General features: G+C 31.8%; 3 protein-coding genes across 3 annotated transcripts in view; 2 read left to right on the forward strand and 1 right to left on the reverse strand.

Annotated features, from left to right (window-relative positions):
- The window catches only part of LOC134708562 (uncharacterized), a 10,796-nt gene extending 4,654 nt beyond the window's left edge, over positions 1 to 6,142 (reverse strand). The window contains exons 1-2 of the mRNA XM_063569207.1: positions 6,030 to 6,142; positions 85 to 279 (exon numbers count right to left, since the gene is read on the reverse strand). Of these exons, the coding sequence (XP_063425277.1) occupies positions 85 to 279; positions 6,030 to 6,036 (202 nt within the window). The 5' untranslated portion in view covers positions 6,037 to 6,142. The remainder of the gene's footprint in view (positions 1 to 84; positions 280 to 6,029) is intronic.
- Positions 6,143 to 23,766: 17,624 nt separating this feature from the next.
- On the forward strand, positions 23,767 to 31,704 carry LOC134706175 (GLIPR1-like protein 1). Its single transcript, XM_063564883.1, has 7 exons — positions 23,767 to 23,913; positions 25,008 to 25,223; positions 25,595 to 25,713; positions 26,216 to 26,307; positions 26,852 to 26,884; positions 27,729 to 27,938; positions 31,583 to 31,704. The coding sequence occupies exons 1-7, from the start codon at positions 23,767 to 23,769 to the stop codon at positions 31,702 to 31,704; spliced, it is 939 nt and encodes a 312-aa protein (XP_063420953.1).
- A 39,289-nt stretch (positions 31,705 to 70,993) lies between these two features.
- LOC134708564 (B-cell lymphoma/leukemia 10-like) overlaps positions 70,994 to 72,089 on the forward strand; it is a 3,641-nt gene continuing 2,545 nt past the window's right edge. The window contains exon 1 of the mRNA XM_063569208.1: positions 70,994 to 71,146. Within this exon, the coding sequence (XP_063425278.1) occupies positions 71,087 to 71,146 (60 nt within the window). The 5' untranslated portion in view covers positions 70,994 to 71,086. The remainder of the gene's footprint in view (positions 71,147 to 72,089) is intronic.

Below are 72,089 nucleotides of genomic sequence, written 5' to 3' on the forward strand. Positions count from 1 at the left end.
TCTGCATCTTACTAATATCTATACATTTAAGTTTTAAAGTTGAATTCATAATCATGACAATATTCGTCTAAATCAAATACTTACGAAAGGTTTTGCACTTAACATTTTTACCAGACCCAGGTCCAGGTTTACATGTGAATCGATCTTGATCTGGGAAAACCTGATCTGGGACAAGGCCATCCGGACACATTTGTATGTTCTTATATGGTCTCCGCAGGACTCGTATAGTTCCATTTGCACTTCCGGCAAAAAGTATTGCCAAAAACACAAATAATAAACCTTTATTGACAAAATAAAATATCTGTTTTCAAAAACTATGAATTGCTAAAACATACAAATTCAGACAATATTGGCACATACTGCTGTAAGTTAGGACCGCGATGATGCAAGTATGTGCTAGAAATATTCTACATCTCCAATGTTGGAAGTCAGACAAGTTAAATGTTAGTAATAACCATAATAAATTATTTAACATATTAATTGATTTAATTTCCAATACTTTTTGAATCTTCGAGGTTTTTGAGTTATACACTTATATCATCTTCGTTGGTTTACATGTAACTATTATCAATTTTATATAGTACCAGCATATGTAGAACATATGTGTTCTTACGAAAACTGGTGTATACAAGTAATTATGTTTTTTACGTTTTTACCATACCTCATGCCGTAATAGACACGAAACATTTGGAATTTTGGATCCTCAATGCTCTTCAAATTTGTACTATTTTAAACCGTGTGAGTGTATACAAACACACACAACGAAAGACAATTTAACAAAATATGTAGAAGTTGAAGGCCGTACTTTAACCTATAATGGTTTACTTTTTAAATTGTAATTTGGATGGAGAGTTGTCTCATTGGCACTCACACCACATCTTCCTATATCTATAAGTACTTGTACATTGTTGTGCATTTTACCTGACTGGGTAAATTTGGTATAGCCAAACCAGTCTTTTATTTTCCAAAGCTTCTTTAAACCCATCACATCCACAGACTATAAATGTCATAATATGATAAAAGCAAAACCAGACATATAGGTTTACGATAAAAGGATGAAACATATTAGTCATGTATAAACATCAAAGTGAAGCATTGTAAAGAAATTACAAAAACAAAAAGAAAATAAAGCAATTTTACACATCGCAAGAAAAAAAAAACACATTTTTATTTTTATATAAATGTTGAAATTGACAACATAACCCTGAGGCTCCTTTAAGTAAAATAAATTGTTAACTTGCTTTTTCTGTTCCCAAAAAGGTTGAAATCTAACTTAAATATCCATTTTCACAAAAAAATATTTTTTACTTTGCTTCAAATTGTAACAATCTATCTTTGAAATTGTGTACACACATTATTCACATTATATAAGTACAAAACAATGAAAAAGGTTGTGTGCAAATAACCAATTTACGCGACTAGAGAGAAAAGAGTGTATATGTTCCGGACCATATGAGTATCTGGACCATACGCGTATGGTCATGACCATATGGGTATATACTCATATGGTCGGGGTAATCAACACGTTTACTTTTAAACTCTTCATTAGGTGTGACTCTACTGGATGTTACGTCACTAAAATGTCATTTTTTCATAAATATTAAAAAAAAACTGATAAAAAACATTTTTACACAGTTAATATTACTTACTATTTGTAAGAACAATTATAAGAAGATGTCAAAACATATTGTAAAAGGAATGTTATTGTTTAAAGTAGATGATATCATCGGCAATGTTCATTATATTTTTTAAAGATCAAGATATTTTTTAAGAGATTTTTTATAAGTAAAATATCAAAATTGTATGTTTCTTTATTTTTTTCTATTCTTTATTTCTATACTTCTATTTTAATCTTTATTATAAGACCGGTAAAATATCATGTAAGTGCCATGCAATAGCTACTGCCTTTATTTAATTTGATCTGTGATATTCATTTTACGATATTGGAGATCTAAAGTTTCTTAAAAACACCGTAGACACATCGGAATTGTCCGAGTCGATATCAGTGTACGCAGCCAAAACAAGCAATCGCAGAAAAGCTACATGTATGGTACCGTTTGAATGTCATTCTAAATATACAAAAGCATACACGAATACAATTAGCGATAAAAACTAAGATCAACTGGCTGTGGCATCAATATTTAATGTTTATGTAGCTTTTGAAATGTAAAATTAATACGTATTACTTCTATTGTATGTTTGAAAAAATACCTATATGGTCCAAATACTCATATGGTCCGGAACATATATATATAACAACATATAGGACACCATCACCATTTTTGAAAAAATCTTTAATAGGCGACATTTTTTTACGTCTGAAATGTTTTCATAAATTATATAAAATAAACTGTGATAACTAATTCTACTTATCGTTATGACGAATATAATCAGTTTTAACCATATAACGACTTCATGTCGTTAAAACAAACTACAGTAAATGGTGATCACTTTATTCATTATTTCGAATCACAAGGTCGATTATAACGATTTTCACCAATTCGTTATCACAAAGTCAATCTTTTATAACGAATTATTCAATTTGTGATATCGATTTAAATCCGTCATTTCGAATTCCTACATGTAATATATTTTTGAGAGGCCCTAAATGGCCTTCTGTAATCTTGTCAACTGCAATAGTATGATGAAAATAATTGAATTTATCGTCCAGGTGAAGGGAGATAAACAATTTGAAAACGCCTAATTTATTACATTTTTTCACTTCGAAAATATTTTGGTTGTCATGTAAATCAAGTTACTTGCATCTGTCTTTTACATTTTTTCTATTTAAGTTTTACATTGTTAACTGTCAATTCTCGTATAATTTGCTAAACAGATTAACATTATTGTATAATTTTGACAAGAAAAAAAATATAAATTTAAGGTTTTATTTTTAGATCATTTAAATAAATTTGTCAAAGATAACATGATAGGAATTTTATGTTTACGCGCGTTTCGTCTGCAGACTACTCATCAGTGAAGCTGGAAAAACGAGTTAAAAACACCTTGTTGCTAGGAACAATATAGAGCTGTATCCAAAGCAACATATAGAAGTTTTGTGTGCTGATTGGTATTTTTATAAATTCAGCCATAGGTTGAAATAATTTTACTATAGCAGATAAGTATCCTACACTATGAATGCATAACCCCTAGCATAATTCTGAACTACACCTTATTAAATTAAGTCAATATTTCAAAGGGAAATTTCCCCTCAAAAAACAATTTCATACAAAATATCACTTGCTATGAACAATAAGGACGAAATGGGCAATGGACTTATAAAAGAAAGTCACGATTATAAACAGTCTTTACAACAATAACATGTCAGTAACAAACTTTGAACTACAATCGTATGAAGATCAACACACTTGACATGTTTTCATGTTTGTATTTACAAAATAAAACCCCCATTGCAGAATACATACTTCGGACGCATAAAATTGTAACGTTTTCATTTTTTTGCAACTGCTGGTTGCTAACAACAAAGATTTGTCATTGAAATGACAGAATAAGCCGAAGTTCTAACGAGTGCTATCTAAAATCAGTATACTGTACATTTTCTAAGCTATTAATCAGGTCCAAGTGTATCCTATAGTGTAGCATATAATGTATAGACGACACACATTTATGAGGGTACACAATGTAGTATACAAAATATTGTAGTACACAAAATAAGTTATCTACGTTCATATCCGTAGAAATGGGTATTTTAACAACCTGAAGTACCCGAGTGCACCATGAGGCGAACCTCTCGTCTAAAAAGTACATTCGAATGTCAAATTGTACCTTACTTAATAAACCAGTGGGGGAGTTTGTTTGCATAAAAGTTGAAGAGTACAATTTTGTCTTGTCGATTTCTGATATTATTGGAAAGAGCTGTGTGGCTCCTTTTCCGTTGGCTTTTAATTCTGTAAGCGCGGTTTTAAATACTTGATTTCATTCATTAAAGGCTTCATGATTCATAATGTCAAATTCCTTTAAAACAGGGGGCTTTAGATATCTAATTAGAGAGTATCGGAATGAATCCAGCGAATTTACTTTATACATTTCTCCGTCTGGTTTAAGGGCGTCAAGACAAAAATGTTTCAGAACATCATTTAGCCGACCAGGCCCATAATGTTCAAACAGTGTGTCTTCATTTTTCTCTGAGAGATAATCTCGTAATAAGTTATCAGCCTTTTTGTTTGTTTTCTCTGTTGATGACGCATGGGTTTTTGGATCTTTTGTCCAGAATTACATTTTCTGTGTGAGAGGAAACACGCTTTGCCGTTTATAATATGGACGCCGGCAGCGTATAAACGCGCGTGCATCTCCCGGGTAAATGGATAGCAACGTCCGGGGATATGGGTTAGCAAAAATCAGGGGCTATGCTATTGGTTTTGTAACGACTTGCGTTAACAAATAAAATCCTGGATATATACTAAGCTGGGAATAAAATATTGTAGTATACAAAATACGAACGACACTCAATTCTTGGTGTATATAATGTAGTACTAGTATACAATATATTGCAGTACACAAAATATATACATATACGCCACTTATTATGAGTCTTTTTTATGCGAATATACTTGATATTCAACCAATCATTTATTTTAAGTCTTTACCCTACTAAAACTTGTCGTTTCGAAATCATGGTCAGATTCTTTTGTGGATCAATTGATGTTTGCTAAATAGCAAATAGTTCGTTCTTATTGAAGACACAATAACCCCTCTTACAATACGGATCATGGGATATAACTTGAAAATAAAAAATCATGACCGAGCGCGTAAGTGTACATTTCATTTTGAAGATGAGCTTTATAGCAAATCATTTTAATTCTTAATGGAAATCTCAATTTGGTTTAATTTTCAGTTTGATCCACTATTTATATATTGAGTAGTGGCAGACGATTTATCTGTAATTTTTAAAGTCTGATCTTGAAAAAAAACGATTAAATAATTCATTGTTTAATGATTGACAGTTTACCAGTTATTGGCAATAACATGTAAGTAAATCACCAATGAACTTCATCAGAAGATGGATCAATAAAACGTGCATGCTTGCATTGAAAAACTATAATCATTAGTTAATAATACATTTGCTTGTCGGCAACACCAAAGGCTACAAATTAACTTACTTTAAATAAGTACTAGTTAGAGCTAGTTTTCAATAAATTTTCTAAGAGATCATTCAACTCTTACACTATGCTACAAATGTATATGATTGTAATCTACTAAATTAAGACGACTAACATTTCTGAGTATGTTAAGGTATTCATGCTTATAAAATGCATATTATTTAAAAAGAAAAGCGAAGTAATAAATATCCTGGTCCAGAAGTGTGGCACCCTTTAGTAATGCAATAGTAGATACAATAACAAGGTGAAGATGTTAATAAAACATAAATGATATAGAAAATATAATCAGACAGGTAAAGTCCGTATTAAATCGACTTAAAGCTGAATCTTTAAATGTAAAGTTATAGGGCTGCAGTTATAAAAATCATAAATAACGCGCAGGATTTGACACATTTACTTCCCTAGGTAGATCCACCAAGTTAACATATTATTTCTAGACTAGTACTCTTAATATTGAATCAACTAGTTTGAATATCTAAAATTAAGCAAGCACGTAAGTTCCAAATAAGCGATTTACTTTAAATTTGAAAATTATCTAAGACGATTGTCTTTTCCCCGAAAAAATTAGAAACATTTTAAAATTTCTAATGTTTCAGATTTTATTTGATCGTTGGAACTCTGACGTTTTCAACTGCAGTTGATGTCATATTTTCACAATGAATTCCGTGTGTAAATTAAGGCGTCAATAGTTTGTAGACGTTCAAATCTCTGGAATCGACAAGAAAGGGGCAAATCAAGTTAACAAACAGAAATTGCGGACAAAGCAATTAACTCTGGGTAAAAGCGAAACCAGATGCAGTAAGTCAACAAGCTTACACACTATCCTGCTATGAATAATTAATTAATAAACAACTAGTTTCTGCCTATTAGAACATTTCAAAATATTTTATACAACAATTACATTCTTACCTTTCATTTTGAAGAGGATAACTTTACTTGAAATATTTGAATTATACACATAAACGTTTTAATGTATCACAAGTATATGTAATGACATAGTAGATGTCATCATAGTAAAAAATCGTAATGAGATACTTTGAAGTAATAACATCAAGAAAACATAATGTAATTTGAACATATCCATCACCTGATATTTGTATGGCTTTAGATAAATATATTGTTCTTAAAGTGCAGAAGGCCTTATGATTCAAATTGATTAATTTTTACAAATATTAATTATAGATATGGTGTTGTCTCTTTGACACTCATGCTACATCTTCTAATATCTAGATTATCAATTGTTTTGCGACATAAATGTGGTAACTTTAACTGCATACGGTTGAACATAGTTCTTGCTTTCATCTCTCGAAAATGAAATCAAAATCTAATACAATTTTCACTTGAACGCTCGTTATGGTTCAACTATTGATAAATTGTTTTGTCGCAGATTTTGAGAAAGGATTTCATTATGTATCCGTTTATAATGAAGTCGTAATTAACTATCACAGGTTCCAGGACCAAACTAGTCGCGCTCCTCATTCACAAAACAAATAATCAGCGATGCCCCAATGGAAAGAAAGTTCCAAGGAAAGCACAAAATCGAACAGCACTGAGGACTTGGAATTCCGAAAGATCATAATAAATACAAACAAGGCAATCGTTTACTAAGAAAAATAAAAAATAACTGAATTCTCAATATTCGTTTACTGATTGAACCACTAAGGGGTTGGGATCTATGTTGTCTTTCATACTTGCTAACGCTTCGTCTATTTACCCTTTAGCGTTTCATTGATTCATACTGACATGTTTTTGTTTAGAATAAATTTACATTAAGAATATAGACGAGTTACCAGAAGGACTAGGGAAACACTTGCTTAAGATTCTATAGAGAAAATGCATAAAAGAACTATAGACTATATTCTGTTCATACTTTGAACAATAAAATTATTTTATATCAACAAGTGTGACGTCAAACGCACAAGGTTACGTCAGAGTTGATGATAACCTAACCATGTGCCAGTCAGGGTAAGGATTGGGGCCCAGTACTTTTTTTTAAAAATCTTATAAGGGTTGAATTTACATAGACTAATACAATCGTATAATAAAAGGCAATGAATGAGTTTGTTAAATTGATGTATGTTTTTTATCTTCTTTTTTTTCATTATTTTTTCAAGAAATTAAGATAACGATAATGGATGTTCAACTTTTTACTTTTAACTGAAAAACAAGTCTTTTATATTTCATATTTACAAGTCATAAGTTTTATAAGCATTTGATTTAGTATAATAACCATATGAATTACAATCTGTATTTGTAAATAGACTCGCCACAGACAACTACATTTGTATTCCTAGATAATTTCCGGGTTTCTAGTATACATGATTTCTAGTCTGAATAAGAAACCATTGTCATGTTCTCTCTACCTCATATACCCCTTTGGATGAAATTATGCCTTTGCCTTAATTTGCCTGTTATCTATTCCAATTAAAGATAATAGATGTTCAACTTTAATTTCGAAGTTAAGAATTTCATTAGAAAATTATAAAAACAACCATTGTTCGTGTAAAATAAGACTTATCATCGAGTTTATACTAACATGAGTATCACGAAAGTTGCCACACGTAAAGCAGGATTTACTATCCCTTCCGCACCATGTTTTTGTAGCCATTGTGTTGTTAATTCTTTTCTGACTTGTGAGTTTGAATATCCCTTTGTTATCTTATTTTTAGAACTATTTTTGTTAGGTTTCTGTCCCCATTTTATACTAACAATTTAGATGTTACAAATTTAAATATTGTTTTTTTTTCTATTTTGATGGATGAAGCAATTATCAAAATACATCTACAAGAGAGAAAAGGGTCCTAGTAAAATACATAAAACAGATGTGAATACCCCAATTTAGATCTTCATTCTAAGTAGGTCAAAATTTATCTTTGTTGGATGTGCCTCATCTGAATTTGATATGTCATAATAGCAAGGACTAGACAATCAGTTGCCCATAATTGATAAGTGTTCTTATTAATGATATGATAAAAAAAAAAAGATTAATTTTGGTATTATGTTGTGTTCAGAATATATTTTGTATTTTTCACGTGTAATATATTTTATAAATTCAGCAGACGCGTTGACGTGACATTTTAATTGTGATTTTTTTTCTATTTTCAAACTGGGCACATATGTAATTTCTTACTATGTTTGTTTTTTCAGAGCATGCATCATCATGGGTTACGTACATAAGACTGGCTTTTTTTCTAAAATAAACTCATTATAGCGTTTCGTCTACAAAAGAATCATCAGTGACGCTCGAATACAATAAGTTAAAAAGGCCAAATAAATTACGAAGTTGAAGAGCATCGAGGATCAAACCAAATTAACATTGTCACAAAAAAAGAAGATTCTGTTTGTTTGTTCTTTTTAGTTATTTTACAAATGCAAAGAAAGAGGGCTAAGATCGAACCATCGGTATATAGTAAAAGATGGCAAATTCTGTTCTAGTTTTTAACTAGGGTTACATTATCTGCTGATATTTCACTGTCCAGCTTTCGCTCAAATCACTGTTTATACTTGAATTTATATTAAATGATGAAAGAACGAAAGAAACTGATCAAATCCATGTAGTATTAATAATTATCTATACATAGTCTCACAAAACTAGAGTTATCACTCTTTTTCCTTATCTTTGCAGATACATATCATGTATATGATATTTTTATATTAAGAAATATAGTGACAACTTTAATACAAACCCTCCATCTGGAGACCAATATGTGGTGATGAACTTCTTTTTATAAACTCTAAAAAAACCGTCCTGGAACCATGCCATTATAATCAAGTCTGTAATTTCAGTAGTACTGTATCACTAAGGGGAGCTAAGTTGAATACCAATTTAATGTAAAGAACTAACATAGACATACACATCGATGTGGTACTTGACTTTCACGACTGGATTACGTTGTAACTTTATTTCTTTTTCATTTTATCCATATTTACACTCTTTGAACTCAGCATTCTTTAGAAAAATAAAACCATCAAAGTGCTCCGTACCAAACAAACTTCTAAAGAATCTATTTTGATTTATTCTTTAGCGTTTACTATCATATGTTTTGAATGCTTTGTTTAACAAAACTGTGATTGCGGTATGATTGCCAATGAAATTTCTATCGAACAAAGCTAAAATACAACGGATGTGAGTAATTTTAAGCAACCATATGGCCGTCAACACTTAAAATACCCAAACCGTATTGTTGGCTTAAAAAAACGATATAAATATTACACAACTCAATTGAAAATGCTAACGAATTGATTTAAAACAAAACAATTTACTATGACAAACATGTAACCAACGATAACAACTGAACTACAAACTCTTGACTTTGACCAAATAAATGAGCCTTGGTTAAACATGTTTGAAGGTGCAAACCCTCACTTAATGTGAGACAGGAGGGACTGCATTATAGCCTGTTGGTACGTGATTGCACAACTCTTTCAAAATAGAATAATGTACACTTCAACCATGTGACTTTATTATTGTGTGTAGTCCAATTGATAGCATCTCTATATCAAGAGTTCGTTTTGAAAAATGAACTACAACTTCTATAATATTCCATCACGATACAATTTTGCACAGAGTTAAAGCGTTGCTTCTATATTGCAATCACGAAATAATCCGTTTATGTTAAAACATGGATGTCCTTTAGGTTATTTCACCTCCCTTTGTTCTTCCCGTGTAATACATGAACCTAGATGATCTATAGAGTTTCATCCCGTTCCCGTCTATACTGTCCAGATTGAATTGACAAATATGTTTGTATAATTTGTAGTTTCATGATAATATCTTTGTATTACCTTCCATTCGTCAGTGTATACAAAATTTTATTGTGATAATATTAACCTGACCATTACCCTATGACAGTTTTATTAGGCCAAAAGAAATTGAATTGTCACTTTTATAATTTCCTCTCCTATATGATGTAAAACAGGTGAATGACGCCAAAAACATAATTTTTTACTTAATTGTAAGTACTTACTACTGCACTAAGTGCTAGATTACACACAGGTAAAAGAAATGTGAATATACGACAATATTTTTAAAAAAGTGTTTAGATCGATGTTTCATTCTATTTATAGATGTTCATTTAGACCACTGCTCTCAGTTCTGATCCTTGTTTATAAGTGACAATTTTAATTATCTTCAAAGACTACTCAGAAGAATTTCTAATATGTGTTGGTATCGCGTTCCAATCATAGTCAGTAGAAGGAAGAAAAATGTCATGTTATTGAATTGTTCGTACAGGTATTGAGGGGGTTCAAGGTTCCTGCATTACGTATCACATACATTTTCATAGCAGTATATTTATCATCGCGTAGAAGTCTCGTCAACAATGGTAGCATGTTTTCAGAAAGGATGTAGTGAGGGCAGAACAGTTATCAACGGTACCAGGTTTAAAATTAAGTACGCCAGACGCGCGTTCCGTCTACATAAGACTCAATAGTGACGATCATATCAACAAAGTTATAAAGCCAAACAAGTATAAAGTTCAAGAGTATTGAGGATTCAAAATCCATATTTAGGACAGAGAAAATAGTATGTTGCCCAATAGTCATGAACGATAACACTGCAACAACATGTACGTTTCTCTATTATCTTGTGTAACAGAAAATAAAAAAAATCGAATTAAATTGCTATTAAAATAATCGTAGAAACGAAATGAATGGATTTAATGTTTAAATGATTTTAATATCAAATCAAGAATGAAATGGGGAATGTGTCAAAGAAAAAAAAGTAAAAAACAGTGGTAGGCCACCAATGGGTCTTTAAGATAGCGAGAGAAAAAAAAGAGACTCATGTCGTTATACCTCTTGCCAATGTAGTATACACAAACACACGGTAATAGACACAGTAAAACTCATTTTAAATGAAAATACGAGTTCAATGTCAGAATTGGTAACAGAAAAAAGAAGAAACTAAGCATTATGACAATGATACACGAATTAACAAATAGAACTACTAGCAGTTACTGACATGATATATTCATATGATATAGGTAAATATATGCATTCCATATATATTTACCTGGTTCTCAGACCGTTCACTGTTGAATCATTTGTTTCGAACTTGGCGGGAACCAACTACTAACATAACCATATTTGGAACACTGGAAAAAAATGCTCACTTAGGTATCACCCAAAATTAAACGTAAAATATAATACATATAAAAAGAAGATGTGGAATGATTGCCATTATTTATACAAGAGACTAAAGACACAGAAATTCACAATTATAGGTCACTGTACGCCCTTCAACAGCTTTTTAAACGCTAAAAATTAAATAAAAACATCTTAAAGATCAGGGCGGCTATACATAAAAATGCAGGAACAAACGTCTATTCGGAATAAAACTTTAATTGTTTTATGCGTATCAGCACAGGAACCAATATAAAAATGGGAACCAAAGATGCATTTTATAGAATCTTTGATCTTTGTATACTGGAAACATGACTTGCTATAAAAATTGACACATTGTATCTTCTAATAAGGTATCATTAGGATTTCAGTTATATGTGCACTAATGACAAGGAGTATGGTCAAAGTGAGAAACATATTTGATAAAAACTAACAGCTTTATTAAAAAAATATCTGCAGATTTTGATTAAAAGACACCAACTTTTACAAGTAACATAGACAATCATGACTATATGAACTTATTGACATCTAGTTCATTGCAAAGCTGATTTTTTGGTATTCGCTGTAAAAAGTCATCAGTTAAAGAAAATAGGATAGTACAAGTCTTGTTCTAAATAAATTCTGTGCGTTTATTCTAATTTCTGAAATGACGTTATGGCTACAGATGGGTTCATAATCCTCAATGTTCTGTTTTCCTCCTTGTCAAAGGTCTACTAACAAACCATGTATCTGTCTTTTCTACCTCTGATTCCGAATGTTCACGATTAGGGATTTTATTGTTTTATATTTAACAGTCAACCAGTTATTGTCCATTGTTTTGATAATGTTTAATTTTGGATTAATTCATAACTTCTTTATTTTGTCTATTTTATGTAAATTAAATACAGTTGCATACACAGTTTTTGTGTTTTATTATGATATTTTGAAATTAAGTTAATTAAACAGTTTCTCTGGTGTACTAAATTATAATCCTGGTACCTTTGATAACTATTCTCTTTTTTTGATAATATAATCAACTGAAATTGGATTTTTATAAAGAAAGTTCTGTTTATAGAATCATCGATGCAAGGAAAAGTAGGACGACATGGTGTAAAAACCAATCCAACTGTCTGTTTTTACTTTTCATAAATCATGAAAATAAACAGATTTTACAACAATTACATGTCAGTTAATGACCAATGGACTTAACTTAAGACGAATGAACAAACGTACAACATGTTATGCTTGAATTGACAAAATGAAATGCCCATTGCTTAATACATAATTACAGCTGCTTGTCGCTAACATCAAAGATTTGGCGCAAAAACTACAAAATAAAATTTAGTTCAAACGAATTCTAGTTAAAATTAGATTCTATAAATTTTCTTAGACATTAATCAAGTTTAACACTATGCTAAGTTGTAGTATACTAATAAAGATGACACACATTTCTGAGTGTTTAAAGGTATTTAATGCATACAAAAAATTCACTGTTATCGTAGTACAAATTAAACTACTGCAGAAGGCACTAAAGTCAAAGTAAAAAAAGACAAAACAATAGAAATAAATCAAAAACAAAACACCCAAAAGACAACATATAGTGCACACAACTTATTATACCAAACTAAAGTGTTAGAAACCGTACCAAAACCTAGAGTGAGCTATGGTATTATGGAGAAGTAGTCAGATGCTCCTCGTGAGGCACCCGTGGGTCATGCAATAGATGATATATTAACACAAGTGAAGGTGTTGACACAGCATATAGGATATTTAAAAAAAGGTATGAAAGATAAAACGTATAGTCAGAATAGTTTGCTTCGACAAACATCGGAAAGTTCATTGAAACAACAAGATAATCAGTCAGTCATTGGTCAAATTGATTAAAACATGTAAAGCGTCTAATGATAAATCATTGTGTGATAACTGTCCAATAGCACACATTTTATTCATACTCATGACATAACAAACACTCTCCCAATGCATGGAATTTGATTCTACGTCTGCTTTGCAACACGCACGTATTTTTTCATTTTATTTGGAACATTTTTCCCCGTTAACAATGTTCGGGAACTAACTATGTCTTCTTTTTAGGCGATCCAAGGTACAATAGACACAAACACTGAATAAGAGACTCTTTCTTTTGAATTTGTTTTTTCGCAATTTGTGTTGTTGTTATTTTACTGTTTTCCTAAAAATGTAAAAAGTTAATATGAGTCTTTTATTATGTAACTAGATTCTTCAACTTAATGTTCCGCTATTAGATGTTATCACTGTAATTCTAGTTTAACTACTATGATGATGAATAACAAAAATGGTATCCCATGGATTCATTAATATTCGATGGACACCAATTTTCGTGAACATTCGTGGGAACATGTGAACCACGAATTCAAACGTTCATCGAATTACAAATTTTCTGTAGGGTGTATATGGAAAGATGTACAAAACCATGAATTGAATATCCACGAACTTGCAGACAATTCTCAATCCACGAACATTGATACCACGAAAATAAATGAATCCACCGTAATGCCTGTCTCCTATCTTGCGTCACATCTAGTGATGTACACTGAACATGATTGACCTGAAACGATACGAATCTAGCTTTCCATTTTCGAGCAAGAGTGGAGACTGCTACATCCTTATTCTTCCGTACTTTTTTTCAGTTGTCAATAAGCGATTGACTAATTGAAATTGTCAAGTTTTTGTATACCACATAGCGGGTTATTTTCGCGGGTGTAAAATTTCGCGATTTTCATTGAATAAGGTATACGAAAAATTTTGGCGGTTATTATTTTGGCGGATTCAACATTTTTAATATAACCTTTGCATGTACACTTTTAAATTGGCGGAATTTATTTTGGCGATTTTGTTCTATCCGCGAAAATAAGCGACAATTTACACCCCGAGAAAATAACCCGCTATACGGTATTACCCAAAACATGATTTATTATTTGAGTTTCTTTAATACATTAAACTTTGAAGTTTATAGACTGCAGCAATAAGTAGGTCTAATGATTTTACACGTTAAATTACTTTCGTAAGTTAAAATACAACGTTGTAGTCCTTAAAACATTTGCAAGCAATTTAGGTCCCATTGACTTTCAACAAAATAAAGTGGCGAAAAAGTATGATTGTGTTGAAAGAAGAAACAATCGGAGACATAGTTTTCTATTTTATTCAGATTCTTTCGTAAACTTTGAACATTTTTACTACAGTAAAATATCAAATTCAGTCGGTGACCGTAATTAAGAAAGAGCCAATCACGCTACTAACAGAAACGGATGGAATTTACACATTTATTCTTAAATTATATAAAACATTTAAACAACTACTCCTTGACAATATGACCTTTCATGTTACAGAACAAATTGAATGATGCACATATACTTTAAACGTATCAATAGTGGTTGATATATAACATTGTAACCATTGTACGTACAACAAGTCGAAAAGAGACACTTTGTAGTAATAAAACCAATGCAATATAATGTAATACTGACATAGATTGATCAGATCAATATCAATCACTTCCAATGGCTTTGAAAAATATAGAGCCAATCGATTTTTATGACAACATTGATGTGTTGATCTTAAATTGCAGACGATTGTGTAATCTAGATGATAGATCAAAACAAAGGGACATAATTTTGCGTCATAAATGTGGTACATTAAACTAGAACTGTACACTGTTAAAACATATCGCGTTTTTGCATTGATGCTCGAAGCCACAATTCTTAAAAATTTAATTCAAATATTAAGATCAAATACAACTGAAAGTCACGAACGTATAGCTGCATCAGGACAAGTTATCAGAGCATTGAACGAACACGATTTAGTTAGTCAGGTATCTTTAAATGATAGATGTTTTGTTCCGATGGTACCACCAGCCTTGTAGCTTGCACTTTTGTGTTGATACTAAGTATCATTTATATCGTCTGTGGGTATATCTTCATTGTATATAAGATTTGAAATTATTTGAAACACTAAGGCTTCTCTACCCTTAGCATAGAATACATAGTCTTAACATGCACAACTATTCAAAAAAGTTTCGATGTCAAAAAACTTGAAAATCCAAAACATAATATAATCTTTAAAGAGCTTTTATCAATTATATGGTTCATCATTACAATATTTTATTACTAAACAGAGTTACAATGTCACTGCACATAATGTTTTGTCCAAGGACAACAACTAAACATAATCTGTTTAATGGATATTTTTTATTCAATAGTGTGATGAATATCCATGTTAAATTGTAGGTAGAAAACCATTTACACTTATATTTTACTTATATAAGCTTTTGATTTGAACTGCTTACAAATTCGACAAGACATGTAGGTGTACAAGTAATTAACATGACTTACATTTCAAGCAGACATAAATCTTCTATAGATAATAGATCATCGCTGATTTGAAACATCCAAGACATTGCGTAAATACACTTTTGATACATTTTTAATTCATCAGTTGTCATGTGTTTATTATCTGGGCAACATCTTACTCGATATGTTTCTTACACTGTTGTGTAGATACAAATTAAAAAAACCAAAACATTGTAAATAACATTAAAAGAATTGCGTAAGTTATCAAATGGTCATTCAATCTCATAAACCGAAACAAACTGACAACACCAGAGCACAAACAAAACATTACGACCAAGACAAAAACATCATTATAAAAAAAAAAAAAATCAAAATGTGATTTACACGAATCTCGCCAAAAACCGGCGATGATACTTGGTGTCACGATTGAATAAGCAGATCCTGATCTACGTGCGACACCTGTCGTGTTTCTCAAACCAAATTATATTGATACAAATTTTGCTGAATCAGATGCACATTTCGACAATACACTTTAACTATCTCTTCAGTGATGTGCAAGGCGAAAATATTAAGAAATCGAAAACTGATTAAAAACAAACGAAGAGCATTTTAACCAACACAGCATAGCTTAAGCCTGGCAAGAAATTAGAGAGTTGCTTTAACAAGGTTACGAGGTGGAAAGAATAAAGATTACACGCCGTAAATTATATGGACACCTTCACGAATTGGTTGATCAAAACGATGTGTTTGTGTCGTCGAAACTGTTAATTTTCATTACCGAACACATAACGTTCATTATTTATAGTCAAGGCTATTAATATCTTAAGGTATGAATAACAGGGTGTTGCCTATTATGGAATAAGCATCTTGTATTCGAAAAAAATATCAATTATGATTAAGATATGATTTATGGCGTACTAAATTATAATCCTGGTACCTTTGATAACCTGTATGACTACTAAAGAATTTGAATCAAATTGTTAAACAGTCTACGCTTTAATATATACTGAGCCAAAAAAGTTAGAACAATAATGTGAAATTTATTTTATTACATAATCAAAACAACATTTAATTTTGTTAATAACAAAATGGAATTTTGACATGTCAGAAGCAACATGAATGTTTATCACTCACATTCATGAGGATTGCCTTTGTTTGGAGCGCGGGAGTTTCAAAATGCGGAAATGAGAATAGTGTAATTCAAAATCAATTTCTCGACCATGCCCAAAGTGCACAAATGAAGGATTGGCAGGCACACCAGCAACTGCCCTTAATCAATATACTGCTCTTGTGGCCAGAAAAAAATGTCACGTGTTTACATACAGGGAAGGTAGCGCTCCTCCCTTGACGATAGTTTTTTTGGTCTAAGAGATATCGACCTATCCCGTGCAGTTGCAATTTGTGGATATCTGTTTGTTAGTTTCTAAAATGTTGCATAATGCACATTTAATCGAGCCACGATGTCAGCAACACTCATTCTGACATTAACCCTTCTAAGAGCTTTCTGACAGTCATTTTAGGAGAGGCCTGGATGACGCTCCATGCAATTTTTTCAAAGGTGTATGTGTTTTTCTTACCAATGGTGTGTTTCTGAACGTTAATGAAAGAGAAATTTTCAATATCGTTTTCAAAGTACAGGTTCAGAAGGTAAAACATCAATAACACGCGAAAAGCTGAAATGGCGCGAAATCAATAACCAGGGGAAAATTACGACTGTTTTTAAATTACAGGTAGTTCTAAGAATTATATCGATGATGTTTAATTTTTTCTTCTTCCAGAAATAATAAAAATTTTTTTTTTTTAAAAGTGTTGCTAAACGTTTTTGGCTCAGTATACTTATAGTTTTTTGTTTATTTTAGATAGTGCATCTATATCAAAGCATGCACGAAATTGATTATATGGTAGATTTTTCTAAATGTTCTTCTGTAAAAGTCATACTCATAATGGACCATCTAGGTTTTAATTTTAACATTTTTCATGAATTTGTCAAGGACATGTTTTTGGTGCAAAAAAAATTCTAAGACGTTGAGGTTATTTTGGTTGGAAGCTATTTGACTATAAGCTATCTTTAATAATAATAAAAAAAATAGTGTTATTCCGGAAAAGAGTGATAGTTTATGTTGTACATACTTTAATTATCTTACTTTAAATTGAATGATCTGGTGAACTATATGTGTCTTAAAAATCAGCAGAAAAAAACACTTCAATATTTTTGCGAATTAGGAGTTCTGATATTGAATAAGCAAACTAGATTTGTTCAAGCTTTTCAATGACATACTATGCCAATCAACAAAAGAAACGATACACAAGTTTGAACTCCCATTAACAATAAATTATAGGAACCACTGTTAAAATATCCAATGAAACAAATCATTTACAAATCAAATGCATATAAGTAAAAGAATCTGACAAAATTAGAAAGATATTGAACACAGGGGTTAAATGTACCCAGGGGTCAAATTTAGATTGCGGAAAATGATGACAAAACCCGGCACTTACTTTAAAAGATGATGATTAAGTACTTCAAAATCTGCAAAGGCATTTCAGATTTTAAGCAAACAATACTTTAATTTGAAATATTAAAAAAAAAATAGTGAAAATACGATTTTTGAAATAACAAAATTTCTAAAAAAAAAAAAAAAAAGACGCACGTTTCATCTACACTCATTAGTGACTCTCAAATCAAAATATTTATAAAGCCAAAGAAGTACCAATGCAAGTTGAAGAGCATTGAGAATCCAACATTCCCAAAAAAAAATTGGGCAAATACGGTTAAAGTAATCTATGCCTGGGATAAAAAAAGATTTTTTCGATAAATTCAAAGTTTTGTAAACAGGTAATTTATTAAAATGACCACATAATTGATATTCATACCAACACCGAAGTATAGACTACTTGGCTGGTGATTCACTCGAGGCAAACGTCCACCAGCAGTGGCATCGACCCAGTGGTGTAAATAGTTATCAAAGGTACCAGGTTTTTAACTTAGTACGCCAGACGCACGTTTCGTATACATAAGAATCATCAATGACGCTCATATCAAAATATTTATAAAGCCAAACAAATAAAAAGTTAAAGAGCATTGAGGATCCAAACAATTGAGAAAAATACAGTTACAGTTATTTGGATGGAGAGTTGTCTCATTGGCACTCACACCACATCTTCCTTTATCTAGGTGACATATGCCTTGGATAAGAAAATCCTTAGTTTTTCGATAAAATCAAAGTTTTGTTAACAGGAAATTTATAAAAATGACCAGTGTATTCAATTTTATTATACATGGGAAAACATTGCCTTATGTCGTTTCTTTTGTTGACTATTATATTTTATGATAAATGATAGATTTTGCTTTTAAGCTGTTTCGATTCGGGTGACTCTGGTCAATCTGATGAAAACAATACGAAGATATTTGATTTTTTTTCAAATTCACTATACTGGACGAAAAATAACTATTATGCCATTTCTGTAAATTTACTTTATTTGAAATGTGCAGATTATACATGTTATACTTAAAACATTATATTTATTTCTTTTATAATGCAATTATAATATCAGACTCATATGTGGCATATTTGTTTTTAACTTTATCTTTTTCGTTAACTTCGTAGTTGATTTGAAAGTTCAGCTGCTTTTATCAATGAATCATGGATGAGTATTATGCATCGATTGACGTGTCTAAACGAGTTTTCTAATCATTAAATGTAACATTTTAACATGACACATGGAATGTCTGACGAGCAGCACACGAACTATATATTTTTAGCCTTCATTATATGTTTCATCAGTTGACTATTTTGAATTTTAATATTATTCATTCTGTAAACTGTCTATTGTCAAACTCTAATTACCGTTTATTTTGCTTGGTAGTTAACTTGTATTAAATTAATCAAAGAAAATGAAATTGCAGTTAGTCTAATATGTTGAATTCTTTTAAGGCGCATATCTAGTTTTACCTTCATATGGAACGCTCATATTTAAAGAAATTTATGCGCAGGGTTTCCGCTGGCGGTCGCCATTTTTTTTTTAGCAATTTGCGAAAAATTAATAATCGTGGCGATTAAAATTCGTCATTGGCGAAATAATTTGGCGAAAAAAATATGTATACATACAACGATTTAATTTCGTCCATCTTGTTTATTTACTTTTTTTCGGGTGTCTCGGAATTCACCTCGAACTCGTTAAGATTTTGACAGAAAATCAATAATCAGCTGATTGCATTTTATAGCTATCGACAACGAAGGACTAATTAATAAAGGTGTTGATTGCATTGTTTTACAAATTGATATGCTTAAATGGCGTCCGTCACATGTCACATAAAGGATTTACAAACCACTTTGCGACACACGTGTCCGAAGCAAATTTTTGACAGTCTACTCTCCATCTTTTAATGATAGTCAAAAAAAGAAAACAGTTGGTATGACGAAAAATGTTCAAAAGCAAGAAAAATGTCCGATTTTAAACCTTGTCCTTTGACTTTAATATAGTTAATTGATTTGAAAGAGTACGTTTAAGTTGTTTGAGTGACACGACGTATTTCAAGCATTTGTTTTACGTCTCAATTAATTCGTTAACGATGGTCTAAAAAAGAAAATTATGAAGAAATCTATGCAAAAGGTTGGAAACTACCCCTCTAATGAGTGTAACCTATCAATTTAATGACTACATCTAAATAAAAGTTTTGTTGTAAAATTCAAATACTTTTTGTCTTTTGAAGAAACCTTCCCAAAGAACTATACATCTTTCTGGTATTATATGGTCAATACATATCCAATAATTTTGTTATATTCAGTGACTTATGTATCTTCTTTATTATTTAAAATAAGTAGCCCCCTCTTTTAAAAAAGTTGTACAAAATATAATGAATTTTCTCCCCTTTTAAGTAAAAAAAGTTCTTCTTTTTAAAGGGAAAGGTTAAGTGTTTATACATCTAAGATAATTTTAAGAGAATAATAATTGAAAATATTGGGGCAAACTCATCTTATTTAGGGGAAGAGGGGAGGGGATAGAAAAAAAAAGAAAGTTTTAAACAAAAAATATATTTATGTTACTTGTCGAAAATAATAATAAAGTTGCGAAAAATAAATTGCATCGGCGAAAGAGGTGGCGAAAAACATAATTGACCTAGGGAAAACCCTGTGTTTGCGATACATATAACTTATGACATTAGTGAAGCTTTGACTAATTGTCTGATGAGACCTTTGGTGATTATCAATCTACAAGCAAATGAATCCACTAACTGCTTCAAAATAAAATGATGATTTATAGATGCGATTTTTTCTTTATATACCTTCACCAATAACACATGTTTGACTGCTTGTCAGAAACAAGCAAAGTCTCTTTTCGAGGAAAAATTTTAACTAGCTAATTACTGTCAAACCTCGAGACATAAAAGAGGTGAAAGTAAAATCACAAAAATACTGAACTTAGAGGAAAACCAATTCGGAAAGTCCATAATCACAAGACAAAATCAAATAACAAATGCATCAAAAGCGAATGGACAAGAACTTTCATATATCACATAAGCAACACGACGGGTGCCACGTGTGGAGCAGGATCTGCTTACCCTTCTGGAGCACCTGAGATCACCCCTAGTTTTTGGTGGGGTTCGTGTTGTTTATTCTTTGGTTTTCGATGTTGTTTCATGTGTACTATTGTTTTTCTGTTTGTCTTTTTCATTTTAAGCCATGGCGTTGTCAGTTTGTTTTAGATTTATGAGTTTGACTGTCCCTTTGGTATCTTTTGTCCCTCTTCCTGACTTGGTACTGGCATTTTCAAATGTAAAAAGATATCAGAGGAACATCCAAACTAATGAGTCATGAATATACTGTAAACCGTGATAAAAATTCAACCAACGAAAACAAAAGGCAACACAATTGATACATACAGCATCACTCCACTCTCATTAGGAAGTTTACTGATGACAAGACATTATATGTCCTTTACCAAAACCGTGTGAATCAAAAATGATTCGCTATTTAACTGACTGCAATCATAGGGAAACAGGATCAATTGGAATAGGATAGTATAAATATATTTTAACTGGCTACCTCAAAAGTTTTAGCAATGGGTTTACGTGCAAGAAGTGTGTTTTTTTCTTATTACTTTTCCTTCCCAACACCAGGCATCGAATAAAACGTCCTTGTTCTAACCTGACGTGACTGCATATCAGTCTTAAGTCTGTTTGTTTTTCCTATTAAATTGTAGGTCCAGGTTGTAATATTTCTATAACCAAAACCAACCTCAGTTGTTCTTTTTAAATTTACTATTCCACATCATAAAAATTGACGCCATAGTGGACGATTTCATGAATTCCAGGGAAGAAACAACTTACAGACAAATATGCTGTTATCAACGTAAATGGAATGGAACCTGCGTAAAGAGTTCAAGTAAATGTTTACATCATTAAAAATCACACCAAAAAATACCCCCTTCAAATTAATTTTAAGTATCATCACAAATCATTATTCAATAAAATAAAATAATAATATAAAAACAAGAAACAACCACTAGACCATAGCACGCTTAACTTCTATTATAATGTCTCCGAACAATGTTAAAGTAATGTAAATTTGCATCAATTTGCATAAATTATAACGTTGTATAACTTTTATAGTCTCCTAACTACATAATTGTCACATGTAACAAGGAGAATGATGTAAACAAATTGATAAAACGATAGATTAATAGAAAACAACTTATAATTATATGATGATGTAAACTTAATAAAAGTAAATGACAGTGTATTAAAATGTAAATAAAAACGCGGATATGTAGTCATGAAACACGAACACACGAAATAGTAACCACTAATTAAAACGAAAACAAATTTCAACAAACAGGAAGTAACGATTATTCAATCAGTGAAGGAACAAATAATTTTTTTTGTATATGCAAGTATATAACTGACCTTGTCCTTTTGCCAGTTGAACGTTTGACCTTAGCTGTATTTCGCAAATGTTTAGAAAGTGTTGGTTCTTAATGCTCTTCAAATAAGAACTGTATTTTGCCCTTTCTTTTTTAAAATTTTTGTGATTCAAGCCTGACTAATAAGTCTTTTGAAGACAATAGTTATCAAAGGTACCAGGATTATAATTTAGTACGCCAGACGCGCGTTTCGTCTACATAAGACTCATCAGTGACGCTCAAATCAAAATATTTATAAAACCAAACAAGTACAAAGTGGAAGAGCATTGATGATCCAAAATTCCAAAAAGTTGTGCCAAATACGGCTAATGTAATGTATGCGCGCGTATGGCGCAGATGCAAATTTTCAAACCTGGTATCTATAATTTGTATGGGTTTATTGACTGAGTGTCTGTGATTAATGCATAACACAGATAATTATCCTGTCGACGCACTTGCTCTTAATTGTTCTCTTTGTTGAGTTGATATGTTCTCATATATTATTTTACCTTGATTTTTGAACATTCACAAACTACCATTGGTTTGAATTTAAACGTACCAAATGAGGCAACCAAACATATTTTTTTTATATTCCTGGTCAATTTTAAATTGACAGCTGTCATTTAGGTTTGAATTAAAGTATGACATTAACATAACTGTCACATTTTTCAATTAACCGACAAGTTGAAATTTGTCTAAAATGAATATTAAAAGAGATGTTGCACATGTTATCTTTTAAATTATGCATATGACATATTATCACTCATTTACCAGTCCTTAACAAACTGTGCAATAGTTTTGATTCATTTGGCTGAGTCAAACGGAAAATATATTGTATGATACAGCAATACATTTATTTTAAAGGAGGAAATTACTTTGTCATAACTTTTGATTAATTATTTCATTGTATTTACTTTTACAAGCTAATTCCATTTGCTACTTTAATTGTGTATTGAATTTAATTGATACGTTTATTACTATGACATGATTTTGAACCAATTAACATACGAATGACTCAAAAAAAGTCAAAACTTATTTGTTGGTTACGAGAAAAAACGTATAAATATTTACTAATGAAAAATGTCTGGAGTCTAAAGTGATTTGTTGAGGATTTTTTTTTCATATTTGGGAATTAGATTTTATTTTATATCTTAAACATATCAGTGTTTGTTAAAGACACATAGGCTTACATCTGTGTTCGAGTTCTTTTGAGAATTTTGGGACACTTTTTTTACAAAAAGAATAATAAGACTACAAAGTTGCAAAGTATATACGTTCAGAACTAAGAGTCAACTTTGCCATTGTTACCTGTAGCAATGGAAGTAATTTACCGTTTTCTTACTTCTGTATTGTGGATTTTATCAGTAGAATCTGTGATTGATATATCACCTTACAAAACACTACTGCTTGAATTGCATAATGATATCAGGAGGGATGTTAAAGCTTCAAATATGCAAAAACTGGTAAGCTCTGTCTATACCTATGTATATATACATTAATGTGTGTGTCTGTGGTGTATTTGTTTTGGGTATGTTCAATGTTTCAAGAATAAGAAATGTGAGCTAAACTAGACGTCTGTTGTTTATTTCTTTGGAATATTATTTTGGTATTAAATTGCCGGTTGATAATATATGTAAGCCTTTGAGGTTATAGAGATTTTCAATCTATCAAGAACCATGATGTTGCATATGTTATCAACAGGGTTATTATGAAAAAAAACAGATAGTTGTATATCAGTCAGTGAAAAAGATAGAACATAAATCCTTTCATAGATCTTATGATAATTCATACTTTTATTGTATTAGAGCAATCGTAAGGATATATTCCACTCAATATTTAATTTATATTTTAGATAAAAATTACCATTCATAACTGCACATTTTCATGACAACGTCACTACAATGCGTAGGAAACACACACATATCTTGATATGATTTGAAATTTCTTATTTGTAGCTTATGCATGAAATTATTAGAAATAAATGGGTTTTTTTTGTAATTGAATAGGTTTGTTAAAGCGTCGATCGGGTGCATATTTTAAGTATGATCTAGAAAAATGAAGACTACGCAACACGAACATTACTAAAATCAGAAGTTTCTCTCAAGTCCACAGGAAGAGTAGGCATATCATGTCCTATGCCATGTTACTCATGCAATTACAAAACCAGTAATAAATCTTATTTGAAGTGTCACATAGCTTTTACAACAGTATACAATTACAGAAATGGAACATTCAAATTTTTAATAAAAATTATACGAACTGTCTTATTCCAGTTGTTCTTAAATGCAGCACTTTACAAATATAAAGAAATGAAATATTGCGAACAAAAATTAAACATGTTAAAACCTATTTCGTCTTGCATAAAATCAAGAAAGGAACGAAACAAAAGAAACGAATGTTTTACAGATTTTAGTTCGGATTTTGTACTTGCTTGTTTCATTTAAACTACAATATGTTTCGTCATTTTTACAAAAGTGTTTTACGGCAGTTATCACTTTTCATATAAAAAAAACGCACGAAAATTGTCATTGGTAAATTATAATATAAAAAATTGTAGGATTGGAGCCCTATTTTGGAAGAAGAAGCCTCCAGATGGGCGGAAAATTGTCATTTTCAGATTCAGAGGATAGGCAATGGAGAAAATTTGGCAATGCATACAGCCGACAAGGCATTAGAAGATCTACTAGAAGAAGGTTTTAATATGTGGAGTAGTGGCAAGGATGAATATAAACACGGAAATAAATTGTCCACTAAGACAGGACATTATACTCAGGTATTTGCTTCTTGTACTTTCTTTGTCCTGTTTTTATTTTTCCTCAATTCGAGCATCATTTCGGATCCTTTTTTAGAAGATACACACATACGGCTACATTTTTTTGCCCTGGTATCAATGATAAGTATTATCATTGTTAAATTCAGATGCACGTTTTTGTTATCGGTGAAACAATTAAGAACACTATATGATTTCAAAATTCAAGTAACAAATAGATCAAAAGTACAGTAACAAAAATACCGAACTCTAAGAGAAATTCAAATCTGAAAGTCCATCAAATGACAAAGTCATAAGCTGTTTTAATAAAAGATAATCAATGCAGCTATATAACAATACATGAAAGGAAAATGAAGTTGTATAAATTGTTTCAGTTGATATGGGCTGATACATCCAAAGTCGGTTGTAGCATGAAAAGGTGTCCTGTGTTGTTTATGAAAAATGGAGTAACAGTTAAAGATGCTTGGTTCTTGGTTTGCTTTTATAACCCACCGTAAGTACTATTGTGGATTTATATACAAATAGTAAATTCACACCACAATGGAAAAATAACATGAACAAAATGAATAAATTCAAAAACGCATACTTAACCTATAGAATATCTTCTTTTTAACTGACTTATGGTATCTGAATTGTTGGTGTATCTAATGTTAAAAATAATAAATTTTAGTAAGTGAATTATGTCATCGAAAATATATTGTAACAAAAGTCGCATTATTTGTACAGTGTATGATGTATGGATGACGAAATAAAGGTATGTATACATTCAAAATCAATTTGCAAAGACTAAATTGCACCACAAAAGTTTACAATTTAGGAACATTTACCTCCAGTGCATATTGTCAATATTCAAATTCTATCAGACAACATCCTTAACAAAACAAATAATGCCAACGTACATATCAAATGTTACCATCAATCTACAACTACAGATAGATATCAATATGATTTCAAAATTATATATTTTACAGTCTAAAAATATAACTTTTTTTCAGTGGCAATGTATTTGGAAAAGATCCATATATTGTTGGTAATTCGTGTAAAAAATGTAGAGAAGGTCAGCGCTGTGATAATGGTCTCTGTGAAGGTCAGTTATATGTAGATTATATATATGGCATTGTTACATCAATACTTAGATGAAGATTTAGAAAATAGAAAAACAATGATGTTTGGTAATTAAATCAAAACGAGTTCAATTCTTATATGTAGATTATATATATATAACCATGTTATAACAAGATCTTAGATGCAGATTTAGAAAATAGAAAAACAATGATGTTTGGTAATTGAATCCAAACGTGTTCAATTCTATTCCTTTGATATTGCGTGTTTGGTATAATACCGTGTGATTTATGTTTATGAATCATATATGTACTTTGACATCATTTAGTTATTAATATTGAGGCGTAGTAAATTCTTGAATGTTACAACTTTAATGACAGCTTCTTCAACTATTGCAAGACAGTAACTTATTAAACAAAGATTTTCCACAGCTTATGTTTTCTGATACAATTTCTTCGATAAAGGATTGCTTGCTGCTAATAAAGGAGCCTAAATATACTTTTTCAATATAGAAAATAAATTAGTAGACTCTGTTGGTTGCAAATAACCTCTTACTTATTTAATTACAGGACAACAGTCTACAGGGACAATGAATATGATTCGTAAGTAAGATAATATGTATGATATGTAATTGTGAAAAGTAATAAGCTATTATGTTATATCGAATTTAAGCTGGCACTTGAACTTACCAAAATAAAATTTTTAAGCAATTTAAACTTTGTCTCAATAGAATAAAAATATTTTATAATCATATAATCAGTTCAAAACTATGTCTGTGGTTTGACAGGATTGCAATTTTATGTAAATTTGACATGTTGATACTTAAATAATAATTCAAGATACATCTGTTTGCCTAAATTGTATATGAACCAAAGCCTACCTTGTTGATGGCAATTAAATGTGAAACAACCTTTTGGTGCCTGTTTTACATAAAAACATGCACAATTGTAAAAAGAAGGTTTTCCAGAAGGGTGGTTTGAAATTTCCTACGTAGGTTGATTGTTCAGTTCATAGATGTCTAAGGAATTAAAAAAATATATTTCAGACTTTTCTAAGTTGAAGCTTTATATAGTAACAACCAAATTTGCGTATTTCAGTGATAAAGGATACAGTTACAAAATGGTACTGTTTGAAACCGCTAAATTCACGTAATGCCATTTCTCCCTAATATTTGGTCTATGATATCAGATTATGAATAGCAAGATAATGAAAGAATTCCATAAAAAAGTGTAATATGTTCTATTTTTAACTTTGCATTGCGTTTTATTAGTTAATGCAGGAAGTCTCTGAAATGTATTTATGATGTGATAAGATAATAAAAATGTATGACACTCAGGCTATATGAAACAATACAGAAATATTTTTGATTTAAGCATTTTCAAAAGTTTTTTTTAGTTTTCTTCATATTATTGTTTCTGTATTAATACATATTTATTTTACTTCCAGCAACAACAAATAGAAACCAATTATTTCACTGGAGGTCAAGGAATACATATGATCCATATGTAGACAAAAATATACACGGTTCTCCAGAAAACATCTGTTTTGACATATCACCTTGGTGTGACCTTTGGAGAGGAATGTGTATTGATAGACGTTACGCCTTTGATCTGTTCACCCTTTGCCGTAAAACGTGTGGATTCTGCCACAATTCTAGTAAGTAAAATGATAACGTAAAAACGCCTTTGATCTGTTCACCCTTTGCCGTAAAACGTGTGGATTCTGCCACAATTCTAGTAAGTAAAATGATAACGTAAAAACGCCTTTGATCTGTTCACCCTTTGCCGTAAAACGTGTGGATTCTGCCACAATTCTAGTAAGTAAAATGATAACGTAAAAACGCCTTTGATCTGTTCACCCTTTGCCGTAAAACGTGTGGATTCTGCCACAATTCTAGTAAGTAAAATGATAACGTAAAAACGCCTTTGATCTGTTCACCCTTTGCCGTAAAACGTGTGGATTCTGCCACAATTCTAGTAAGTAAAATGATAACGTAAAAACGCCTTTGATCTGTTCACCCTTTGCCGTAAAACGTGTGGATTCTGCCACAATTCTAGTAAGTAAAATGATAACGTAAAAACGCCTTTGATCTGTTCACCCTTTGCCGTAAAACGTGTGGATTCTGCCACAATTCTAGTAAGTAAAATGATAACGTAAAAACGCCTTTGATCTGTTCACCCTTTGCCGTAAAACGTGTGGATTCTGCCACAATTCTAGTAAGTAAAATGATTACGTAAAAACGCCTTTGATCTGTTCACCCTTTGCCGTAAAACGTGTGGATTCTGCCACAATTCTAGTAAGTAAAATGATAACGTAAAAACGCCTTTGATCTGTTCACCCTTTGCCGTAAAACGTGTGGATTCTGCCACAATTCTAGTAAGTAAAATGATAACGTAAAAACGCCTTTGATCTGTTCACCCTTTGCCGTAAAACGTGTGGATTCTGCCACAATTCTAGTAAGTAAAATGATAACGTAAAAACGCCTTTGATCTGTTCACCCTTTGCCGTAAAACGTGTGGATTCTGCCACAATTCTAGTAAGTAAAATGATAACGTAAAAACGCCTTTGATCTGTTCACCCTTTGCCGTAAAACGTGTGGATTCTGCCACAATTCTAGTAAGTAAAATGATAACGTAAAAACGCCTTTGATCTGTTCACCCTTTGCCGTAAAACGTGTGGATTCTGCCACAATTCTAGTAAGTAAAATGATAACGTAAAAACGCCTGTGATCTGTTCACCCTTTGCCGTAAAACGTGTGGATTCTGCCACAATTCTAGTAAGTAAAATGATAACGTAAAAACGCCTTTGATCTGTTCACCCTTTGCCGTAAAACGTGTGGATTCTGCCACAATTCTAGTAAAGTAAAATGATAACGTAAAAACGCCTGTGATCTGTTCACCCTTTGCCGTAAAACGTGTGGATTCTGCCACAATTCTAGTAAGTAAAATGATTACGTAAAAACGCCTTTGATCTGTTCACCCTTTGCCGTAAAACGTGTGGATTCTGCCACAATTCTAGTAAGTAAAATGATAACGTAAAAACGCCTTTGATCTGTTCACCCTTTGCCGTAAAACGTGTGGATTCTGCCACAATTCTAGTAAGTAAAATGATAACGTAAAAACGCCTGTGATCTGTTCACCCTTTGCCGTAAAACGTGTGGATTCTGCCACAATTCTAGTAAGTAAAATGATAACGTAAAAACGCCTTTGATCTGTTCACCCTTTGCCGTAAAACGTGTGGATTCTGCCACAATTCTAGTAAGTAAAATGATAACGTAAAAACGCCTGTGATCTGTTCACCCTTTGCCGTAAAACGTGTGGATTCTGCCACAATTCTAGTAAGTTAAATGATTACGTAAAAACGCCTTTGATCTGTTCACCCTTTGTCGTAAAACGTGTGGATTCTGCCACAATTCTAATAAGTAAAATGATAACGTCAAATATACATTAACAGAACTCAAAAGTATTCAAAAAGATTTTCAGAATTTATATATATGGGACCTTTATATGGTTTTTTTTTTGGTAATATTGCTGAAATTTACAATATTTCCATATCTTGTTTGAAATATTTATACGTCATTTTCTTTATGAATTTATATGACAAAAATTAACAAATTTATAAATATTTTATGTCATGCCAAGATTAGTTACGCGCTGTCTTTAAAGGAGATTGTTTTGTTATTTATTTTCAAACATAACCATGCTATGATAGTGGACAACAGCACTGAATTATTCGATGTTAATTTAATATTTAACTGAAAATCTTAAGAAAAAAATTGTAACTTATGTATGTCTCGTAAAAAAAAGGTGAAAACTAGATACTAGATTCTTTTAGACGAAAAAAAGTTTGACATAACACTGCATATATTTTTTTTTATGAAACTCACACTTTTTTTAATTTGGTTTTTGTAAACTTTTTATTCATTGATGAGGCTTTTGTGATACACTTGTCTTGCGTACACGATTTTGATTCTGGTTTTTATGATGAGTTCAATTATGATCATAAATTATGAATACTTCTTTAAAACTTAAAAAAAAACATTTTTCCAAAGCTGCAGGAGTCTTACTCTATGCTACATTTTATGCTACCTAAAATATGTTTTATCATTTCTGTCAAATACACATCAAGAAATTATTAACCAACATTGCATTGCGACAATGACAATGTACAGTAATAATTTAAATTAACTGTTGATAAGGGATGGTTTATTATTAAAAAGACATTTAATTTTTCGCTTTATATTGAACATGTTGAACATTTATATAGCCGAATAATGATATTTAAAAGTGTGTACACTCTTATTATATAAATCGCCTTTATAATAATGCTGATCACAGCCTTATCACTGTATAATGACATTTTGAACTAAATGTGGAAGAAGATATATACTAATTAACGGTCAAATGTCACCATTTGAGTGATCGATTATGACATAACAGGTAATACGACTGTCATTTTTTAGAAGGATAATTTATGAAATATGTCAAATAGGTTCGTAAATAGAATATCTGATTTCTTGAATATGCATTCAAATAAAATATTGAACCTTTTCTTTCTGTTCATGAAACAGTTATAGGAAGTGCATGCTGTTATTACTACATATGTTTTTTTGCAATTATAATTCCATCTTATTATATTGATTTCCTGTTATGTTCTCTCACTGCGGTTTTGTATAAATAATTAGTATCTTACACTATGACTGACTCACTCAGTCCACCTACTATACTCTTTAATTATGTATGCAAGATGTCAAATATTACAGTACATAGATGATAAGGTCATTGCTCTTTTATATTAAACGTATTTTACTATATCTTATATGCAATTGTTGAGGGTTCTTATTCATTGCCGTTATTGAAATTAATTTATTTTTTACATTATCTACAATGATGAACTTGAACGTCAATTAAGTTATTATCATCCCCGGTGCATCAAGATGCAGGGGATGGGAAGGGGTATGGTTCTTTGTTTTTGTTAGTCTATTTGTCTTTTCGAAACACAAGAATTCCGAAAGACCGTTTGGCATACTGCTTTCATATTTAGGAGATGATTGTATTTTAAGCTCCGACGTCATCAATTGGGGATTTGATGGTCCATTAAGATTACTGGCTGGCGACGCGTAAGCGGATACATTAAACGGGTAATTGTGACCATCTTCTATTTTTGTATTTTTGTATTTCAATTCATCCCAAAATATCTAGACATGGGGAGAACCAGAGCTTTCTGTTTAAATGATTTGTATGGTGTCGTTCGTTAAAAATGTACCGGTTATTTTCTTAATGTATGTTCTTCTTTTTCAGCATGTGTAGATAGCAAAGATACAACATCATGTAAATACTGGCAACAATATGGTTATTGTACAAATTCGTTGTATGCAGAATTTATGGCAAAACATTGTGTAAAAACGTGTAATTTGTGTTAAAGAAAAATACTATGAAACGCATATCTATTTTTATGTTATTGGTACTTCATGCCGACAGAAGATAGAACAAGATTGTATATCACAAGTGTTATCCTGTGAAAGAGAGAGAGAATTAAACTATGAATGTAAATCGTACAGTTGCGCGACGAGAAAAAAGAAAATGTTCTTGATCGTTTGTTGTATAATTTTTACAACAAAAGGAAACAGAAATACATATATTCCATTGCAATGTGTCAAAACTATAACGATATTTCTGTGCTTATTTCTGAAATGTATTCATATTTGTATTTCTTTTTACATTGTAAGGGCAATCTGAAATAAATTTGTCCCATTTCAAAACGCAGGTCTTTTTTTGTAATATCACAGGAAAGTCGATTTTTATGATGACACAGTTATTGTTTTAAACTCCACAGTATGGTGGCGTTTACATTAGCGAGAATAGCCAAAACACAAGAACACATTTTAGTTCATATATGATCAACTATAATTTGTAAGGCTGTTGAAAGTATTATAGAGTGCAGAGTTCACGGCAGAGTTATGATGTACATCGAGTCAATACTATAGCAAACGCAAACCTGGTAAATTTACTTAAAATTTGCTGTGTTTACCTAAAGGTAAAGTTGTATACCCTTGATGTAAATTTATTGAAAGAAAACAAATCCAGGCTACAAACTTAAATCGAGAGAAACACAACATCTATAAAAGGAAAACAATGGAACAACAGAAACACTGAGGTGCAACAAAAATAAATGCAAACATACATAGACACGAAGTATTTGATAACAACTGCTATATTCTTCACTCTATACTGAAGATATTGAGAACACTGTGGTGGATTGCACCTTGTTTTATCGTCAGCCAAACCTCCCGCATATATGACAACGTTAACAAATGTTTCTAAGATTATAACAATACTTGGTGACAGAAATACAGAGCACAAACAAACGCAAGAACACACAGCACTAAGAGACGTACACATTAATATTATGATTATCGTTACAACAGGTAAACTGCAGAATAACACTATCATCTTCTATTAACTTCAGCACCGTTTGACATCACAAACGGTGATGTAATAATGTGTCGCATATTTAATCTTGAAATCTATATAATTATTTTCACAATAGTATTCCAAACAATAATAATGATTGTGATAATATGGAAGGTTTTTTTTTTCCTAAAATAATCTTAGATTTGGTTTGTTACCCCAGCTTGTTTTCTCTCAATCGATTATGATTTTCGAACACTGGTTTACCAATGTTTTCCTTATATAAATAAATCATGTGGCGATTTATACAATACTTTATCTTTAACAAATGGAAAATAGATCGACTATACTAACAAATACAACACACATTAGCGAGAATAGCATACAATGTTATGATGTTTATCGAGGCAATGCTATAGTAAACGCAAAATGCCGCTATGGATTTGACCTGGTAACTGAATTCTATTTCTGATTTCTAATGCAATCAATAAAATTATATAAAAAAAATGACACTCCTTGATATATTGCTGACTTCAACTTTGTACTTGTTTGGGTTTATAAATATTTCGATTTGAGCGTCACTGATGAGTCTTATGTAGACGAAACGCGCGTCTGGCGTACCAAATTATAATCCTGGTACCTTTGATAACTAACTGCATTACCTATAAAGACAACAACATTTAGATAACACAAATTCAATATCGAAAACATGTATATACTAGTATCAATGCCATACTGCTGAGTTCAAAGAGAAGATGATTTGGATCATGTAGATTCATTATTATTCGGGCGAAACAAATTATTGAGGATTTTGCAGGTTTAGGTAAATAAAGACAACAGTAGTACACCGCTGTTCATAATTCATAACGCGATTGAGAGAAAACAAATCCGAGTAACAAATTAAAATTGCGGGAAGCACATCAACCATAGGAGAAAAACAACGAAACATCAGAAACACTGAACTGCAACAAAAACAAAAGACCATGCAACAAACAAAGAAACGAACTATAAGATAAAAGCTGTCATTTTCCTGACTTGGTAAAGGACATTTGGTTTTAGTTTTGTTGCTAGCCAATCCGCATCTTTTTGCCAATGTTAAATATAACACTAAAATGACAACATTACTTGACAGGACTACAGTACAAATAAATACAAGAACATACAAATCAGAGAAATACACAAATACACAACACAATAGTATGATTCGACATGCTGATAGTTATTAAAGGTACCAGGAATTTGAATGTTCAATGAAGTATACGTTTTCTACAAGCTTGTGGACAACGCAGCTTTGGCAAAACCCTGAAATAAAATATCAACAAAAAAACAGTTTGCATCAGTACTCGAAAATAAGTAAACACAGCAATAAAGAAGACATTAAGAAATTGAAAAGTTAGTCCATTAGCTTAAAAGTTTAATTTCGAAGCTGTCACCACAAGAATCCATGTTGTTAGTTACATGATACTCATCAAACCTTGTTTAAAAGTGTTCGATATTAATGTGAGGCAACAGTTGTGTTTTAAGTTAAAATTTCATAAATCTCTAATCTGCTGTTCATTGTTTGTCGTTTATTGATGTGGTTCATAAGTGTTTCACGTTTGTATATAGATAAGACCGTTGGTTTTCCTGTTTAAACAGTTTTAAACTAGTCATTTTGGAAGCCCTTTATAACTAGCTGTTCAATGTGAGCCACGGCTCCATATTGAAACTGTAACTTTAATTGAGAGTTGTCTCATTTAGACTCAAACCACATCTTCTTATATCTATTGACAGATTATTGCAACTATTATAATTGTATATTGGAAAAGATGAAAAAGAGAAAAGATCTTTTCTAAATATTTCCTTTGCCAACAAAGGTCTCGATAGCGTCAACCTAGGCAATATCCTTCATCATAAATTAATTCAATCGAAAATACCGCCTTATTTAAAAGACCAGTCTGTACCAATAATTTCTTATACCTATACCAAACCTATTGCAACTAAAATTTTCAATTACAAACACGTTTTGCAGGATCTCGATATTGACGACTTCAAGTCTAAACCTCCTGATTGCACTTGTGCTAGTTCCCAATTCACATATAATCATGCTGGCCACGTTATTACCGGTGACCTTAACATTGTTAATAACACTTCTTTACGAAACGTGTTATCGAAAGGTCCGAAATATCGTGAGCCTAAATCCATCAATTGGAAATACAATTTTAAAATTTTGATGGATTCAGTCGAGGATTATGCCAGGCAATGGGCTAAGCGCGAGAAGGAAGACGTAGACACTCTATCCGAATGGATTAAGGCAGTGAGGTCGTTAATACAAATCAGAATTAAGAAACTGAACGGGTCCATCAATGCCCATGCTACGTCAATCTTCAAAGATCCAAATGTTGCTAAACACCTATCTGACCTCCATGATAAATATGTTGTTGTCCCCGCAGACAAAGCCCCAAATAACATCGTTTTTGTCTGTAAAAGTCATTACATTAATTGCTTGATAAACGAATTAGGTATAGACAATTCACTTGGAAACCCAACATATACCCTCACGACACTTACCAAAGAGGAAATCCTGGATAATCATAGGTCTGTTCTTTGTTCCTTTGGTATTTCAGCCAAAGATGAAGAACTGGATCTTCCATCACTGTATTGGATACCTAAACTACATAAGTGTCCTTACAAACAACGGTATACTGCTGGGTCTTCCAAGTGCTCCACGAAACCCCTTTCTAAATTATTAACATCCATTTTATCAGCAATCAAAGACGGGCTTCAAAGTTATTGTGAAACTGCCTATTCTAGAGGTGGCGTGAATCAGATGTGGATACTTAAAAATTCCAAAGATCTTTTAGAGTACATACAATCTAAATCTCTTTCATCTTGTAACAGTATTAAAAAATTTAACTTTTCTACTCTTTACACAAGTATTCAACATTCCAAACTAAAAGACCAAATAAAAGAGTTGGTATTACTTTGCTTCATAAAAAAGAATGGCCAACGTAGATACAAGTATCTTGTCTTAGGGAGGGATAAATCCTACTTTGTAAAGAACCATTCTGATTCAAACAAAAAATTCTCTGAAACCGATATTATCAAGATGCTTGATTTCTTGATTGACAACATATTTGTTACGTTCGGAGGACGTGTTTTTCAACAGACTGTCGGCATCCCAATGGGAACAAACTGTGCCCCTCTACTTGCTGACTTGTTTCTTTATTATTATGAGGCTGACTTCATGCAGGAACTTCTTAGGAAGAAAGATAAGAAGTTAGCAATATCCTTTAACTCTACTTTCCGCTATAAAGATGACGTTCTTTCACTAAACAATTCAAAATTTGGTGACTATGTGGAACGCATCTATCTCATCGAATTGGAGATAAAGGATACTACAGATACAGTTAAGTCGGCTTCATATCTTGACTTACATCTAGAAATTGACAATGAGGGTCGGTTGAAGACAAAACTTGACGACAAAAGAGATGATTTCAGCTTTCCAATTGTGAACTTTCCATTTGTAAGTAGAAACATTCCAGCAGCACCTGAATACGGGGTATATATCTCCCAATTGATACGATATTCCCGTACTTCCATTTCCTATCATGATTTTCTTGATAGAGGGTTACTGCTCACAAGGAAGCTATTAAACCAAGAGTTCCAAATGGTGAAGTTGAAATCATCCCTTCGTAAATTTTACGGACGCCATCACGAGTTGGTTGACCGTTATGGAATAACCTTTTCGCAAATGATATCGAATATGTTCCTTACGTCGTAACTACAATCCCCTTCCCTTTCATGAATTTGACCTACCGAATTAGACTATTTACCGGATTTGTAATCACATAAGCAACACAACGGGTGCCGCATGTGGAGCAGGATTTGCTTACCCTTCCGGAGCACCTGAGATCACCCCTAGTTTTTGGTGGGGTTCGTGTTGTTTATTCTTTAGTTTTCTATGTTGTGTCATGTGTACTATTGTTTTTCTGTTTGTCTTTTTCATTTTTAGCCATGGCGTTGTCAGTTTGTTTTAGATTTACGAGTTTGACTGTCCCTTTGGTATCTTTCGTCCCTCTTTTATAGTATCTATAGATAAAAGATGCGCAAACATATCGCTTAAGTTATCTTATTTACAGTAACTATTAAGCGTTTTTTTGACAATTGATTAAAACTAACTGTAGCATAGTAAACAAACTTAGCTTGACATAAAACGATATGGTTGTGTTACCTTGAATTTGTGAAATTTAACGCATTAAGTGTGCGTCTTTCCATATGGAACCGATACACTGGCTGCTTTAATTCCTATTTTTGTATATTGAAAAACATCAAGACGGCGAATAAACGTTCATTAACGGAAAATAGATTATCAGTGTCATTAGCTTGTCATTTAAAAGTTTGTATTTAACATGTTTAGTTATTTCAGTTTCAATTATAAGTTACCTTTTTATTTGAACATGTAAAATGAACTAGGAAGGCCGTACGGTGACCTATAATTGTTAATGTTTGTGTCATTTTGGTCTTTTGTGGATAGTGGATAGTTGTCTCATTGGCAATCATACCACATCTTCTTTTTTATAGGAAGTGCTAATCTAAAAAAAAAAGATACCTGATTGGCATTGCGACAACTTTCACCATCAACCAAAGATAAGAAAGTATACAACTATAGGGTACAATGTTAAACATTAAACAGGTTGTATGACGCATACCGTGAAGTAATCGAAAAAAGGGCACAAGGATGGATACAAAAGTGCATACCAGACTATTTATACTTAACATATAAAACAATAAAAAAAAACTGTTAGAATTGTTTTAATGCTTTAATCATCAAATGACACTTACCACTATTGTAAGTGAACGTACAACATTCAGTCTCAACAAGCAACAGCCAATGACTTCTAGAAAATGAACGTACAAACACAAACTAACAACCAACAATGTACAAACACTTTAACCTGTAGCGGGACGGTACGACGAACGGAAGGACGAACGAACGGACGGACGGAGCCACAGAGCAGAAAACATAATGCCCCTTTACTATCGTAGATGAGGTTTAAAAATGGCTTTCCTAGTGCTTATATATGTACTTTTAGTATTAGAAAAACACAATTTTTTAAAACCTGACTTTGACAATAATATCCATAATCAGGTAACTTAAACCTTGATCACTTATATATCCCTGAATTTGAATGCGGTTGATATCTTTGAGCATTATCTAATTTTACAAAACAACATTTATCTGCTTTTATGATCAGTAACCTTTGACTTTGTACTGGTTATCAATGTGAGCACTAATAAGGTGTGCACATATACCCTACTTCAATTGCCTATCTAGTCAACTAGTTCACTTATAAGTAGAATAATAACTGATAACGTGGAATTGAAAGCATTTTACTAATTGTGCTCCCTACTTCAGAAATGTACCTTTACTTATCCAGAGTATTTTTTTCAACATTCGTCTTAATAGAATATAAATATAAATTTCAAGAAAAGCATCAAATGGTAATACGTTTAATCGTTTATTGTACAAACTTTTTGTTTTGAAAGTCGGAAACTGATTTAATCCTGTTTTGCTATTTAAAGGCACGATACAGGTTGGGCTTACGGAAATGTACATGATTCTCCTCGCCATTAGCATTTATTGGAATAAAAGATGCATACGGTGTAACACTTTGAAGATGCTTGTTGTAGACTCTGTAATACTTTGATGGGTGTACCATATTCCCTCGGTCTGTTTTACTGAAGAATAAGGTTGCTCTGTTGGTATTGCTCATTAGTTGATGCTGATGTTGATGCCTGAAGTAACCATTGTAACTATAATCTGTATTGAAAAACGCATCTGGCACCTGTATTTGTTTAAACATTTGATTCCCAAACATACTCTCTCTGTATACTTTGGTATCCAAATCTATCTTAGGTTCGTCCATCGTTAACGTAATTAGTACAGGATTGGTGCCCATTACTATTGAGGCTTTTACAAAGGCAATGGTTAACAATCCAAGGCATTGTAAATTCATTATAGGGGTCCTCACCTGAAACGATACATGATGACATATTCACTGCTGTGTAAAGCATTTTAATATTATACCTTATTAAATTAATGCCTAAGAAAGACGAGACGTATAATGATCTTGTAGTATTTTTGGTAGAGTAAACAGAAAAGTGTATGGTACTAGTCAGGTAATGTCACCAACACCTTCAAGCTGTGACCCATAAAATAGACCAGAGCATTACAAAGGAGAAATGTAAAACGGGTAGGACAAAAAAAGACAAACTGTAAGCAGTACGGTTACTTGAATATTGAAGTTATCAAGTTTGGAATTCATTTAGATATAGATGTCTACGTAATTCATGTTCCTATTAAGCATATCTTTCTGGGAAAAGTATGTTGTCTCTTTAGAAATACCCCCACATTATATAATGTATGTGTAGAAATCACATTCTATGAACTGCTTTACACAGTAATGATGTATTGCCCCTTCTAGAAAAGACATGTACTTAATCTTATCAATCTTTAAACCAATGAGGTTTACAAAAATGCAAAGCACGAACAATCATCATAACCTAGCGATGATAAACGATTGCCAATTAGACATCTGTCTACATGTACCAGCAAGCAAGTGATGTGGAAAAGCACTCATTTCTCCTGAATTTCAACCAGAAAATATACAAATACATGACTATGAGGTTAAGGCAAACAATTGTCAATGCTTTAAAACAATTGTCAAATATCAATGATTTTTTTGCATTTAAATTAGAAACCATTACTATGTGGAAGATTTTTTAAAATATATTGTAAGCTCTTCTTTGATTAAATAACAAATTATGAAAAATAAAAACAAACCGGTTATAATGCTTTAATTGCAAACAAAATAACATAAGATGTGGACACCTATGCAAAGCTTATGAATGAAGTACTTGGCCTTTCAATGTTTTCCTTTTTTCAAAATATGAATATTCTTCAAATGACATAACCATGATACCTCAATATTAAACATCATAATTTCTTCCGTAAACGTGTACTCACTGCTAACCTTTATGTGTGTGTGGGAGGGAGCGATTAATACTGATTTACCGTTTGAATGACGTCTAGATCTATATAATTGTATTATTTTCTTTTCATACTAATAATATAGATAAATAAAATTAACCAATATAACAATATGACATGGTTGAACATTTTTTAAAGTATATTCGATTCTTTTATATAGATTTTTATTTAAGCAACCTAATAATTCATTCAAAACATAAACGTTCATGAAATGAAAGTATAAAATGAAAATGAAAGTATAAAACAAAATCTTATTTGCAAGCAAACAAGAACAATTGATCAAAAAAGAACAATAAAGTGAGTACTGAAATAATATAAAAAAAAACATGTATCAAAATTATACAAAGATTAAAATAATACCTGAAATACATATAATTTCCAGCTTACCGTTATAAATCTATTTTTGGAATATATTCCATATTTTAAATTCAAAATGAAATATAAATAGGTATCCTATTTCACATTTCAAATGAAAATAAATTGAGTTGGAAAAGTAATTTCTGAACAATAAAAACCTGTTTTATCATATCGAATGTCAAGCAACAAAACAAAGTAATGTATGATCAGTTTTCTTGATTTATTTTTTTATATTTATTTTTGATTTTTTTTTAGTTAATGACATTTTTTTTTATTCCATGGTAGATTTAAATGTATTTTTTTCCGAACAATTAACAACTTAAACATGTAAAAGGTCAACCTTTACGTTCTTATATGTTTCTGCTGTTAACCAATGTCTTTGAACCTCATGGTGATTTGTGTTTTTTATGTTGTATTTTTTGTTGTTGTCTCATTGACATTTATCCTGTATATATTATTCATATAAACAAACGAGGAATAAAAAAAAGTCTTACCTCCCTGATGACAATCTATTGGGTTGTTATATTTCCATGTAAAACATTTAAAACAATTCGTATGACAGGATAAATTATGTATCTACGGAGGTCAGTGATACAAAATAGTAATCAATTATTAAATATATTACCATGACGGAAACAGAGCGTAGTTTATTGAGCTGAAAATACAGTTGATGCATAAATTCCAAATATTTGTTTGATATGCGTCCGTTGTCAAATAAATAACAGCATAAAAGGAAATAAAGTACCACATAGAAGTGAGTTTAAAAAAACAAGATTGTGAATATATATAAAATATAGATATTATTTTTGTATGTGTTATACGTGAATATTTCCGAAAGTGCAGCCTGGAAAATAAGATTGCAAATGATGCTATACATTGAAATATGCAAAGGTATAGAATCTTTATATTTTCGTACCAGAATTTTAATCTTAATAATGTGTGTGTTACCTTGCACTCAAAATACCTGTGATCTTTAGTAGACATTTTTATACATGTTAAAAATGGCTCTGAAACTTTAATTCATTTTATTTCAACAATGCTGCGATTGTTCTTACCATCATTTGTAATAAATACAATTGGCTTTTTCCTCAGAAATGGTATTCTTTCATTTTTTTCTAACAATTATGCAAAAGTATATTTATGTTAAGTTCCGTATGCATTTACAATATAGTACTGAAGCTGTTTTTGAGAGCTCAAAGTTTTTTTTATATTTTAAATGACAGCTCAGAACAAAGTGCAAATTTTTTTCATTTAAGTTTAATTAAAAAAGTACAAATTTACTTTTATTTATTCGGTTGCTGATATATCACGTGGTTATTATCAACCATAATTTAAACCACTGGAAATCGATTGGAAAATTACTGCCTTAACTTTAATTAATCGCAAGTTGCTTGTAGAAATAGCAGGAAAACAAAGTATTTATTTTACAAAACGAAATGAGATGAAAGAAGAAGTTTTAAATTTTTTACAGATCAAATTAATGATTAACACGTCATTTTACGATATTTATAGATTAAATAAAAAAAAACTTTAAAAAAAATGATTTAAGAATTAAATGCGAAATTTCAACATTTAGACTAAACTTTGTAATGAACTTAAAAACAGCTTTTAAATTGACCCATCAACATATATCACCAAAGGGACATTGTATATTGTACATAAAAAAAAGAATTAAAACTAAATTAAACATTTGATTTATAACCGTACGAGCAGATTAAGAGCATTGAATTGTATTGGTACTTTTTAAATTAAATTATTGTTTTCATTATTAAGGTTTTCGTTTTAGTTAACAATGACGTTGTCAAATGGTTTTCGGCTGATGTTTCATGATATTCTATATTTGTACCTCACATTTTTAAAGTGAAATCAAATGTCTTAACTTGGAACTCCAGGCTGAAACCTACTCTCTTCAGGTTAGCAGGTTTCTCTGTTTCTAATTTTGATATTTTTTTGTGCATGGACTGTTAGCAGTTGTCCTGAGATGTTTCAGCAGTTTCAAATAAGTGAATGTTTTGGTATAAGCAGAGAAAACATCATATTTTCATTTTTCGTTTCCTTGTGTAGACGGTGTAACTAAAATTTGTAAATGAAAACCAATAATACACTGGGGACTCCGGAGCTGAAACCTACAATTCTCGGGTTAGCAGGGACAATACTCTATCTTTAATTTTCTCATTTTTATGCACGGGATCGTTAAGACACTGTCAGTGGTTTAAAGTATTGCTTGTCAAAGACATGTCTACTAAGTTAACGTATGCTGCATTCGAATAGGAACTGCTTGATTTAAATCTGTGGACATGGAAAACACCCTTTTCTTAATAGATATTCTATATTTTAAGGTGTAATTATATTGATGGTTCAACATGTTAAAAAGGTTTCTGAAATAACTGATATATTATTTGTGTGTTCCAATAAACTCATCATAGATAGCAATAGACTCATCAGTGACGTTCAAATTTTAATAGTTAAAGAGGTTTAATAAAGTACGAAGTTGTAAGGCATTGAGGACCAATATTTCTAAAAGTTTTGCCAAATAAGGCTAAGATAATCTATTCCTGAGGCAGAAAAGCCTTAGTATTTCAAAAATTTTAGATTTGTAAACAGTCAATTTATAAATATGACCATATCAATGACAATTCATGTCAGCACAGAGGTACTGACTTCTGGACTGGTGATATCCTCTGGGAATTAAAACTCATCAGCAGTGGCATCACCCAGTGGTTGTAATTAACTCATTATGGATATCAAAATTAAATTAGTATATACACCAGACGCGCGTTTCGTCTACAAAAGACTCATCAGTTATGCTCGAATTCAAAAACGTTAAAAAGGCAAAATACAGTACGAAGTTGTAAAGCATTGAGGACCAAAATTCCTAAAAGTTGTGCCAAATTGGTTAAAAAGTTTTCATTGATTCTTTAATTCATTAATTGGCCATATATTTGTTTGCCATTTTTACTTATCATTTTCTATCTTCCCTCTAAGGACGTTCGCTCCTGATGTTTTTGAATTGTAACCAGATATTCGGAATCATATATACATGTGTACACACATATATATATATATATATAGTTATAGTTATGGTTGTGTAAATTAGTACCATAAGACAAAATGCCCGTTTATCCCTAAATATAATTTAAAGTGTCATCTTTAAAATATTATATCATCGCTTTTTAAAGGAAAAGGTGTCAGTGCTATATATATATATAAAAAGTCCAGAGAGAATTAATTATCGCCCAATTTTCAATGGCTTATATCTTGAAAACAAGCACATAGACTCTTTTTTGTTTGCTTTTTCAGTTTCTTTACTTCTAAATAATCAATATATAATAGACGTTTTAAAAGCTTGGTATTTTAAAACAGAGTAGAGAACATCATTAAGACTCTTTGTTACGAACTATATTAAAAATTCGCTATTTCAATAGAAAACACTGAACGACAAGAAAGGGAGATTTCAAAGTACAACATCCAGGTTTTTCGGTCTTTTGTGGATAATTACAGCGAATGGTATTTGTATTTAGGTCTTCCTTTTGTAGCCATATTGCCTGGATTCGTGTCTCGGTAGTTTTCGTATTCAACATTCATGATTTTTTTTTTATGTTTCTATTATGGTTTTTGTTGGATAATTTGTTATGTCTCATCGCTTGTAGCCCAAAAAGTTATAAAATTGCCTTTTAATAGCACCATTGATTTGTATTCCATACCAAAATTCTGAGATGGATTCTGTGAATGGCGTACAACAGCAGAAAGTAAGTAGTTGTAATGAAAATTATTTGATCGAAAATTGCAATAATAATTGTATAACGTTCTAGATTGCTGTTAGTTACGTAAATGCTTCACTCTGTATTATATAATGTCGTGTTTGTTGTTTTTTGTTTGTTGTTGATGAAGTATGTTCGTTGTTGTTCTGCGGTTTGTATGTTGTGTCGACTATTATATTATTTTACTGTGGGTTTCTCTGTTCTGATATTTTTTTGCAGTATTTCTGTCACGTATTGTTGTCTTTTTAGCGTATTAACATTGTCATGAACCGGAAGGTTTGGTTAGCCATTAAGCCAGGTTCAACCCACCATTTTTGTATAAAAAGTGGCCTGTACCAAATCAGGAATATGACAGTTGTTATCAAAGAGTGAGTTTCTATATATTTGGTGTTTTTTAATTGCACTTCGGTGTTTCTATTCTTTCTGTTGTTTTCCTCTCAAAGTTGATGTGTTTCCCTGGATTTTGGTTGGTTGCCCGGATTTGATTTCTCTCAATCAATCTATGACTTTTGAACACCAGTAAACTACTCTTGCATTTATTCATATTTGAATTGAGGTACATGAAATAAAAGCTCTTATACCTGATCATAGGAGCACCAAACGAATAAGTATCTCATATTTTCAGAGCGTCTTCTGATTATAAAATTGATACTTAAGATAAAGTTTATTTTTAAAAATGTTAAGACATTTAAACAAAATAATAGTATTCATTAAATGAAGCATTATAGACGACACGAACTGGCTAGTCCGACTCTTTTAAACACTATTTTCAAAGTAACTGATCCAAATAAAAAAACTAAAACAATTCGAGAAAGTTTACTAAATTGCTTCACATGTCGCTGTCCTTTACACATGTCAATGTTTCGGTACTTCAACTACTCTTGAAACCATTCGTATTGTTGGTACTTTTGTAATGACCTTCTTCATTCGAACAACAGGTTGTTGTTTCATCGTCATCACAGCGACCTTGCGTTTCTCCAGGACAGTTTTATATCCTATTATCTTTCGTCCTTTAGTTTCATGGCCTGAAGGTCGATGACTGTTATGTCCATTTAACATAGAAGGGTTGAATTCCGCTCCGAAGAACTGCATTGCCTGGTATGGTTGTTGTCCTCGTACCATCCCAGGAACAATATTGGGCTGATAATTGTTATGTTGACCCATTTGCATCATAGAGTTTCCAAATCCTACATTGGATTGTCCCATCGTAGGTTTAAGATTTCCAAGTGATTTGTAAGGTGTGATATAAGACCCATCGTTATATTTAGATTCAGACGGATTTTGTCCAACGACAATTGAATCGATCAAAATGAAATATACCATCCACACGTGGAAACCCATGACCAATATTCTAGACATCACTGCAAAATAAAAAAATAAAAAAACAATGAATCGTTTATTAAGTTACAACTTATAAAGACAGATTGGTATATGTTTAGACGAATTTTTTTAATCTATATCTGCCAGAGATCTCATGTATCGTAGTATGATAATAGGGTATAGTGCCCAATGTTTCTAGCTTTAGCATGTATTCAACATGAACGCATGACAGATTATAAGAATTAATACTGTAGTACAAAGCTTTTTGTATTTATAATCTAAACCTACAGGACGCTGTGTTATTATAGTCATTATACAAATCCAATCCCGCATTAAAGGCTACGATAAAATAAGAGTTAAACAGTATTTCAAAGAGTGAACGTAATGCCTGATTTCTGCACAAAACAATAAACGAAAATAATATGACAAAATTCACTGAATAACATTCAAAAAGCGGCACCCATAAAAAAGAATCGAGTTCCAAACACTCCAACAACCTAGGACAGTGGTGGAAAAACCTGTCAAAGATGCCAAACTTATTATTTAGTTAGTCAGATGAGCGTAATATAAATAAGTAAAGTTCGAATGGAAATAGTTGCATGACAAATAAAATATGAAGTTATAGTATTTGAGGGGACGGCGTAGAACATGGGAATAAAGTTGAAAAAGGTTTGAATAATCAAACCAACGCGCGTCATATGTATAGGTTTGTAATCCTGGTTTCTATGATGAGTTTATTCACTGGAACATTAAATGTCACAATAGACACGGCTTATCATCATGTAATGTTAATCATGATCCTTTACACATATGTAAAATATAACCAAAATAACGATTGTAGTTCATTCTAATAATAAGAATTACAAAGAACAGACATTAACATTTTATATTAGAAACAATTATCATCGATATGCAGATGGATACTCGACCTGAAAATCTAGGAAAACTAAATCTAGGAAAATTCCAGAGTAAATTATATTAGTAGGTTGATAATCCTTTACATTCTATTTGGTAAATTTTGTTAAGGGGAATACAATGTATTTATGTGTATTGATTTTTGAAACATATCAAGAGAAGCAACTGTTTTCTAATTCTATTGTTTTTTAAGGTGTTAAAATTGTTAAGATCACAATATAATGCTCTATTTTATACATTCATGCAAAGCTTTGATTCCTTTCACGGATTCGGCTATACTGTTTGAACCTTTTGGATTATAGCTCTTCATCTTTTATATAAACTTTGTATTTCAAAACAAATCATAAACGTATCAAAAATCAAGAATAGGCAAAAAATTTCTAATAACAATTTGCGTTGTTTTAATTGACCTTTATATAAAGGTAATTGATCAATGATGTATAAGATGTATACATGCGAAAACCTACCTATATGACCAATTTGCATTACTAAGTTAACTTGAAACAATGTTTTACATGTTAGTAATTCATTTAATCTATAGGTTAATAAGTATTACGATAACGATAGATAATTTAAATAAGAAAATGTAATTTGTTATACCTCTTTAATGTTCTAGATATGTCATCATGGGCATTCATCTATACAGATTTATCTTACCTACTATACATTTCTAGGGATATCCCTGGTTCAAAACGACCGCGTCGAAACCATGTATATTTCATTTAGGGTTAGATTGCGTTGTTTAATTTAATACACGGTTAGTAGTATTGTTTTGACGTTGAGTAAAAGTCTAAAATGTTTCTCTCGTATAACTGATTGGGAAATTGATGATACACGATTAAAATAAATTCAGAAAATTTATTGAAAGCTAGCAATATGTTATTATTTGTTTTTGTATATATCGATGGAAGTAGGTTCTTTATGGGGAGGACTTGATCACTGTGATATGTCACTTATCTTAATGACATGTGTTATAAAGATAAGCCATGGGCACAATATGTAACTAACAAATTCAGAAATCATGCGAAATTATGCAGATTTAAAATCAAAAAGATTTAGAATCAAAAATTTGCAATAAAATATTTAGTTGACACAAATTGTACCATTTTCATAAAATAGTTTTTGTTAAAAGGGATGTTTATATGAACAAAATAGACGAAAAGTACAAAAGGGACATTCAAATTTATAAGTCGAAAATAAACTAACAATGCCAGACACTGTTGTGGAGCCATTCGTGCTGATCATGTTAGTATAAGCCCGGTAACAAGTTTAATTTACAAATACCATGCGATCGAAGCACTTTTCTAGATTTACTACATCAGGAATGCTCAAACTTCAACACCTTAAAGTTAAGAATGTGTCATAAAGGCAGTATACGGCTGTTGAAAAGGTCATAAATCAATTTAGAGAATAAAAATCTGTGTTACAAACTAAATCCGAGGGAAAAACATCAACCATAACAGGAAAACAAAAAACAACAGAAACACTAAGGTGTAACAAAAACACACGCCAACATATACAAAAACAAACTATTTGAAGACAACTGCAATTATACTGACTTGGTACTGGCCTTTTTGAACATATCGTTATTGGCTTTTTGGATAGTCAAATCTGCCGCTTATTTAAATCTAAATACGTGAATAACTGTATGACTGAAAATGGTCTAGGTAAATGGTAAAATTTATGTTATGTCCATTTGTTCCGTTGGTTGGTATATTTTCATTTTGTCAATTTATATGGAATTCCACTTTTTGAATATTCATCAATCTTCTGTATTTTTTTACTTGAAACTGCAAAACTAGAACAATTCTTTACCCGTTAATTATCAATGTATTATATAGTTTGATAATTATCTTTTATTTGTTAAGTATTCTTAAAGGAAAAAAGTATTTCTTACATTTCTAAAATGTTGTAAATATGTTAATAATGTGCATGCTATCAAGTGACCATTAAACACATATATTCTGTATGCCTCTGTCGCTAAGCGAAGGAGCATTCATTGTTATCCTTTTCCGTGCGTACTTCCAAAAATTGGTTTCCTTTCTCCGACTTTGGTGTGCCTCTAAATGTCATGCAATTAATCACAATGAGTATTACCATGAAACCAAGTTCGAATGATGCTGGTTGAGTTAGATTTGATTTAAAGTGCAATTCAAACATAAAGAAAGTAATTTTATGATTAAGATTTTACATTAAGTGTAGCTGCTGGTTTTGCCAACAAACAGACAACTTTAATAAAAAAAAATATTCACAATCATATGTATTTCTATAACCATTTACTGTTATTTTTAATTTTTTTGGGTTATTGTATTTGTGAGGAGAAAAATGTGTATTTAAAACGTGTCTGCTATAAATCTTTTAAAACTTTAAATTCCTTAATCGGCTAACAGTATGTCTAGCCTGAAACATGCAATTGTCATGATCGATTTTATAGCGATATTTCCAGTGCGAAGCGGCATAACTCAATCTCATAATTCATTCCATTGTAGCTAGAACAAATTATTTATAAACACAAAAAAAATCTTTTCTTTGTATATATACATGTATATGTCAAGTAAGCTTTATTCATTTCGTAAATACTTATAGACATTGTTAAATTGCTATAGATCTGTTTTCGCACAATTGATCCGTCAATTTAGCATGTGTTTATAGTTTCATTGACCGACACTTTTTAAAGGCTGTTTTAATGTTCATCCAAAATTGAAAACAAATCTACTTGACTAAGCAAACCTCGTTGCTGCTTATGAGAAAATGAAGTGCAATTATTCAACATGTTTGAAATTATCAGAATGAGATATAAAAAAACTTATTAACAATCAGGCGACGATAGTAGTCTATCAATGGTCGAACCTCGTATATCGATTAAGAATGGACAAATCAAGGCAATGATCAGACTTTGAGGAAGTTGATTGAACTTTTATTGGAGCGAATCATGGCAGGTAGACATGGTATATATGCATCACCTGCCACTCGAATTTACACTGTAATAATATCGCAATCGGTATTTAATTTAAAAGTTAAAATAAAAAATGATCCCACTATGGTGGCGTCTAAATCCCCCCCCCCCCCCGAAAAAAAACAAAACAATAAGAGAACATATCGTTAGTGAACTAAAACACTGTCACAACGTAGCCTTCAACCAATTCGTTATGGTGACCATCATACTTATGTTGTGTAGATATCGGTGGTTACTCTATTGAAGCAGTTTTTGTATAATGAGCACACTCCTTTTAATGAAGTCCGTAAAATACGCACGAGCATTCATGCTCAACTGAGATATGTAAAAGCCAACGACGCAATAGAGAACATGTTACTGTTCATAAATAGAAAGTTGACAATTGAAAGGTAAAAATCATCACGTTTGTCATAGATTTTAATTTGAAGTCGCCCATCTGTGACAATATCGAGGAAAAATCAATATATAAATATATAAACGGTCACACATAAGATGAAATGTATGATTGCAATGCCGATAATTGAAGCTACATTACAACAAAATGTGAATTGGAACCAAGTAATAAGACAGACATAACCTGAGGAATTCGCATGATCTTCAAATTTAGCGAAAACTGGCTAGTCGACACAGTAAGAGTCTCTCGCTATGCATGCATCACAGTCATGCGAATTTGGATTCCACAACAATGGTATAGTCAGAAATAGGACATAATCGTTAAAACAAGGATGACATCACTATTCATCTGTTGCAAAAAAAAACTTAAATTGACCTGACGATAGTGCTTTTTGGCACCCATAATGTACATTGGACATTGTATAACTGTATTCAATTCACGATAAATATCAAACATTATAAACACCAGAATCTTTATTTTTATTTGTTAATCATAGCAATGCATCTGAGGAAAGTTTAAACATTTTATATTTCAAAGATAAATAAACTAATGATTAAACTTCCTAATGTTTTGTTGGTATTTGGTGAAATATTTTAATGATTTAATTTTAAAGGCAGCAATAGTATTACAAAAAAGAACAAATACAAAATGCTCCAATGGAAAAAGTTGCATGACAAATCAAATATGAAGTTGTAGTATTTGAGGGGACGGGGTAGAACATAGGAACAAAAATGAGAGAAGTTTGAATCATCAAACCAACGAGCTTCTTATGTATTGATTGGTTTCTATGATGAGTTAATTCACTGGGACATAAAATGTTATAATAGACACAAATTGTCATGTCATGTTAATCATGATCCTTTACACATATGTAAAATATAACCAAAATAACGATTGAAGAGTATAATAAGAATTACACAGATCAAGCTGGTACAGGCATTAACATTTTATATTTGAAACAATTCTTATCGTTCAAAAGTTGGGTATTCGACGTGATAAACTATGAAAACTAAAATATACCCGAACACGTATATAATCAAACAAGGGACTAAATTTAAAGCCAAATTCATTTTGAAGGTAAAATATAACATTGACTCAAATTACTAACTAAAAACAATGTTTTACATTTATAATTCATTTATTCTATAGGTTAATAAGTATTATAATAACGTTAGATAATTCAAATAAGAAAATGTAATTTGTTATATTTCTTTAATGTTATAGATATGTCATCATATGCATTCATCAATACAGATTTGTCTTACCTATTATACATTTGTAGGGATATCCCTGGTTCAATACGACCGCGTCGACACCATGTATATTTCACTTGTTGTTAGATTGCGGTGTTTAATTTGATACACGGTTAGTAGTATTGTTATGGCGTTGAGTAAAAGTCTACAATGTTTCGCTCGTATAACTGATGGAGAAATTGATGATAAACGATTGAAATAAATGCAAAAAACAGATTCAAAGCAAACAATTTCTTTTTGTTACCATTTGTTTTTTTTTCTATACCAATAGAAGTAGGTTCTTTATGGGGAAGACTTGATCACAGTGTTATGTCACTAATTTTAATGACACATGTTAAAAAGATAAGTCACGGGCACAATATGTAACTAACAAATTCAGAAAGCATGCGTGATTATGTAGAATACAGTGACTTACAATAAAAATGTGCAATAAAATATTTAGTTGACACAAATTGTACCATTTTCATAAAATATTTTTTGTTAAAAGGGATGTTTATCTGAACAAGAGAGACGAAAAATACCAAAAGGGACATTCGAATTTATTTATAAGTCGAAAATAAACCAACAATGCCATGGCTAAAAATGGAAAACCGACAAACAAACAAAAGTACACACAGCACATGAAAGACAACTTAAGACGGAGCAACATGGACCCATCATACACTGTTGTGATATCGGAAGGATTAGTAGATCCTGCTACACATGTGAATCCATTCGTGCTGATCATGTTAATACAAGCCCGGTAACAAGTTTTATTTACAAATACCATGCGTCCGACGCACTTTTTTGGATTTACTAGCTATCAGGAAAGCTCAAACTTCAACACCTTAAAGTTAAGAATGTGTAATAAAGGCAACAGAAGTATACGGCTAGTCAAAGGGTCATAAATCAATTGAGAGAATACAATCTGAGTTACAAACTAAATCCGAGGATAAAACATCAACCATAAGAGGAAAACAAAGAACAACAGATACACTAAGGTGCAAGAAAAACACACGCCAACATATATAGTAACAAACTATTTGAAGTCAACTGTGATCATACTGACTTGGTACTGGACATTTTTAACATATCGTTAGTGGTTTTTTGGCTAGCCAAAACTGCCGCTTATTTTAACCTAACTACGTGAATAGCTGTATGACTGAAAAGATTCTTAGTAAATAGTAAAATTTATGTTAGGTCCATTCGTTCCGTTGGTTGGTATATTTTGTTTTTGTCAATTTATATGGAATTCCACTTTTCGAATACTCATAAATCCTCTGTTACATTTTTCCTTGAAACTGCAAAACTAGTTTATTATCAATGTATTATATAGGTTGATGGTTATCTTTAAATTGCTAGGTATTCTTAGAGGAAAAAAGCATTTCTTACATTTCTAAAATGTTGTAAATATATTAATAGTGTGCATCGTATTAAGTGACCATTAAACACATACATTCTGTATGCCTCTGCCGCTAAGCGAAGGAGCATTCATTGTTATCCTTTTCCGTGCGTACTTCCCAAAATTGGTCTCCGTTCTCCGACTTTAGTTATCCTTTAAATGTCATGAAATTAATCAAAATGAGTATTATCATTAAACACAGATCGCATGCTGCTAGTTGGGTTAGATTTGATTTAAACATAAAGAAAGTATTTTTTAATTAAGACTGTTAATTACATTAAGTTTAGCTGCTGGTTTTGCCAACACACAGACAACTTTAACAAAAAAAAAATATTCGCAATTATATGTATTTATATAACCTTTTACTGTTATTTTTTTTTGGTAATTGTATTTGTGCGGAGAAAAATATGTATTAAAACATGTCTGCTGTAAATTTTTTAAAACTTTAAATTCCTTAATCATGTTAATCAGCTAACAGTATGTCTAGCATGAAACATGCAATTGTCATGATCAATTTTAAAGCGATGTTTCCAGTGGAAAGCGGCATAACTCAATCCTATAATTCATTCCATTGTAGCTAGAAGAAATTTTGTATACACACATAAAAAATCATATCTTTGTATGCTAAAGTATTTTTTTAAACTTATGTATTTCCATGTTCATATATTTAGATATAGACTGTCATATGTAAAGTAAATGTTATTCATTTCGTAAATAGTAAAAGACATTGTTAAATTGCTATCTGTTTTCGCACAATTGATTCGTCAATTAAACATGTGTTTATAGTTTCATTGACCGACACTTTTAAAAGGCAGTTTTAATGTTCATCCAAAATTGAAACAAAAATCTACTTGACTAAGCAAACCTCTCTGCTGCTTATGAGAAAATCAAGAGCTTTTTTTTTCATGTTTGAAATTATCAGAATGAGATATAAAAAAACCTTATTAACATCCAGCCGATAGTAGTCTATCGATGGTCGAACCTCGAAATCGATTAGGAATGGACAAATCAAGGCAATGACCAAACTTTGAGGAAGTTGATTGGACCTTAATTGGAGCGAATCATGGCAAGAATATGTATCACCGGCTACTCGAATTTACACTCTGAATTTAAAAGTTAAAATTTAAAATGATCCCACTATGGTGGCGTCTAAATCCCCCCTCCAAAAAAACCTACAATAATAGAACATATCGTTAGTGAACTGAAAAAACGTCACAACGTAACCATCAACCAATTCGTTATGATGACCATCAGGCTTATGTAGTGTAGATATCGCTTTTTACTCTGTTGAAGCAGTTTTTGTATAATAAGCACACTCCTTTTAACGAAGTCCGTTAATTGTGAGCATGACACATAATCTGAAGAATTTGCATGATCTTCAAATGCAGCGAAAACAGGCTAGTCGACCTGGTAAGAGTCTCCCGCTATGCATGCATCACAGCCATGCGAATTTGGACAACAATAGCATAGTCAGAAATAGGACATAATCGTTAAAATTACGGATGACATCACTATGCATCTGTTGCAATACAAATTAAATTGACCTGATGATAGTGCTTTTTGTCACCCACGCTGTACATTGTATTCAATACATGATACATATCAACCAGAATCTTTATTTTATTTTGTTAATCATAGCAATGCATCTGAGGAAAGTTGAAGTATTTTATATTTCAAAGATAAATAAACTAATGATTAAACGTCCTGATGTTTTGTTGATCTTTGGTGAAATATTTTAATGATTTAACTTTAAAGGCAACAACAGTTTACCAGTGTGCAAAACTCATTAATCGATTGGAGTAAAAAAAAAGTATAGTTTACAAACCAAAACCGAGGGAAACATATCAATTATAAGAGAAAAACAAAGGAACAACAGGAATACCGATGTGGAACAAAAGCAAACACCAACACACCTAGAAACGAACTATTTGACAACAACTGCCATATTCCTGACTTATTACATGACATTTTTATAAAAATGGTGAGTTGAACTTTGTTTAATGATCCGTTAATGGCTAGCAAAAGCCCCCGCTTTATGAAATGGTAAAAATTAACATATTGAATTATTTAATCAACGACATAATAACAGGACATAAAAAAGAGTGACGCGCTTACCCAACTAACATGCAATCTCGAACTTTATACAATTATTTTCACAATATTCCTCAAACAATTTTCAAGACAATAATGGTATGGAAATACACGCATCATAGAAAACCAGGATTAAAATTTGGACGCGCGTTTCGTCTACAAAAGACTCATCGGTGACGCTCGAATTACAAGTTTTGCCAAAAAAAAGTAAAAGTAATCTATTACTGAGGTAGGCCAGTCTTAATTTTTAAAAAATTCACAGTTTTGTTAATAGATTTATTTATAATTATGAACAAATCAATAATAACTCGAGTCAACACAGAAGTGCTGAACACTGGGCTGGTAATACCCACGGGGACAAAAATCTCCACCAGCAGTGGCATCGACCCAGTGGTTGCAAATAAACTCATCATAGATACCAAGATTTAAAGGTAATTCAACAATGATTTGGACCACGAACGACAAGAAATAACAAAAACTACAACAGAAACACCAAAAACGAATACTTGAATATAAAAATGAAAGATGAGGTATGATTGCCAATGAGACAGCTTTCCACGGACCAAAATGACACAGACATTAACAACTATAGGTCACCATACGGTCTTCAGAAACGAGCAAAGCCCATACCGCATAGTCAGCTATAAAGGCCCCGAAAAAACAATTAAAATGAGAACACTAATAGCCTTATTAATATAAAATAAAATTAACAAAAACATATATATGTCACAAATAAACATACGACAACCACTGTATTAAATGCTCCTGACTTTGGACAGGCACATACATAAATAATGTGGCGGGGTTAAACATGTTAGCGGGATCCTAACCCTCCCCTAACATAGGACATTGGTATAACAGTACAACATAAGAACGAACTATTAAAATCAGTTGAAAAGGGAATAAAAAAAGATACCAAAGGAACAGTCAAACTCATAAATCGAAAACAAACTGCCAACGTCATGGCTAAAAATGAAAAAGACAAACAGAAAAACAAAAGTACACATGACACAACATAGAAAACTAAAGAATAAACAACACGAACCTCACCAACCCGTGATTTCAGGTGATTTCAGGTTCTTAACTGATCGGATAGAGAAAAAAATACAAGTGGCCGGGTACTTGTCCATTCTAACAACAAAAAGACACAAGGAACAGATCTGAGAGTACTAGCAGCTATCCGAAAACTAGTTCAAAGTCACTAACAACTAATAAAAATAAACATACAAGTAAGGCTAAATAATCAATCCGTACACATCCAACATCCAATGGATGTAGTGTAAAGACGTCATAAACAGTCCGAGAAAAACATGACCTTGTGCAATGCCCAAATACATGTATCAACAGATTGTAGATCCATGAATGTGAATATGTATATAATATACCTCTAGTAATATTTTGTTTGCTTTTAATTTACTGATAACAAAATCAATATTTATACCAATAAAAACAATATTAAACGATCTTTTTACAGTGTTGAATTGGTCTAAATTTCGAGGCACGGTTAACAACATTTTCGTAAAAATGAGGATGTTCTATCCCGTTGCAAATAAGCTTTCCACTATTTCAACCAAACTTCAAAAAAACAAAGCTGTATATATGGAGAAATAAATAGTAAAAGTTTTAAGTGATGTATGATAACGATATCCCTTGTTTGATAATTTACCAGTAATACATAGATTACGTTCGTTAAAATCATGCAAAAGGAACATCACCATCAAAAAATGGAAAATTAACAATAGGGAATGAACAATTGTCCCTTTGTCGTAAATTTTAGAGTGAAGTTTCCCGTTTAAAACTTGTATGTTGGTGGCACAAAACCCCAAATCACACCGCACAGCAATGCAAACCCACACTTAGTACCACAGTCATATTCGGCAATATGGTGAGGATGGTACTTAACGGCAATATGGTAAGGATGGTACTTAATGGCAATATGGTGAGGATGGTACTTAATGGCAATATGGTAAGGATGGTACTTAATTGCAATATTGTGAGGATGGTACTTAATGGCAATATGGTAAGGATGGTACTTAATGGCAATATGGTAAGGATGGTACTTAATGGCAATATGGTAAGGATGGTACTTAACGGCAATATGGTAAGGATGGTACTTAATGGCAATATGGTAAGGATGGTACTTAATGGCAATATGGTGAGGATGGTACTTAATGGCAATATGGTAAGGATGGTACTTAATGGCAATATGGTAAGGTGGTACTTAATGGCAATATGGTGAGGATGGTACTTAATGGCAATATGGTAAGGATGGTACTTAATGGCAATATGGTAAGGATGGTACTTAATGGCAATATGGTGAGGATGGTACTTAACGGCAATATGGTAAGGATGGTACTTAACGGCAATATGGTAAGGATGGTACTTAATGGCAATATGGTGAGGATGGTACTTAATGGCAATATGGTGAGGATGGTACTTAATGGCAATATGGTGAGGATGGTACTTAATGGCAATATGGTAAGGATGGTACTTAATGGCAATATGGTGAGGATGGTACTTAATGGCAATATGGTAAGGATGGTACTTAATGGCAATGTGGTAAGGATGGTACTTAATGGCAATATGGTGAGGATGGTACTTAATGGCAATATGGTAAGTATGGTACTTAATGGCAATATGGTGAGGATGGTACTTAATGGCAATATGGTGAAGATGGTACTTAATGGCAATATGGTAAGGATGGTACTTAACGGCAATATGGTAAGGATGGTACTTAATGGCAATATGGTAAGGATGGTACTTAATGGCAATATGGTGAGGATGGTACTTAATGGCAATATGGTAAGGATGGTACTTAATGGCAATATGGTGAGGATGGTACTTAATGGCAATATGGTAAGGATGGTACTTAATGGCAATATGGTGAGGATGGTACTTAATGGCAATATGGTGAGGATGGTACTTAATGGCAAGATGGTAAGGATGGTACTTAATGGCAATATGGTAAGGATGGTACTTAATGGCAATATGGTGAGGATGGTACTTAATGGCAATATGGTAAGGATGGTACTTAATGGCAATATGGTAAGGATGGTACTTAATGGCAATATGGTGAGGATGGTACTTAATGGCAATATGGTGAGGATGGTACTTAATGGCAATATGGTAAGGATGGTACTTAACGGCAATATGGTAAGGATGGTACTTAATGGCAATATGGTAAGGATGGTACTTAATGGCAATATGGTGAGGATGGTACTTAATGGCAATATGGTAAGGATGGTACTTAATGGCAATATGGTAAGGATGGTACTTAATGGCAATATGGTAAGAATGGTACTTAATGGCAATATTGTAAGAATGGTACTTAATGGCAATATTGTAAGAATGGTACTTAATGGCAATATGGTAAGGATGGTACTTAATGGCAATATGGTAAGGATGGTACTTAATGGCAATATGATAATTATTTGGACAACATTTCTTATAATATATAAATCAAAACAAAGAAGTGGAATAACCGTCTATTAATACGTTATAGTTTGCTGGAGAAGCAGGAACTTAATTTTATGAAAATATCTTTTTTTTTATAATACATAAATGTGTGGAATTAATTTTCGATAAATTTATGTATTGCTGGTAAATAAATAAAAACAAAACACACACTGTCAGGTTCTTTTTGCACTCAAGAACAAAATCTCCTAGTTTTGATCTGAACTGTATCGACAAGAATAGAAATACAACTATGTTGATTGAATGTTTCAAACTACAGACTACTTTAACATCTATCAATAAACAGATATATCAGATATGCTACAGATTATGTATAAAACAATATAAATTGCACAATAAAACTTCTGTTCAAACATACAATTGAAAACTTGGTCAGATGGAAACAAATAATAACATAGTATAAATTGCCAAAAAGATCAAGCTAATAGCAATAAATTTTACATTTAGAGTTTGCGCACACTTCATTTTATAAACAGTCGTGTGCTTAATAGAATTATTAAATAAATGGAGATCTTGTCAATTTGACACAGATAATGCCCCGCTTGTGTATAATGTTATAAAGGGACATAACTGTAGATCGGTAAAGTTACCAAAATTCAAACTTAATCTATGTTATGTTATAATAAACATTGGGTATAAGCTACATTTGGTTGATGGATATCAAAGGTACAAGGATTATAATTTAGTACGCAAGACGCGCGTTTTGTCAACATAAGACTCATCACTGACGCTCATATCAAAATATTTATGAAGCCAAACATGTACAAAGTTGAAGAGTAATGAGGATCCAAAATTCCAAAAAGTAGAGCCAAATAAGGCAAAGGTAATCCATGCCTGGGATAAAAATTTAAAGTTTTGTAAACAAAAAAATTATGAAAATGACCACATTATTGATATTCATGTCAGCACCAAAATTTTGACTACTGAGCTGGTGATACCTTCGGGAACGAAACGTCCATCAGCAGTGGCATCGACCCCGTGGTGTAAATAGTTATCAAAGGTACCAGGATTATAATTTAGTACGCCAGACGCGCGTTTGGTCTACATAAGACTCAACAGTGACGCTCGTATCAAAATATTTATAAAGCCAAACAAGTACAAAGTTGAAGAGCAATGAGGATTCAAATTTCAAAAAAGATGTGCCAAATACGGCTAAGAAAATATATGCCTGGGATAAGAGTTTTTCGAAAAATTCAAAGTTTTGTAACAGGAAATTTAGGTTGAGCCATACTAATAAACGTTAGATAACGGAAACTAATTGTGGGACGTAAAGATAAACAGGCGGATAAGGAAAACACTAATTGACCCTACGCCACAGCCAGGGGGTAATACAACGATAGTAGCATGATCTCATAATTTAATAAATTGGGTCTTGCCGGGGTAAGTTTTCCGACTATAGCATATTGTTAAGCTGGTCTATTCGAGTGTTGTACTTCATAACTTTCTAATTTGTCCATTGTAAATATAGAAATAAACTGGGCACATACTCATACATATTCATACATGTCCGATGGTGTGATTACCATATAATTACAATTATTAAGTGTGCTCTCTAACTACGTAATAAACAATTGTTTTATGGTCCACCAAATAAAGACCAATTGAAAAAAAATCATCAATCTGCAAATGATAATGGTTATAAAACATGACAGGAAAAAAATGCAAGATTTATAATCACAATTACAGAAATAAACGATAGATTGCTGTTGTTGTTAAATATAGCAACTGATCACAAATTGAAATATTTGAATAAAAAGTAAGTCTGAATATGGATGAAAGGGTGGCTGTCTAACGTCTGTCAAAATTAATCGTTAAATGATTTTTTTCGCCGAAAATATGTTAATATGATATTAACCCTACTTTATACTAGACTGACACGTTTTACTTGTTATTTAACGTGCTAATACATAAGTTTACCGTCAGTACAAAGACATGTCACACTAGCCCGAAAAATTATACGGAGATCTTTGCTCTAACTTCTAAATAACGCGTGCTTAGCGTTGTAGTAGATACTATTGTGAAGTCTTTGGTTTGACCCGACCCTTGATTGATCCAATGACATTTTGAGGTCGAGACGAGTACGCCATCACGAGACTATTGCTTTACAAAATTGGGAAAATGTAATTTTTTAGCCATTTATTGGAAAGAAGAATGCTTCTGCTACATGAATATAGACTGCTTTTGACGATACAATGCATATATATCGGATAATAGCACCATGAAGTCATGCTGAATTACTGAAATTTTCACAATTTAATTATCTTAGTTAGATTTTAGACGGTTTCCGTCTTAAATGAAAGTAGCCGCATTCGTGTTCATTCATAATATTGAAATGTAAGTTGTACTTGATGATAATGCATAACATATATAAAGGTTGAGGATGAACACTGATGCGGCCACTTTCATTTTTGACAACAACCATCTGAAAAGTGACGTTTTTTGGCATATTTGATAGATTTTACATATTTAAGCTGGAATCGGAGAGTGTTTAATGACTTATTCAGTTAAAATCTGTCTCTTAAACTAATCGAATCAATTGAAACAGACACCTAAGTGTTTAAAAAGTGTCTTATATCTATCGTTAGATGAACCTGCAATTTGAGTCCAAAATCGGCCTTTACCGGACCTACTCCTTTCACCAAAATCCCTTATCTTAACCTTTTTTGGATGTAAAAATCTACGTGTTAGAATTAAACTTTGAAAGGACAGTTCTGTTCAACTTTCCCTTCTGTCTTTCAGGCTCGTCCGAGGGATATTTAGGACAATAACTATAACAAACGTTTTGTTTGTACCTTATTTTCGGCAATATGGTCGGAATAAAAGGGATTTTTGTATCCCTAGGAGTCAAATTCGAACAGTTTATTGTTCGTCTGCTTGTCATTTCCGCTGTGTGTGCCGGTCCAACAATGACCAGTACTGCACTCAACATCGTTTTGTACAACAATACAATTAAAGGTGATTTACCAGCAGAAAATGAAATTAGAAATCCAGATTTTGGAGCACAAGGTGAACATTTTGTTCACGTCCCAGAGAAAATATGCTGTTTTTGCATAAAAGGAATACAAACACAACATTTGTGTGTACACCACCACAACAAAATTAAATATGTAACTGCATTTTATCCAGGTTTTATAAAGCTTATTATGGCTTTTCAGTTTTCAGGAAGTCGGCGATTGTTTACGCCATTTTTACAATATGACGTCATATTTTCGACGTCAAAGCACCTGCCATCTAAGGAATGTTTGTATGGAGGTACCAATGGGGAATACTCATTGTCGTTCTAACCATGAAAAAGTTGTTTAGTTTGTTAGTTCTGTTTATTGGTTCGTATTCATATTTATTGTCATAAATGGATTTGGAAAATCAAATAATTAGTTTTGATTATACTTCAAATTATTTTGGATTCAAAAGTACATTTTGTACTTGCATTTCTGTCGCACAGTTTTGTCTGCATATCTATGTCTTGTCAGTGAGGATGTAATAACAATTATTTAGCTTTCTTGAACGGAAAGGATTCCGTAACTATGAACTTTATAATTGGGGCCAAATATGGCCCTTACCGAACTTTCTCCTTTTGAAACATAGTTTTTTCTTTGCATATATCTAATAAAATGAAAGAAGATATGGGGTAATATGATTGCAAATGAGACAACTCTTCACAAGAGACCAACATGACACAGAAAAACGATAAACAATCTTAATGTCAAAAGAATTATATCATAAGCATTCTATTAACATTCAGTTTTTGATTTTCTTACTTTCTTTATAAAAGGTATTCAATTGTTTTTTGTGGTTCTCTCTCCAATTTCAGTGCCTTTCTTATTTTGACTATGTTTTGGCTGTTATCTGTTTTAAAATGACCGTGGCGGCGCGGGACGACATTTGTACTTCAATTCATAGGACATTTACGCTTTTACAAGCGACTGATGTTCAATGATACTTATCTCTATAACTTTATACTCCTGTGTTTGAGACTGTGTCAATATGAGCTAGTCAACGACAAATACAAATACGCAAATATCTGGTCAACTTACTACATGTGTGTCAAACTAAAAAACGCAAATGTCAATAGTGTTACAGGTAAAAGAAGTGCAAACGTCCTGTGCCCGACCGTTGCGTTGTCGATATTTCCTTATACATGTACAAACACTTTTTAATTGCTCATAAGTACTACCTTCCCTTTTTTGTTACTGTTCTTGTTCATTACTTATTGCTAAACGTAAGTAAACTAGTGAGGGCCGTTGTATAACAGTTCACTGAAGATGGTGGTCAGCTTTTAACCTCACTTTGACATCATATTGACCACTATTAGAACGTTGAAAGAACTTTCTGACAACCTCGCATTATACAACTACTAAATCAAGTCAGAAAGATGAAATAAATGTATATAAATTACTTTTTGATATAGGGTTCATGAAATGACCGTCTGTGATTGCTAACTAAGTACAGAATGAAGTCTATTCATTCTACTTAATTATAAACTGAGATTCAATTTGCGGATGATGCATACATAGGAAGTAACGCATATCATGTCGATACAACCGGTATTTCGGGCACAGATATAGTACCAATAATCAGAAAATAACCAATCTAGCTACTGGATTTGTTGGTTCAAATACCAAGATTGTCCGTATAAAACTAAATAAAGTTCCATGTCTTGATCTCCTTGTCTGGCTTCATCTTGAGTTAAAGCTTTTTATTTTCAGTTATATTTTTCTAGGTTTTTATATTATCATATGTACTTTCAAATCCTGAATATCAAGGAATTATCGGTACAATTCTGCATTTATAGAAATCGAATTGAAAGTTTAATAATATGTTGGTCAAGGTTTGATTGCCTATACAACTGCCTTTATTGTTTTATTCATGCAATATGGATTTATTTTGAAAAAGACTAAAATTAATATTTCATAGAGCAAAATATAGTTCTTTCAAAGAAAATAATAAATTTTCCCATCTTTAAATATCATGATGCTTCTAGCACTCCAAAACAGAAATGTTATAGGTCTCTTCTTTTTATCAAACAGTCAAATAAAAAATAATTTTGTAAACTTAAATATATTTGATCAGTTATATCTCGTTATTTTGTTTATTGAAATATTTCTCAGCAACAATAAAAAAAAATTATATTGAATAAATTTACAATAAATAATAAGTTGTTTCACAATTCATTCTTCACTTCTTCGCGAAATAAATTATCGGAAAAAACTATTAACATAAAATAATAAAACTAGCATCAAAATTCGGTTTTATAATGTTAAACACTGACAGACAGTGTTTAACATATTAACGATATTAATTATCAAATCTTACCGATGTAGGATAATCTTCGTATATTCCCAGAAAGTGATGTCATGTGCTATAATATTTAGATTGGGCAATGAAATTAACATATATGTTTACATGGCTATAAAAATAGATGTTTGTTTTTTGTCTGATGCGTACATAATTAATTATGTGGACATCCGTCATATAGTTTTATTGAAGGTTGTATGGGAAGTAGGGCACATGGTGTTGTCGAATCAGTTCATGATTATTCAAATTGACCTTATATATCATATCATTATCCAATGAAAAAAATACAGTGTAAATTGTCCATTTATTACAATACATGCATGTTTCTGGTAACTGCATGGCATTAAATAGAGGTCGTGGACAACACGAATTCTAACTGGTGTTATACGAAATATTTAACTCCAGATTATAATTATTAGTTCAAAAAGGTTTCTGAAAATTGAAGTGTGTATTTCGTAAAAAAAATATACATCTTTCCTTTTTTTGTACGAATAGACGTCAATGTGAAACCAATCGTATCTAAATTATAAGAATATATATACTAGGAGACTCCCAGGTGTTTGCCTTTCAGATTCAGGTTAAAAAACTTGCAATACCACCAATGGCAAACAGAAAACACGAAGAATCAATTTAAGATAATAGCAGTGTAAACATTACCAATTACATTTTGCTGAATCAAATTGATAATAATTTAGTTTTTTGCCGCCAAATCGTCATTCTTCACCCACAGGAACTTGCAAGACTTAGTCATTATGTTGTCCAATGATAAAGAAACCTAAATAAGTTGAATTATTTGCTGTTTTCCACGAAGAATATGGTTGAAGTAGTTAAAATTTTAATATATATTTGCCCCCTGGTGTACCTTCGTCTGTAGGGTTCTGCGTAAATACTGGGGTGGATCAAAAATTCTGAATGTATGTGGTAATGTATATGCCAACATGTATGGTATATAAATATATACTGCCAAGGAGAGACATGGACGCGAACAGATTTTGGAAGATTTTATTTACAATTAAATGAAATTATAAGTCATAAACTGTAGAAATACATTTTAATGCTGTCTTTTTATCATAAAGTCTTGAAGGCCGTACGATAACCTTTAGTTGTTAATTTTTGTGTCATTTCGGTCTCTTGTGGAGAGTTGTCTCATTGGCAATCATATCACATCCTCTTTTTTATATTTCTTCTTCGCAAATGTCATTGAAATATGTGATTCTATCAGTCATTGTGACTACTTAATCTTTTGACAATGCCAGATCAACATTAGGTTTCGTCTTGTGCATATTATTGTGTTTTGTTTCCAATTTTGATAAAATATTTAATCCTGCCACATTCTGTATATGTCGGTCTTCTGTATATGTCGGTCAAACGGCAGGCGCCTGTAACTCAGTGGTTGGCGTTTTACCTTTTATCTCATTTGGTTTTTATGTTTATTAATTTGTACATATTTTTTTTAGAATTGTTTTACGTTTGTGATTTTGGGGCCTTTATAGCTGACTGAACGATATGAATAAACTCATGTATAAATGCCGTACAGTGACCAATATTTGTCTTGTGGAACGTCTCATCGGCATTCAAACCATCTCTTTTTTATTTTTATATTTCATAGCTATATATATTTGATACTCAAGTGCAATGGTCCATCTCCCTATACAACTGTACCACGAGATTTCTACACTGAACGATATGTAATAATTATATCTCGTTCAGTGTGACTAATTGCCAAATCCACGTACAGAATAGAATAGAATAGAATATTTTTATTTTTCAAATTAGGGCCCCAGGAGGGCATATGATACAGACAATATTATTATAAACAATAACATATGCAATACACACACAATAAAAGATATATAACAAGTATTATAAAAATAATAAAATAATATACCACAGAAAATACACTCAACAAAATAGTAACAATCTATTATTATTCAATGAATACAGTCTATGTTGAAATTGACTCAAGTGCACCCGTACATGTACCCTTTGCTATCTCCGCATTTCCATTGGATCATAAAAGCTTATCATCAAGCTAGTTAATAGGTCATATATTTTTATAATGTTGCATCTCCATTATTTTCCAGGTATTTTTTTGTAAAATAATTGTTATCATACTTATCTAAGTTGTGCTATGCTTTTAATTATGTGGATGGCTTGGACTCAATCTTTGAGCACTGATTGGCAAATACAGCAATTCCGAATTGAGGATTTTTAAAACAGTTTAAAACATTTAGGGGCAATCTCCAATAAAATATAAAATTGAGAATGGAAATGGAAATGGGGAATGTGTCAAAGAGACATCAACCCGATCATAGAAAAAAAAACCGCAGGTCTTCAATGCAGCGAGAAATTCTTGCACCCAGAGGCGTCCTTCAGCTGGCCCCTAAACAAATATATACTAGTTCAGTGATAATGAACGTCATACTAATTTCCAAATTTTACACAAGAAACTAAAATTAAAATAATACAAGACTAACAAAGGCCAGAGGCTCCTGACTTGGGACAGGCGCAAAAATGTGGCGGAGTTAAACATGGTTGTGAGATCTCAACCCTCCCCCTATACCTCTAACCAATGTAGAAAAGTAAACGCATAACTATAACGCACATTAAAATTCAGTTCAAGAGAAGTCCGATTCTGATGTCAGAAGATGTAACCAAAGAAAATAAACAAAATGACAAGAATACATAAATAACAACAGACTACTAGCAGTTAACTGACATGCCAGCTCCGGACTTCAATTAAACTGACTGAAAGATTATGATTTTATCATATGAACATCAGACACAATCCTTCCCGTTAGGGTTTAGTATTATACCATTATAACATATAAGAGAAGAACATAACCCGTGTCATGCCAAAAATTGGATTTTGAATAAATGTTTTTAGTTCCGATGCAAAGACCCTATAAGTGAATCAGTATTAACGCCAAAATATACAATCTTTAATGATCAGACAACAGTATCTATATATAAATATAGAGATACATTCCTGAAAGAACATTTTTTGTTATAATCTAAGTGTTTTATCTTTTGACTTTGAAAGTAGATGCTTTATTTATCAAAGTTGCTTGTCTATTAAAAACAAAATCGAATCAAAGAGCTACTCATGGTGCACACTAATAAAGGCAACAGTAGTATACCGCTGTTCAAATTGAATCGATTTAGAGAAAACAAATCCGGGTTACAAACTACATCAGAGGGAAACACATCAACTATAATACAAGAAAAACAACGGAACAGCAGAAAAACTAAAGAGCCTGTGTCGCTCACCTTGGTCTATGTGCATTTCATAAACGATTAAAAATTTATAATAAAGGGCAATAACTCCTTAAGGGGTCAATTGACCATTTTGATCATGTTTGACTTATTTGTAGGTCTTTCTTTGCTGTAAAATATTGCTGTTTACAATTTATCTCTATCAATAATAATATTCAAGATAATAACCTCAAGCTAAAAAATTTTCAGAAAATTACCAATTTAGGGGCAGCACCCAACAACGGGTTGCCTGATTGGTTTGAAAATTTCAGGGCAGATAGACTTAAACCTAACGATCAAATTTATTCTTTCAGATTTGCTTTAAATGCTTTTTTGGAGGAATTTTAGCCAAAAACTGCATTTTATCCTATGTACTATTTTTAGCCATGTTGGCCATCTTGGTTCCCTGGCAGCTCATCGGACACATTTTTAAACTAGATACCCTCTGGATAATTGTGGACAAGTTTGGTTAAATTTGACTACAAAGGGCAATAATTAACCCTTGAACATTCAAGGATTTTTACCTTTTCTACCCGAATAAAGGATATCTGTTTTCAATCAATTGCACATTTCGATAAAAGCTCACTCAAAGGACAAGTTAGACTCATCTGATAGATAATTGCCTAAGGTTTCAGGAAAACTTGATTTAAGGAAAATAATTCTTACGTTGGTCACGTGATATCTCTCAAAAGTCACGTGACATGCTGAATTAAAGTGACAAAAAAGTTCAATTCAAGCGGAAAAGCGGTTTTACAGACATTTAGTGACAAAAATAGGACATATTTTTAGTGTTAAATTATTAATGCATGAAGACTTTTGGAAACGTTATCGGTGAAAACTTTATACAGAAAACATGTCTGATTGGTAGAAATATCAAGACTCGAAACACCGAAAAATAGTGTTTTTTTGGAGAATTTTTGTCAAAGTCAAATAAATGGGCCAAGTTTATGTTAAAGATGTACTATTCAAACCTGCTTACAGAATGAGCCTTTATGAAAGAATTTTGAGTAAATATTGAAAGAAAATCTGGTATTATTGAGTGCCCAGGCTAATAATGTAACAAAAACAGAGAGAGGGTAGAAAAAGGGGGGAGGGGGCTGGGGTTTAATTTCTCTTTTTGATGTAATCATGTATTTCAGTTGTCTTAATTGAAATTGAAAGTTAAGTTAAGTTAACTTAACTGAACTTATTAAGTTTAGTAAAGTTAAGTTACATTTCATATAGGAATTTATTTTTTCACCCTCCGGCAGTGAGGTTTGAATACGCGATCATTCAGGCGTAAGACTGTGCATCTTTCCACTAAGCCACAGAAACCATTGGACAACAAATGAAATTTTAGCATATAAGTCACCTTCTCTGTAAGACTAGAAATTAATTTTGGGAGAACATAATCCAACTTCTTTTTCTTAAGAAGCTAGTTTTTGAAAATGATTATTTTTTCAAGCAAATATATAAGAAAGGTATTCAGAAACGTTCGTTTTTTCGTCTATATGTCACTATTTCCTCATAACCAGACACTAAAGAAACAAAGAGTTGTTATTGCTATTCCGACTTGGCTAACAATTTTTAACACATTTTAGATGTTCTCATCTCTTTTGCTATAAAAACTGACAAAACACAACATGAAAATTAATTGTAATTTGAGATTTGTTTCAGTGTTGATACTCTATGCATCAGTTTTTTTGTATGTGTATGGGTTTTACTTACAGTTTTGATAGTATTCTTGTAAATGATCACGGCACAGTTATCAAAATTGTCATTTTAGAACAAAAAACAGCAACAATTTGTCTTGTGACATTTTGTGAAAATATTCTATTTAAAAATAAAAATAAAACAGTTTTCTCCAAAAATATTCTTGTCAATATAGGGCAAATTGACATAATACATAGCATTTTGTTGGTTCAGACACCAAAAATCAAGTTGGTGGTATTCTGATCATTAATTTGAGCCCACAACCACATATGTACGTCAAAAATTGTCAACGATACCAAACGTCATGCAAACTACTCCTCCACAAATTTATGTAGCTTATCGGTCAGATTGACCACCGATAGGAACGTTAAAGGGTTAAGGAGTCAACTGACCATTTTAGTCATGTCTTTTTTTGTAGATCTTACTTTGCTGAACATTATTGTTGATTACAGTTTATCTCATCAATAATAATACTCAAGATTATAACCAAAAACAGCAAAATTTCCTTACAATTACCAATTCTGGGTCAGCAACCCAACAACGGGTTGTCCGATTCATCTGAACATTTCAGAACAGATAGATCTTGACCTGATAAACAATTTAACCCCCATGTCAGATTTGCTCTAAATGCTTTGGTTTCAAAGATATAGTCTGAAATCTTAATTTTATCCCTTTGTTCTTATTTAGCCATGGTGGCCATCTTGGTAGGTTGGCAGGGTCATCGGACACATTTTTGAAATTAGATACCTGATAATTGTGGCCAAGTTTGGTAAAATTTGGCCCATTAGTTTTAGAGGAGAAGATTTTTGTAAAAGTTAACGACGACGGACGACGACACCTGATGCCAAGTGATGGGAAAAGCTGACTCGGCTCTTTGGGCTAGGTGAGCTAATAAAGTGGGTTGGACCGGGTTTTATGGAGTACAGCACAAACAAACGCAAAAACACTCATAGATTCGAATCATATATAGGTTTTCAGTATTTCTCAGTCTAAATGTATACCACTAACCCTAAATAGGAAATACATCCTTATAAGAAGCATGCGAGGGTTTGTTACACTATTAGTTTCCCAGAAGAACCAGCACCGGGGAAATATATTTCAAACATTAATTATGCTACAATGTTATTGACAACATCCGTTCTGCACTACGTGGGGGACGGAAATAAAATTTAAATTACTATTTTCAAGGAAGTTCAATCGTTGCTTATTAGTTAAACATTTTATTGATCTTCAGTGGTATATTTTTTAATGGAAAATAATATCACAAATTTTGAAAAATGACTGTATAAATAAAAACGTACTGTGTGAACTATTATAATAAATTTGGATAAGAACTGTGTAATTATAGTGTTGCCTAGATTTTATTTTCATATCCTCGAGGATACAACGGATATCTAGTACAATGAAATTACCTCAAGATGACGTGTACTAAAAGATATCTTGAAATTCAAGAGTCTGCAATAACAATGGTAAGAGTTCTTCAATATTGTATCTGGAAATATGTTCACTTCTCGTATTGTAATAATGCAGCTGAATGGGTTTTGATTCAAATATCTTCCTTGACGACCGTGCAATGGCTGTATAACCAGTCAATGACGTAATAAACTCCCATCCTCATCCTTTGCAATAAACGTCAAGTAAATACTAGTAAGTCATCCTAGCTTTTCAATGACAAACAGGTAAAGGACAAGAAACCAGTCCATATTCCACGTTCATCATAATTTTATAACCTGTCTTGCGTTTTCCTAGGCTATGTTCTATGTTTTTCTACCTGAAGCCTCGGTCACACATTACCGGATAGCGCTACCAGACGCCGAACGGATAACTATTTTACAATCCGTTCATGTCCAAAAGTTCTATAGAAATTATAAGAATCCACAAATAGTTCATTCCACTACGCGATATTGAATAATTTTGACGTTTGTGGTTCAATGTATTTTCTATTTCATAATAGAAATATATCATAATAACATACAATAGAACAATATGATATTGACGGGATCTTTAAAAGTACAAAGTCACATTATAAGAACCAAAGAAACACAAAAAGTCGCATACGAAACAAGCCAGCAAAAAATGAAAGATAATACAAACACATTGACGGGATGTATAAGTACAAAGCCACGTTAAACAGATATCACAAAAAAACAATTCAACAGTAAAATTAATATTAATAATAGAACAATGACAAATGAAAGAACTATAAAACACGTTAAGATGATAAACAACGTCACTATGCAGAATCTATACATCAAGACCATCATAATATGTGTGGAGTTGATACGGAATATTTATCAACAAGGTCTTGGTACCTTCCGAGGAACATTTAAAAAAAAAACGACGAGACATACCCCTCGTTCGTCAACTTTCCACTCAGACACTGATGAAGTTTTACATAGTCTGATTAGGAGCTGCAGGCTCTTGAATATCGAATAAGTTATGAAATATATGTGTTATATGCAGGTTAAGGTGGTATATTGCTACTAAGGTGGGGGAAATTTATAATTTCAAATTCAAAATCGTCTCGATTGTCATAGATTCTGGTACTGAGATGACTGTGTAAGTCAAATTCGAGATATAATTCTAAATATGAGGCAAAGGAGGCCGTGTCTGTTGTTTCTTTGATCTCTAGTTCTGGGGGATATATTAATGGAACCCAATCAGAAAAATTTGGAATGTTTATGGAAAGAACATCATCAATGTATCTGAAAGTGAAATTAAATAAACTGGCTTCTTTGATCCTCTTGTTTTGACAAGTGTCTGAGGGAACTCCGAATCATATGAACGTCTTAAATGTATGTGTTGTTTTAAATGTTTCCTTGGTTTATTCTCGCCTTTTGTCAATATATACATAACATTATATGTGTATTTGTCACAAACTTACTGTTTGAAGCTTATACATGTATATATAATAATTACATATGGAAATAAACATTTGATTGATTTATTTTTATAATATATTTTTTTATTGCTGTTAATTTGATATAATAATGACGATATATAATTAAAATTTATCAGGAAGAATACATTAAAGGTGATTTCCTCACTTAACAAAAAGTTTAGTGTGGACTAGTGTCCTCATATTAAATCTTATAATATAACGGATTCAAATTAAAATACCGTCGGGGATTTTACCTTTAGTGTACATCTTTAAGATAAACAAGGAAATAATAAACTCTGGCTTTCCCCATGTTACTGTTTCTTACTTTCTGCTGTCATGATGCCTTCTGTGGACAAAGTTGAAGAAGGAGAAATTTTAGAGAATGCTAAACGTTATGTAAATATTATTTCTATTATATTGTTATCGTTTAGAATTGATAGCGAGAAGTAATTTTAGAATAACTTATGATATTTAAACCGGAACAGGTAAATATAAACACCATCTTAAAACTGTTAAAGTTAGTACATGTATTTAAATACCGGATATTGGTGTGTATCTTTGAGAAATTTTGTATTTCTTCAACTTTAAGTGTACACAAACATAGTGTACAATAATTTTGTATTTTGAAAATTGCTACATGAACGTGTAATATGTAAGGAGATATTACCGCCTGAATATGGAATGAAATCATTTTTTTATTTTAGGGCCACATAATTTTCTGACATATTTAGTCTCATGTTGTCTATCCCAATGGTTTGCTGCTTAATACAACTTTTTTGTGGTTCTTAATTTTGTTATGCGTTTTATCAAGATCTATAAACATACTTTTATATTTTAAGTATCAATTAGGCCTATTGTTTCTGTTCTCGGTTTTTATCATTTAAGGGAAGGACAGGGGCAAAGGAACATGGGAATGAGGGGGCGGTAGTTATAGGTGAAGGAATCGGGAGTCGGGAATGAAGGATTTAAAAAAGAGGGATATTATGGAAACAAATATTGACAATGTTTGTCTATGATATGCGAGATGAGGAGCCGGGGGAGTTTGGAATCACGGAACTCCCCATTCAGTGCACATTTTTATATTAAACAAGAAAATAACGTTGGCTTTCCCAAGCAACCGTTTCTGCTTCTGTGGAAAAAGTTAAGGGAGGACAAACTTAGAGAATGCTAAAAATTATGTAGATATTATTTCTATTATAAGCGTAGGGGGAAAAAAGGGATACTCTGGAAAATCTGTTTTGACAGATTTTCGTCAAGGAACACTGTGAATCAAACTTCTATACATCATGCAATCCTTTTTGTTATATATATTACATTGATTATTATATTATGCTACTTG

Source organism: Mytilus trossulus, chromosome 2 (genome assembly GCF_036588685.1).
Source record: "Mytilus trossulus isolate FHL-02 chromosome 2, PNRI_Mtr1.1.1.hap1, whole genome shotgun sequence".
In the NCBI taxonomy this organism is placed as follows: Eukaryota; Metazoa; Mollusca; class Bivalvia; order Mytilida; family Mytilidae; genus Mytilus; species Mytilus trossulus.

Excerpts from the sequence above, each read along its gene's own strand:
- LOC134706175 (XM_063564883.1), top strand. The coding sequence starts at position 23,767 with ATGGAAGTAATTTACCGTTTTCTTACTTCTGTATTGTGGATTTTATCA. Across the intron at positions 26,308-26,851 it reads TGATAATGGTCTCTGTGAAG|GACAACAGTCTACAGGGACA; the intron begins GTCAGTTATATG and ends ATTTAATTACAG. Across the intron at positions 26,885-27,728 it reads AGGGACAATGAATATGATTC|CAACAACAAATAGAAACCAA; the intron begins GTAAGTAAGATA and ends TTTTACTTCCAG.